Below are 60,000 nucleotides of genomic sequence, written 5' to 3' on the forward strand. Positions count from 1 at the left end.
TGTCCAAACATTAAAATAACTACTTTAAAAATGCAAATAAATAATTTGTAAAATAATAATAAAAAGAAATCCAAGAATTTAAATAAATACATAATTTCCCCCAAAAAGTACAAAATATAAAAAACATAAATTCGAAAAAATAAATTAAAAACAATAAAAATGTATGATTTACAACAAAATGTTTAAAAAAATAACCACCTATTTATTTGTATAAATGAATATAAAACTGACAAAAAATTTGATGCATGCCCCATGGTACCTTTTGGTAATGCTTGCGTTAAATCTATTTTTCAACATGTTTTTCCACTTATATTATTAATGTCTGATCAATTTTCCAGCGTGTATTTCACTGAGTGAAAGGTGTGCGTGGGTTGAGTTTAACTATGAAACCGAAGGGGTGTAAAACAGCTGCTGTCGTCCCAAACTCTCCACACCACTGAACAAAACCCTCGACTCGTTCCAGATGTAAATCATGAAACGCTTTTTCCTTCTATTTTTCCATTCTGGCATCGAGGGCCCTTCACAGCCAAAAACTTCAGGCCTCTCTCTCTCTCTCTCTCTCTCTCTCTCTCTCTCTCTCTCTCTCTCTCTCTCTCTCTCTCCACACATCGGCTCCTAATGGCTTCCATCTCTGGTTGGGTTTAGCTGCTAATTCAGCAGAAATAATGGGCCTTGGGAAAACAAAAGCTGCTCATAAATTAGCATCACCTCCTGAACCCCTGGAAGCGCCGAAGACTCTCGTTCTGCTTCAAACCAACATCTAGCAGATGATCACTTCACAACACTCTTTGTAAAACACAGTGCAGCCGAACTGAACAAGAACAAATGCAATTGTAACTTACTGGAAGATAGAAGTGTGAAAGCAAAGTGTTTAATTACAATGTCTTTGTTCTTCATGAACATAATAACATATGCAAATGAAGTCCAAATAAAGACCTGTGAGCCCCTACTGACAGAACAACAAAACACAATTCATGTGCTAAAAGCTTCCTGCTGGATTCAGTTCTTACAGTTAAAAATGTGCTTGCAATGATAAAAAATTGGTTGTTTTTAATGCAAAAAAAAATGCTGGTAAATGTCACAAAGAAATAACAAATAACATAAGTTTAACACGAAATTTCAAAGTAGAAAAACTCCAATAAATGAAAAAATGTTTTAGTGTTATGACACAACATTTATTTATTTGGGGAAATTCTAACATTTTATTTATGGATTTTTTTTTTGTGTTATTTTTAACTATTTACACACAGATCTTACGAATATACTTGGAATTTAAAGATGACACATTTTTTAAACGTGAAGAAGAAAAACTCCAATAACATTCATTTAAAACTTTAAAGAGTTAAATTAACTTTTTTTAAGTCAATAAATCAAATTATTCACATGTTGATCAAATACGAATTTGTCTAATTTTCAATACAGAAAATATTTAAACATGGCATATATTTGGAATTTAAATGAATGTGGTTTTGTTTAGATTTTAGGGCCTTTAACACACACACACACACACACACACACACACACAAGCCAAATCTATCACAATAACACAACAGTGTGTGTTTTACAACTGGAGAAAGTGTAACGTTACGTTATATTTATACTCTTGGTTTAGTTTGTTTTCGTTGTTTTTCTGTACAAAAGCTTAAATCTTAAAGCTTAAAAATGTCTTAAAAAATACCTACTTTTGTGATTTTCTACGCTGTATGTTTTTTTCCTCGTGTTTAGCTAACTTACATCTAAATCTATGAAAGCGAGTGTTTTGATCGTGTTCCAGTGAAAAGACACACAAAGGATCTGAGGTAAAAACACACACTTACAGACGCGTGATCCGCGCGGGGAGCCTCTCCGTGATCCTGCCGTGTTTTAATCCACTACAGTCCGCTAGAGATCCCTCACACGAGCACACAGACGGACACGGCTCCGGTTCCGAGCCTCCGTTAATCGCTGTAAATCCCGTAACGTGAAACACGAGCAGCACGAAGCTCACTGCGCGAGCGGGCTGCGGCATTTTCACCCAGGGGCACAAAAGACTAATAAAAGTTGACGAAATCGATCCGTAAAAGTTTTAATTCCGCACGAATATGAAAGATGAGGCAGTTCTTGGCCGCTCCGCGTCAACGTAATCTCCTTTTCGCGTTGAATATCATGAGTAAAAGTGCAGATATCAGCGCCTCAGCACTCGCTCCATCTCTGAGAAACTTTTTTTTCCACCGCGCTGGAATCCGAGCAGCATTCCGCGGCGCGCGCTCCTGTGGGCGGAGACAGCCGAAGATTGCCGAAGGCAGCATCGCGAGGGATTCTGGGTACTGTAGTGCGGAGATATACCCACACGTTCAGTCTTTGCATTTGACTACTTCTATGACCTATTATTTCCTGTATTTGGCCCAAGTGTTTCCAACTTTTCATTACCTGATAGGACACACTTGTTTACATAGCTTTATTTTTATTTGAAATACTTTGCATTTTAAAACCAACTCCTAAATGTCAATGTCTGACAGTTTAATTTGTGGTGCTTCTAATTAAGTGAGTTGCAAAATGTTAATTGTGAAAATAAAATCACCACTACTCATCTTTGTAACGATTAAAACATGCAACACTTTATTTTTCTACCAAATTAAATGCAATGATATCTAATTATTGTATTAATAAATACAAATTAGGTGTATTTTGAAGGTCTTAAAGCATTTGCAAAGTTTTGTTCCCTTACTAAAAACTTTGTATTTATTATTTTTTTTCTGTCTCTTGCATTGCATTGTGCATTATTAAGGGGTTAATAACTGTTGAGTTCACAACAGTCTGTGAGGCTCGTTTGTGAAACAAAGGGGTGATTTGTGCCCCATTAGCATACAGAAGAGGCTGATGATGAGTGTATTGTGTGTCTGCTTTTATCTGCGCCTCTGTGAATGATGCTTCATTTCCTAAACCCATCCACAGGAGATGTCTTCACCAAACCGTATAGCTTAAGTTTATCCAAATCACAACTGATCCTGAGTTCATGCTGAAAATCTCACGCTCGACTGCTTTGGTTCATTATAAGATTGATTGGTGGCTGGAGTGAATATTTGATTGCTCTATATAATCATCAGAACAAACCGAGGAAAATCAATTCTTATTAAGTAAACTGCATTAGTTTTAATGGCTAAACATGATTATGGCCACAAGCGAATGGATAGAAAACTGTGCAACGAGAACTAAATTCAATGCTGTTCCTGTTTGGTTGCACTGCTATCGAGCGCAAAACTTATTAAGCATTGATTAAAAAATGCAGATGAAGTATCTCTGCTGTCCTATTTTAGAAAAACAAATGCAGTTTCCCTCTAAATGTAGGTTTATTTTTCTGACTCCTCCTTTTTGCAGCTATTTATTCTTGCATTAAAGTCTGTTTTCTTCCAAACAAGTGTCTTGATTTAAGGATGTTTAGATATTTATACTGGAAAACAAGACAAAAATACTCAGGAAGAACCTTATTCTTGCAGTTTTAGTACAAGTGGCAGTGAACTTTAGAAGTAAACATGTTTTATTTTTATGTAACTAGTGTTTTTGTATTATGTGAAGTATAAAATATAGCACAGTTATGAAATTTTGAACAAAGAGACAACTTTTAGTATATTATTGCAAGTATTATTGCAATGCATTTTGAATTTAAAATGATTTATTTAAATGTTTTATATTATTTATATTTTAAGTGTTTTTGTGTGTGGTTTAAATTTTACTTCCAGGTGCAGTTATAAGTTATAAGTCTTATTCAAGCCCGTTAGGACAGGTCCTGTATTCATTATACTCAGAATAGCAACAGAGAAAAAAGTGTCTTCCCAGCATGCATTGCTCTGAAGGCTGGTCTGAGCCAGTACAAACACAAGCCGTCCAGGACTGGTTTGCAGGAATGGACTGTGTGTTTTACAGGTGACAGACTCTGTTTACACTCAAACACAGCAAACCTGTGGAAGAATGGGGAATTCTGGGTATTTTAGAGCTTCAGTAATACTATTTATCAAGTCATTAACCCTAATATATCTATTAGACATTTCTAAGGCCTCTTTATGATCAAACTTTTCTGTCATGGAGAAAGTTTGAGAGATTTTACAATCAGTCTCAGTTTATTCTCCAATTAATCTCACAGAAACCAACTAAATGAATCGTGATTTTGTTGCATCTTAAAGTCTTAATTTTGGATATGATTAATCATTTAATTCATGATACAAATGTTATTTATTATATGATAAAGTCTTTTATTGTGGTATTTCTGTATCAGGGTTATAGTTAACTACTACAATTTAAAAAGCAGTGATTAAATTGTTGTTACTTTCAATAAAGGTTAACTAAAATGTACCAATATTTCAGTTTTCAAGGCAACATTTCTCATTTTTATTTAGTTTGACTTGATGTACTAAATAATTTATTTTTATTGATATATTACTAATAACTTAAATTAAAACATAAACAGAAAATATAAAAATAAAACCTGATTCAGAATATAACAAAAAATCTGAAAAATATTTCCATGATTAAAAAAAAACTACAATTAAAATTTAAAAAACTAAAAATAAATTTAGTTTTAAATTTGTTTGTCATTTAAAAAAAACAGATTGATTTTCTTCAGAAAATTTGAACTAAACCACTCGATACATATGGATTAGTTTTCTAATTTTTAAGTTTTTGATGCATCAAAGTGACGGAAATCTGTCATCAAAAATATCTTAATTTGTGATCGGAAGATGGGTGAAGGTCTTATGGGTTTGGAACGACACGAGGATGATTAATTAATGAATGCAGAGTGAACTAACCCTTTAATGGATGACTTATGTACAAACACTGTCTTTATTTGTGAAACATCTTACAAGACTAAAATATCCAGAGTTTTATTTTTCATGCCACATTTAGGGGATTTTATAATCTGTATATTCACAGAATCTCTCTCTCTCTCTCTATATATATATCTATGTACATGTGTTATTATTGTTAACTTAAAATGGTTTTATTATGTATCTAATAAAGCTGAAATAAAATACAATTATTGAATGAAAAACTTAAAAGTATGAAATGACTGAAACTGAAACTAAATAAAAATACAGGCTACTTTAAAGCAAAATGGAAAAAAAATTACAAACACATTACAACATTAGAACCTACTGAAACATAAACTAAATTAAAATTAAAATATGAAAAAATGATAACTAAAAACATTGATACATTTTTTTTTTAATAACTTTACTCTAAATATATAAAAATAATGAAGCTTAATTCAATAACAATAAATTCTTCATTTGAAACTGTAAAAAAATACCTTTTTAAGTTTATTAACTTATACAAAGATTATTTTACAATAAAATGTGCCTAGTATTTCAGGTTTTCTGCTTCATATGTTTAATTCAGCGTTTAACTTGATGTTTCTTTGTAATCATTTGTGAAATTTACTATAAATTTCCATTTGAAAACCACTGTTTTTTTTTTTGTTTTGTTTTTTTGTAGTTTAGCTGTAATAATTAAAAGAAAGTTGATCAGATGAGATCTGAAGTCCATCAGACTGCAGGCACCACAGGTCTATAAGCGTAAACACACCATCAGTGGAGCAAAGCATTCTGGGAGATTCAGAGACTCTGCAGTGAACATGATTATTCCTGGATCCATCGACATACACATGATCCAGCACGTATCAGAGACTTCACATGATTAAAAACAGAAGGAGTTGCACAGTGATGGATTCTGGGTCCTGAAATATCAAACAGATTATTCACAAACAGAGTACAGCAGACAGTTAGGGAAGTTGATTTTAAATTTTAAGTTATAAACCATTAAAGACAGACTTGTTGTGAACACAGAAGTTGTTAACCGATAGTATTTGCGTTGTTAAACACATATGTTCGCATCATTCCGATTTACAGCGTGATTTCTAGTGAAAACTACATTACCCATGATGCCGTGCGGATAATTCCACCAATCAGAGTCGCGGCACACTCGCCCACTTAGTCTCGTCTATAAAAATTTAAATATGTTATTTCTATAGTTGTAATTAAACACTTTAAAAAAAATGTATGTTTCACAATCGTTTTTTAATTCGATTAATCATTCGCAATGCCTCACGGGATTATAGTTCTTTTCTTTATTGATTTAAAAATATTTTTTTTGCTTCAGATCAGTTTGTAATGGCGTGATTGTACTCGAAGCTCATTGGTTTGGTTCTTGACTTATAACCTTTTAACAAAATACTTTATTTAAATCCCTATGGGGGGAAAATGAATGAAAAAAGATATGGTTGAATTAGCTCGATGACGCCACCTGGAGGCAATGCAAATATTCAACACCAGAATCATATAAAATTCTGTCAGAATAGAGAAGAAACTGTTCTGAGACTTTTAACTCATTCACAGGTAAACAGACCCCGGATATTATGTGTTCATATTGGATTTTGGTTTGCCATTAGTTGTTTATAATATTTGAACACATATGAGCAAATATTATCCATAACTGAATATTTCTGCAACATTGTTTGTTTGGAAGTCTAATTTGAGCACAAGATCCAACCGCAGTCACTGCTTCTCAGCACAGCACCTAACACACACACACACACACACACACACAAACAAACGCAAACACAAACACACACACACACACACAAATTGTGTCCTAGTATGTCACAAAAACAGGAACACACACACAGCAGCTAAAACACACACACACACACACACACACAAACGTTCATGAATGATGCATAAATTTCGTTCTTAACGTTTTTTGAACATTTAAAAAACGTATTATCATCTAATAGTTCATAACTGGATTCTAATTGGGTTACTGTAAATGCACAATTAATTATTGCTTGTATGTTATTGCTAATATGTTATTACTTATAAATAAGAAATAAAACACACTCCTTTAGACAGCCATCAGATAACATAATTCATCTGATGCAGACTCCTGAGAAAATATCACAGAATACACAGGAAACAGGAATAATAGTAAAACACACAGATGCAGTTTAACCTAGTGACACACTGCCCTCAGGTGGCTGCACACTTATTAACTATTCATGAAATTACCAAAGGTAAAAACATTTTCATATCTTTCAGTTAGAGAAGGGAAGATCGGGTCGATAACTTAATTCGTTTTCATTACATTAATAATCCATATCATTCATTTGGTCGAATTAAATTACAATATATCGTCTCTGAATCATACAATCCTATCCTCAACATTAAATCACTATAATGCCTTTTCAATGCCGAGTCATTTTATTCACTTGTCACGTGACTGAAGCAAAAAAAAAAAAAAAAAAAAAAAAAAAAAAAATATATATATATATATATATATATATATATTCTTTTTTTTTCTTCAGTCACGTGACAAGTGAATATATATATATATATATATATATATATATATATATATATATATATACGGATGTTCTATGTCTTATGTTGTATATCTGGTAAAAGAAGATTAGTGTAATTTTACTGTTTTTAGCCTTTGATTTCAGTGTCGTTATTTGGCAGAAGACTTTATTTCTCCCTGCTGATGTTTTTTTTTTTTTTTTTTTTTTTGGGACAATAAAAAACCTGCAAGAGTTTTAGAAGAGGCGCTCCGTCACCAGAAATTCTGTCTACAATTATAAACAAGAATAATAAACAATACTATATTTCCCTATCATAGGTCACTTCGATGCTGCGGTGACGTCACCACGTATGGGAACACCTCTGGTGTGACGAATGTCTGAAGCCCTATACCATCCCGCCAATCCTATTGGCCAAATGGCGCATAGCACCACCCTGCGCATGCGCGAGCATGATATACCTGGGTGCAGCGCGCCATTTCGCTCAGATTTCATTCCTTCAGGAATAGCGAATCATCTGTGCCCTATCGTCTCGCGTTCTCCAGCGATCTCTTCGAGCAGTGTTAACTCCTCTTCGCGGACGCGATGAGCTTTCGAAAATGTAAGGAGCCATGTACCAGGTACATCACGGCGGGGGACACTCATGACAGGTGCGTAGTATGTCTTGGTTTACATCACGCACAGGCGGCGCTTAGCGGCCTTTCTTCCTGTCCCCATTGTGATGGCCTGCGGCTCAGAGTGCTGCGCTCCAGGGTGGAAGTTTTCTCTAATGTCGCCCTCGAGTCTAACCCCCGTCAGGTCACCTCTGCGACTGCCGAGGCACCGCACGAGGCGAGGGCCTGGGGTGACACGTGCGACATGGATTTTGTGGACAGCGCAGCGCTGGAATATTCTCCACATCGCTCGCTCTCCCCTACCCTGCTGCAGAATAAAACTTATACTGAGCCCGTCGTCTTCTCTAATGAGGATTTACTTCCCACACCGGAGGCATGCACCGCCATCTCCTTCGGTTGTGGACGCTATGACGACGATGTTTTATCCACCGCGGCCTCGGGGTCTGAGGACTTCGCGACCGACACTAGCCCTCTTCCTCCTAGCGGACAGGAGAGGCGTGTTTCCCCCTCCTACAGTGAGCTGTTGGATGTGGTTTCTCGTGCGGTGGGTAAATTGGGGCTAGACTGGGAGGTTGACAAGGCCGAGGCCCAACCTTCTTCCAAGCTGGACGACCGTTTTTTAACTAGTCGGACACCTACACAGCCCCGGAGGCCTTTGCCTTTTTTCCCGGACCTCCACCAGGAGGTTTCGAGGTCCTGGAAACAGCCATTTTCGGCTCGGATTACTAACGCCGCGGCCGCGGATTTCGCCACCGTTTCTGATATGGCGAACCATGGCTATACTATGATGCCCCCGGTGGAAGAGACTCTCGCCGAACACCTTGCGCCTAGTTCGGCCGCGGCTTGGAAGTCTCGCCCCCTTCTTCCTTCGAAGGCGTGTCGAGTCACGTCTAGTTTGGTGGGTAAATCCTACATGGCGGCTGGTCAGGCGGCTGCGTCGCTCCACTCTATGGCGGTCCTTCAGGCCTACCAGGCGGAGTTATTGAAGGAATTGGATGAAGGTGAGGGCATCACACCGGAGGCAGTTAAAGAACTGCGTAGAGCTACGGATTTGGCGCTACGCGCTACCAAACATACCGCTCGTGCAGTGGGCCGTACTATGGCCGGTTTGATTTCGGTTGAGCGCCACCTCTGGCTTAATCTCACCGATATTAAGGAGAAGGATAAATCTTTCCTTATGGATGCCCCTGTCTCCAGGGATGGATTGTTCGGTGAGGCTGTCACGTCAGTAGTGGAGAAGTTCAGGGCAGCGAAACAACAATCAGCCGCTTTCCGCCAGCTGATTCCCCGCAGACCCAGGGAGGTCGAACGCCGGCAAGCGCCCGCGCGTTCTCGCTCAACCTCCTCTCACCGCCAGCGAGCAGCCTCTCGAGAGGAACCTACACCCATGGCGCCTCCTCGTAAGGACTGGGGCCCTAGGGTTTTTCCTCCGGCGCACCAGCGTCAACGTAAGCGTTTGAACCTGACCTCGACGGCTAAAGCCTCTCGTTCTCGGGTGCCGAATAGCAGCTCCTGATCTTTCTGCTGCTTGCCAGGGACTGTGCCCTCCGCTAGAGAGCGCTGTCGGACCGCTTTCGCGCATCCCACACTCTCATTGCAGTCCCCTTGCTCAAACATTGATTGTCTCGCCGCTAACAGCGCCTCGAGCAACATTGGATCGAGCTGTAATGACAGACGCTCCCTCAGACACTCTGCGCAATCCTGCTTTCGGAGTTCGAGGGACGACTCAAGGACCCTACACAAACGGCCCGTTTATGACGGCTCACACAGCCGCCGCTTTTTCGCTAGCGGCAGAGCCCGATGTTCCATCTGTTGGCCTAATTCCTGCCGTGGACACGCTTCAGGATTATACTCAACGGAACGCAACGACTCCGGCGCATACGCTTCCCCGGTGCACGAACACCACGGGTTTTTCGTGTCCGGTCGTTTTAACGCGTATGACGGCGTTGCTGGGAGCGGTAGCTTTGAAACCGTTAATATTGTTTCGGGCCGCGTGGGAACGCTTGCCCGGCATTCCTCAATGGGTGTTACGCACGGTTTGTCACGGATACACTATTCAGTTTCGGAAAGGCCCGCCTCCTTTCCGCGGAATTCTTCCCACTACGGTGAAGTCTACGGAAATGGCGGTGCTGCGACAAGAAATGTCAGCTCTGCTGAGCAAAGGGGCTATAGAAGAAGTACACCCCTCTCAGATGGAGACAGGTTTTTACAGCCGTTATTTCGTGGTACCGAAAAAAGACGGCGGGTTACGACCCATTCTGGATTTACGCCGTCTGAATCTTGCACTCAGACCGAGCAAATTCAAGATGTTGACGGTGAAAAATATTCTGTCTCAGATCCGACCAAGCGATTGGTTTATTACGATCGATCTGAAGGATGCGTATTTCCATATTCAGATCGTCAAGAGACACAGGAAGTTCCTCAGATTCGCTTTAGAGGGCAAAGCGTATCAGTACCGCGTTCTTCCCTTTGGCTTGGCTTTAGCGCCCCGTACGTTCTCAAAGTGCATGGACGCAGCTCTGGCCCCGTTGCGGCTCCAGGGCGTTCGTGTGTTGAACTATTTGGACGATTGGCTGGTGATAGCGCAATCGCGGACTCAAGCACACTCTCACCGAGATCTTGTGCTGAATCATTTAAACAGCCTGGGCTTACGAACAAATTTCAAGAAGAGTGTTTTAACTCCCTCTCAACGGATAACTTTTCTTGGAATAGATCTGGACTCTCGCGCGATGACAGCGAAGCTTTCTCTCCCGCGCGCTCAGTCGATTGCGTCATGCGTGCGGCACTTCAAAGCAGGTCGCACGGTGACGGTGAGATTGTGCCTCAGGCTCTTGGGTCTAATGGCAGCAGCATCCCCCGTGATTCGTCTGGGATTGCTTCAAATGCGCCCTTTTCAGTGGTGGACGAAAAGGCGGAATATTTCACCCCGTTGTCTCCCGCATCGCACGATTTCGGTGACACGGCGGTGTGTGATGTCGCTGAAAATTTGGATGTCAACCGAATTTCTCCTGTCAGGAGTTCGATTGGGAATTTATGCTTTCCGAGAGACTGTCACGACGGACGCGTCTTTGACTGGTTGGGGAGCTGTGTGTCGAGGGCGACCAGCCCACGGAGTGTGGACAGCGGCTCAGCGCGGCTGGCATATAAACAGACTGGAATTACTGGCAGTTTTTCTGGCTCTCCAGTATTTCTCGGATCTGCTGATCGGCCGTCATGTGCTACTCAGATCAGACAACACAGCGGTTGTGTCTTATCTGAACCATCAAGGAGGATTGCGCTCTCGCCCCCTGTGCAGGCTGGCGAGGCGTGTTCTTCTGTGGTCTCGGGACAAGTTTCTCTCGATCCGGGCCATTCATGTCCCCGGACGATTGAATTTCGGAGCGGATCTGCTATCCAGACAGGCTCTGGAACAGGGAGAATGGCGATTACACCCCCAGACGGTGGATCTTTTATGGCGGATATTCGGCAAAGCGAAAGTGGATTTATTCGCATCGAGCATGACTACGCATTGCCCGCTATGGTTCTCCCTACGCTCCCCATCGCCCCTGGGCGTGGATGCGTTAGCTCACAGCTGGCCCAAGACCAGTCTGTATGCTTTTCCTCCGATTCGTTTGATCCCAGCGGTATTATGCAGATTACGCCGGGACAGAGTGGAACAGCTGCTGCTGGTGGCTCCGCGATGGCACACGCAGCCGTGGTTTGCGGATCTGATCAGTCTGCTAGCGGGCTCTCCGTGGGAGATTCCCATCAGACAGGATTTATTATCACAAGCACAGGGGCTGATTTGGCACCCGAGGCCAGATCTGTGGAAACTGTGGGCGTGGCCACTGAGCGGAGTGCGTTAGTATGTCCCGGTCTTTCTGCTGAAACTACTGAGACTATATTGAGTTCTAGAGCAGCTTCTACGAGACGCTTATATGCTTTCAAGTGGAGACTGTTTACAGCCTGGTGTGGTAATCATAATGTGGATCCAGTTTACTGCCCAGTGGCTTCAGTGCTGGAGTTCCTCCAGGAGCGTTTCTCGGATGGCGTTACACCAGCCACTTTAAAGGTTTACGTGGCAGCCATTTCAGCTTACCACGAATGCATAGGCGGTGCCTCTGTGGGGCGTCATCCATTAGTTTCTCGTTTCATACAGGGTGCGCGACGGCTGAGGCCTTTCCGCCCTGTGCGAGTTCCTTCATGGGATTTATCCATTGTGTTGTTAGGTTTATCAGGGCATCCGTTTGAGCCCTTGGAGACCGTATCGGATAAAATCCTGACATTGAAGCCACTTCTTCTCATGGCTTTATCCTCCCTCAAGAGAGTTGGGGATTTACAGGCTCTTTCTGTTTCACCCTCATGCATGGAATTTGCACCAGGCTCTGTGAAGGTGCTGCTGCGGCCCAGGCCTAACTATGTTCCTAAGGTCGCATCTAACCCTTTTCGCTTTCAGCAAGTGGTTCTGGAAGCTTTTTCGCCTGCCGAGGCCGGGTCAGGAGATCTAAGTCTTTGCCCTGTGAGAGCTTTAAAGACTTATGTGGATCGCACAGCTCCTTGGCGTGGTTCTGACCAGCTGTTTGTCTGCTTTGGACATAAAAGTAAGGGCCATGCAGTTACAAAACAGCGCATGTCCCATTGGCTGGTGGAGGCGATTTCTTTGGCCTATGAGGCGCGCGGACTCGCTTCGCCCTTAGGGGTTAAGGCTCATTCCACTCGAGCTGTAGCTTCTTCTCAAGCTTTTCTCAGTGGCTCTTCTATGGATGATATCTGTGCTGCGGCAGGATGGTCCTCACCGAGCACTTTTATCAAATCCTACAGTCTGGATGTGAGGATGGCCCCTGGCTCCCGGGTTCTCTCCGCTTGAGCAGTTGCTTCCTCGGATCTCAGTTATCAGGTACGTCAGGCGTTTTGGTATATCGTTCCCATACGTGGTGACGTCACCGCAGCATCGAAGTGACCTATGATAGGGAACATCTCGGTTACGTATGTAACCTTGGTTCCCTGAATAGGGAACGAGATGCTGCGGTTCTGGCCGTTCCGTACCTTGATAACTCTTCATCTTCAGTCATGAAATCTGAGCGAAATGGCGCGCTGCACCCAGGTATATCATGCTCGCGCATGCGCAGGGTGGTGCTATGCGCCATTTGGCCAATAGGATTGGCGGGATGGTATAGGGCTTCAGACATTCGTCACACCAGAGGTGTTCCCATACGTGGTGACGTCACCGCAGCATCTCGTTCCCTATTCAGGGAACCAAGGTTACATACGTAACCGAGATGTTTTGTCGTTGAAGAAGGTTACCTTCCCGGATATGAACCTAATTAATATTCATAACGCCAACTGGGCGACACGCCTGCCTCCTAGCCAATCGGAGAACGTCCTCTGGCAGCGCGTCACGCCGCAGAGTTAATATTCATAAGCCAAGCCTCCTCCAAAACCCGCGTGACGTCACCGCCGCCGTCCGCAGAGCGACGGATTCAAACCGCGTGCGGAGCGTCTTTCTGCAGCAGCGACTGAAGGTCAGAGAGACGGACGCGACTGATCACCGGACCTGAAGGTAAACAGTCTTTTCTAAATGATGATGGTGATGATGATGATGATGATACGTTTGTGCTGCTGATACGGTCCCGTTATCACAACATTCTGCTGCCAAATGATGATGTGCATCAAGTGCTGATTAGACATTTAGATATTCGCAGTTAATGCCGCAGAAAATAAACGCGGTGATGAATATGAGTAAGTATTGACTGGTTGCATCCGGTCTGAATCCGGTGCTCCGCCCCAGCATCCCGCGCGCCGAGACTCGGATCAGAACCGCGGACAGAGCCGCTGCTATATTTATCCGGGCTTTGATGCTGTAAGCGGGTTTGGCTGATCTGGGTCACTTCATCTGCTGGACTCACATTATTACAGCGGGTCACGTGACGGATGGCTTCACGCATGACACGCGTCTTCATCCTCTTCATACCAGGATGCAGTCATTTAATACAGTGTTGTGTTCTACAATCAGAGATGCGTCTGACTCACTGTAATTACTCAGCTCACCACGTTGGCTAGGGTTTGTTTTGATAAATGTTAGGACAAAACATTGTTATAGTGCTGTTTATGGAATGTTCATGTAAGTGATATGTGACCCTGGACCATAAAAAATATCATAACGGACAGTTTTTTTTTAAAATTGAAATTTATGTATCATCTGAAAGCTGAATAAATAAGTTTGTTAGGACAATCTGAGGGTGCAAAATATCTAAATATTGAAAAAAAAAAAAAAAAAAAAATATATATATATATATATATATATATATATATATATATATATATATATATATATATATAAAAATAGGTGTTATGATATATTTACAGTATTAAATTTACAAAATATATTCATGGAACATGATCTTAATATCTTAATGATTTTTGGCGTATAAGAAAAATTTATAATTTTGACCCTTACAACGTATTGTTGTCTATTACTACAGATATACTGCTTTTGTGACACAGGGACACATATAATGTTAAGAGAAAACAACATTCTCAAATCATCATTATGATGTCATTTGTGTTTGAGAATTTTTTTTTAGCTTTTAAATTATAACCTAAATTTGTACCTGGGTTCCCAGCTAGGAAACATTGCTAGAAGGTTCTCTCAAAGATACAAACAAACGTTCTTCCAGTAAAATTAACAACAGAACATTCACAGTTATCCGGTCTTCCTGAAACCTTTTAGTTGGATGTTCATCTGATTTTGTTTATGCTATATTTTAAGGTGGCCTTGTTACACATATTCCATGCACTAACTATTATAATAAGAATTAATTATGCACAAATAAATGGAAGTCAAAGCCAAACCCTAATCCTAGCCATATATTAAATAGTTTATTATTAGCAATTAATATTACTCAGCACGTAAATGTAATGTAATTAAACTGTAACAAGGACACCTTAAAATAAAAAGTAACTGTTACTTCTTCAAAACATTCAAAAGTAACGTTTCCACGATACAAAACGATCAAATGGAATTTTCCTTTAATGTTTTTAGAGCATTCAAAAAAAAAAAAACTGAAAACTGTAATGTTTTCAGAACTCAGAGAGAACGTTAGCACAACGTTCTCACAGCATGTTTGTTCTCCGGACACATTAGCGGACAGAAACACACTGAGCATGTGCGTCTCAATCCACCCCAGAACTCCAGTTTTCTCTGTGTTGTGCTGATAAGAAGAATGTAAGACTGGTGCGGGTCAAACATCACGCTGTGCAACACAGGAGACGCCCATCCTCAATATTTTAGGACTTCATCTGGTCAAGTACTTCGTTTATGAAGCTCTTTAGGTTTCACTGAGCAGAAACGAGCATGCATGCTTCCACAAACGCTTTCAGGTGAGTTTGTCACTCGTTGATCTCTGAACATGCTCATGCTTCAGGAGTTTAAGGAAGATGCACTGCTATTATTTCCATGAGGAGAGATGTCTCAGAACCTGACACATCACACTGTTATTAGTCTGTGACTGACTTGTTTTCCAGTAAAACATGGTCATTAGAGAATATACACCAGCTATTAATATGTATTTTTCTCACTGTAAGCATGAATGATTGCAGTTTTTGTGCAGCGCAGGAGCAAACATGGGTAATTCAGGACCAGTAGGTGAAAGGTCACGATTATGTCTCAGAAACGATGAACCCTGTAAACCTGAAATTGAAACTGAAATATAAACATGGCTCTCTTATGGCTAGTTATAGAATATGAAGGAAAAAACTGCTCAGTTTGGTGCACATGCTGATATTTCTATGATGAAATTCTGTTGCTTGTAATGTAAATCAGTGAGATCTTATACAACATATACTGACATCTCTCCAGTAATGAGATGAGATGTAACACAGTGACTGAGAGCTGGAGAAATCAAGGCTCCTCAGAAGATGTGAGATGTTCTGGAGGCTTGTGAAGATCATTCCTCCGCTGAGGAACAGTGAAAGTAAAGCTTCTGGAAACAAACGCTCCTCAAAACAGGCTCTAAAACATGATTGGTGGAGAATCAAGTAAAGCTGAGCTGCTTCAGTCCAGGAAGAGTTCATCTGGAGATATTACTGACCTTATTCTGACCTTTACTTGATCAAATCAGACAAGATCTGACACCAGAAGCTCGAGATGAAGCTGGATAAGACATGACATGCAGTAGATTTTACCTTTTACCAGAGGAAAATCTCTTTTAATGCAAGTTATTGTCCAGACGGCGATCAGTTTCCAGTGGCGTCTCTCTTTATCTGCTCATTCCTTCAAAGAGAAGCCGGTCTGTGTGCATTATGTACGTTTCTGTTATGATATCTCAGATGTTTGTGAAGTTAAATAACAGAGGTGGTCTCCCGCAGCGCTCTCTCTCTCTGACGTTATTGTTTCTCGGTCTTTCTTTGGGTGGGAAACTCTATCTTGTTTTTGCACTTCAGGTTTCTTGGGCTTCAAACACAAATGGGAACAGACAGCAGGTCTTTCCTCTCATTCAGACCTGCTCAGCTGATGTTAAATCAACGCTCTGATGAATAAATATTGTTGGAGATCAGAGGCATGAATCAAGTTAGTTCACAGCTGGAGTTACTCTCACCAGCGCTGGGTCTGACCTTTTACCTACAATGAACGAAATCTGCTGAAGAACTATTTTCACTTGACTAGAAATGCCACTAACACCTCGAATTAACTGTGATATTTCGAAATTGCAAAAGTGAAATGGTGTTCCAGTAACGTTTACAACTGTTGTATCAAGAAGAAAGATCAGCTTCTCGTCTATGGTTTTTATATTATACACTTATTTAAAAGACGAACACATAATTGAGTTTCCCAGATAACAGGGAGTGTTCTCAGAACATTCTTGTAAGGGTTTGAACAAATGTTCTTCCTGTAACATTAATAGAATGTTCATTCAAAGTCAAATCAAGTCTTTAGTAACATTTGTAACGTTTTTTTTTTAAATGTAACTAGTTTCAGAATGTTCAGTGGACGCTAAAAACGTTCTCAGAACGTTCAAAAATGATAACATGCAATGTTCCTACAATCAAGAAAAAACCTTTGTAGAACATTTAAAAAACGGGACATTTAGATTTTTTTTTTATATATAAGTAACTGAAACAAAAATTTGAACTACGATTTGTTTTTATTTCAGCTAGTTGCCAAGGCAACAGTTCTCATTTAAATGTAGTTTAAACTGATGTACAAATTAATTATAATTTAAACTATATAGAGATACAAGCAATAAAAACTACTAAAAATTCCAGATACACAACAAAATTACGCAAACTTAAAATAAAATTAAAATAGAAAATAGAAAAATAAAATTTGTTTCAGAAATGTAATAAGAATACAGGTTTTACTAGCTGGGTCACACTGTGAAGAGTTAATTTGTGGTGAAGTGAAGAAACCTTTTAAGTGTTTAAGGTGTGAACTGTATTCTGGGAATTTTCCAGCAGTTTCGCGTGATCATGAATGTCCTCGGCACAGTCTGTGAGTTTGGAAATATCAAACTAGGACAGATGGAGGCCTTGAAAACAGCCTGATACATACAGTCAACATTTTCACAATGCATGGGATATGACTGTGTCTGAATAGTGCTTTAGACACTGTACAACTGTAGAGAAATCATGGCCTGAAGATGAGGAAGGCCATCTCATTAAATATTCATGAGGCAGCACTCACGCTTCAAACACACTGCGACCTTCAAGCTGAAGGAGAACAGAGACCTCAAAGCTCTCGTAACGTCTTACTGAGTCTCGTTCAGTCAGCGCAAGTCTCTGCCGTCAGCCAATCACATCCTCAGCCTCAGCTTCTGATTGGATCAGATGAATCACCACTGTAAACAAGACGTGTGATTGGTTAAGAATTTGAGCACAATGAGAGGCTGAACAAATGCCATTTGTTTTATAACAAAATATTTAAACAAGTCATTTATTGTACATAAAAAAATTTTTTTTTTTAGAAAAATATAGTTTCGACATTGAGAAAAGGACTTTACGATGAAAGCCTGTTTACACCACAGAATAAAACAATTAAAAACAAGTAAAAAGAGTTTTCACTTATGACTGAGAAATAAGTAAATAAATAATAATTGTGAGATATAAAATTGTAATTCTGACTTGTTTCAGCATTTTAAGTATAAATCTCACAGTTTTAACTTTTTCTCAGAATTTAAAGTTTAAATCTTACATTTTCTTATATTTTCTGCCATGGAAAAGGAAATAAAAAGTAATTGTGATTTAATCCCTCAATTTTCACTTTTTTGTTTCTATTGTGAGTTTATATTGACATTTCTTCTCAGAATTGTAAGAAAAGAGACTGTAGATGAGTTTTGTTCTGGCATGTGTTTGCTGCAGCGCTTCTGTTAAAGGAGATAAACAGAAATAAGTCTATAAACGGAAATAAATAGGATCAAAAACAGATAAACTAAAGGAAGCCCCCTCCACCGTGCCACAAGTATAGGCCACGCTCATTTTTGTGTCACTCAATGCATTTTATTTCTTTTCTTTCTGTCTTAATTTGATTAAATCCATCTGATCGCACACACAAACATTAGTTCGAGCGTTGCCTGGCATTTCAGCCATTCATCATTAAACTAAAATGCAGTCAACCAAACATAAGTTACACAGTTTATTTTAAAGCTCCGCTGTAAAGTCAGCGTGCAGCGCCCAAACAAACATTTCTGCACATGTTAAGGATTTTACACGGATATTAGAAACACGAGTGAAGTATAAAGCCATGTTTAGGCTACATAATGAATAATAGTCAAGCAAACAAATGTTACAAACATTTGGAAAGATTCTTGTGGTATGAGCCCAGTGCAGTTTCAGTTTTCCTTCACATTTGTATGCTGTTTATAATGAATGCAGCTGTAGACTGATAAATGAGGCCCATTGAAATATGAGTTTAATAACTGATATCAGCATGCAGTGATATCATCATTCACAATAACTTTGCAGGAAGGTTATTTGGATTTGAAGAGCGCAGCTAAAAACAAAAGCTTATCTAACACAGGGCTTTAGTTCTGGGGTGTTAATATCACATGAGCACTGTGTGTGTGTGTGTGTGTGTGTGTGGGTTTCTGACACGTTTGGCTTCAGAAGTGAAATACCACATGATAGGAATCGCACGAGTTTTGTTTGGTTTGTAAACAATGACTTAGTTACATGTGTAGCCCCGCCCACGTTTCCATGAACTCATGCAGTAGGAGGCGGGGCTTCATTAGCCAGTGACTGACAGCTGTAAACACTGTTGCCGTGGCGATGACTTGTGTTGTCTTTGATCCTGGGTGACTTTTAATCTCCTAAATCTCTCACACACTGTGATGGAAATGATGAAATATATGAAAGGAAGGGCAGACCAATCAAAATTCAGTATGCAAATAATTCTGAAAGTGTATTATGGAGCTGTTAAAAAGACACGGCACACCTTTAACTGAAACTGAGTCTAGATGTTATTGAAGATTTCCGGCATGGGATTAAAAAATGAAAAGGTAAATTAAACTTTTGTCTCACCGTTAATTCATTTTTGAGTTTAGATCTCATAATTCTGCCTTTCTTTTCTTACCGTTCAGGGTTTAAAGTGAGCTTTCTTTCCCACCATAAATTAAAAAAAGGTAATTGCGAGTTACTTTTTATCTTGTGGCTTTTTTATCTCAAATCTTTTTTTCTCAGAATTCTGCTTTTATATCTGACTATCATAATTCTGAGGATTTTCTATAACATATATATACAATTATTCAATTTTACAGCTCAATATATAAAATTGTAAATTTATATATTTTTATACATATATATATATATATCCAACTGTTTTTGGCATATATACAGATAAATATATATATATAGATTTTTTTTTAATCTGAAAAACATCATAATACAACTAAATGTCCATTTTAGTGCAGCTGGTTCTGTATTCTTTGCCAGAATGTGTTTATGATGAAACAAAAGGCGTGAAAAGCATCTATTTTGACTCTCTCTCTTTTATGTCTGTTTGGTTTTAATTAACGCTCATTTCCAGACGGCTCGTTCCACCCAGAGCTGCTATATCTGTTCTCTCTCTCCACCCACCAGAGACTAAAAACAGAAGCCCGTGTTATTTCTGCAGGATTCCAGTAAAAAAATAATACAACACCTGTTATCAGACAGGTTTCCAGAACACTCGCTCTGGTCTCTCATTGGTCAGTCGGACAGATAGTCCCGCCCCCCACTCTCACACCATTGGTTGAATGTCACAGCTGTAATATAGTGTGATCTGGTCTCTGTGTCTCCTGCAGTGATATCCAGGGTTCACGATGCCTCCACCTGTCGGACCCCCAGCAGTGCCGCCTCCAGATGGTGGGTGGGGCTGGGCTGTGGTGGGCGGGGCCTTCATCTCCATCGGGTTCTCTTACGCCTTCCCGAAGGCCACCACCGTGTTCTTCAAAGACATCCAGAGGATCTTCAACGCCTCGTACAGCGAGGTGGCCTGGATCTCCTCCATCATGCTGGCCGTCATGTACGCAGGAGGTAAAATATTAACAAAGTCTTTTTAAAATAAATTAGTAGTTATCCAATAGTTATAGTTATAGCAAGTGCCAGACATTTCAACTTCTATTCATCTGTGAATCCTGAAAAATAAAATGTATCACTGTTTCCTCAACACTGATAATAATCAGAAATGTGATGCTGAAAATTCAGCTTTGATCACAGAAATCAATTACAGTTTAACAGAGATTCACATAGAAAACAGCTGTTTTAAATAGTAATAATATTTCACAATTTTTACTGTATTTCTTTATCAAATGGCATTGGGTTTTGGCATCACGTAAAGGTCATGTCGACACGCTGTAGTTGATTGACTCAGAACCCATTTCAGTCAAAGTCTAATGAAATTCATTAGTTGATTAATTAAATTAACACACGTCCAGAACAAACTGCCCGGTGTCACACGTCACACAGCTCTCTCCTAAATTAAATCAGCATGATTTATCATTAACATGTAGATCTGACCTTAACATGCTGGAGTACACACACACACACACACACACTCAGCTGTGCTTCTCATTTAGCTCTGGACATCATTAGTGGAAGCAAAACTCCCATGATGCATCTGCATTATAAGACTTGAAGTAAGACGTTCCGTCTGAGAGAACGTTGTTTCTCTCATGTTGCTCTCAAAACACTCTCTGCTCAAGATCAATGAATCTAATCCACTTTACCCTCGAGACACACGAGTGTGTGTGTGTGTGTGTGTGTGTGTGTGTGTGGAAGGCCAGTGAACTTGAGCTGTATTATAGAGGACAGAAGATTTCATTTCATTCCTGTAACCTACACCACACACATTTTTGTATTTTTTTTAAGAAATTATCACTTTAATTAAAAGTGACAGTACAGACATTTATAATGTTCCCAAAGATTTCGGTTTCCAATAAATTGTTTTACTTTTTTAACTTTCTGTGCATCTGTGAATCCTGAAAAATCAAATGTATCACAGTTTCTACAAAAATATGAATGTGTTCAACATTGCTGATAATCAGAAATGTTTCTCGAGCAGTAAATCAGTATATTATAATGATTTCTGAAGATCATGTGACACTGAAGACTGGAGGAATGATGTCTGGCTGCAGTGCTTCTGTTCAGGACTGTGACACTGTGTGTTTTCACGCTGAGGATCATGGGAAGCCTGAGTGACTGCATGTTAATGAGATCTGCCCTTCAGATCAGAAGCCAGAGGCGCTTTATGAGCTAAAGGAGGTGCTGGTCTGACCTGATTTTAACCACAAACACACACCTGATGATCTACAACACCGATCTTTGACAGAACAACATCTGACAGCTTATGACGCAAAAAAAAAAAAAAACTACCAAAATAGTCTTGACTTTCGAGCTTCCTGATTAGGATGTTTAATCTATTAGCAGTGAAAAAGTAATTTTAAAATTTCAGATAGTTGCCAAGGAAACATTTCAAATTTTACTTCGATTTAACTTTATGTACTAAATTAACTGAGAAAAAAAAAAATCCAATTACTTACATTTTAAAAGATATTTTCCTTGCTTAATCCAGGAACTAAAAAAAAATAAAAAAAATTAATTATATATATATATATATATATATATATATATATATATATATATATATATATATATATATATATATATATATATATAATAAATTCACATTTCAGTGACAATAAAAATCACATTGCTATTTTGGTATCATAGTGATGCAAACAAGAAACCATAGAGCAGAGCTTAGATACTCATTGACCGCCGACTCTGAAGCAGACCAAGTGCCAGGCAGGTAGAACCAATGCCAAGACTCACAGACACAGGTCAGGAACTCAAACACAAAGAGATAAGACGGGACGATGCTCCACAGGAGCATAATTACCAACTTAAACCAACTGAATGACACTAAATGACCACAAACTGACAAGATAATAGGGCACTATAAATAGGAAGGAAAACACACGAGGGACAGGTGAGCACAATTAGACAAACAAGGCTAACAAGAGGGTGTGGTAAAGAGGAAACGAGGAGGGGCTAAGGAAGCACATGGCCAAGAAAATAATCAACTAAACCATGTGCTGACACAAGACAGAGACAAGAAGCAACAACCCAAGACAAACAGAGTATCAGAATAAAACCTTGACAGTATATGTGTCTACTGTGTATATTTATACAGTAAATCGTTTAAAAATATTTACATGCATTCTTATATTTTATATTATATATAAATATATTTGACATAAACAAAATATATTTTTAATGAATATATACATGCATGTGTTTGTATTCACATTTACGCACATATATTATGTAAACAAAAACTTTTATTTTAAATGTGATTGATAGCTTGATTAGTTATTGCTGTACATCATGTTCAACTAAATGGCAGCTAGCTCAATATTTTAATAAGTGAGTAAAATAACTGGCTTAAATATTAAAGTTTTCTGTATTTTATTTGTATTTTATTTTTTTATGGTTTAATTAATGTAATAGCCCTGGCTGATTGTGTTTTTTCACTGGGTTTCCGCTGCTGTTCTGTGTTTCAGGTCCCATCAGCAGTATTCTGGTGAACACCTACGGCTGTCGTCCCATCATGATTTTGGGAGGATTTCTGTGCGCCATCGGGATGATCAGCGCCTCGTTCTGCAACAGCGTCCTGCAGCTCTACATCTGCATCGGCGTCATCGGAGGTGAGCGTTTACAGCGACTCACAATCAGTTTCCAAACGGCTTGAAATGCTTGAGTTCTTCTTACAATTTGGGATCATGAATGTGACTCGTACAGGGTTCTTACGCGGTTTGGAAAAGTATGGAAAAAAGAAAGCAGAGTATGAAAAATAAATATTTGCATTTACAGATTTTTTTTTTTTATAATCGAGAATTAAGAAATGGCAGCTGTTTAGTGATGTCATTATGCAAAATGCAGGTTATAGGTATATTGGGTTTCCTCTCTCAATATTCTTAGCACCTTATTACAGGACCTTTGCAAAAATACAAAAATATAAAGACTTTTATTTCAACATGAGAAACAATAAATGTTTTAAATAAAAATATTACTATATGATTATATACTAAATTTTAACACAACAGGACTTCTTTTTTTTTTATATGTAAATAACACAAATGGAGGATGTTAATTTTCAACACAACATATTTTGCGTATTTTTTGTCTCCCAACAAGCTACAATAAAATATGACACATAAAAATAAATAAAAATCTTTAGTGTTTTTTTTTTTGTAGAGTTGATTTTTGGCGATTTGTATGGAAACCAATCAGGGTCAGAATAACACAAATGGAGGAACTAATTTTCAAAACAACATTTTATATATTTTTATTTTTACTACAAAAGAAGCTACAATAGAAGCTTTACATAAAAAAAAAAAAATCTTGATTTTTGGCGATATGTATGGAAGCCAATCGGGGTCAGAATAACACAAATGGAGGAAGTAATTTTCAACACAACATATTTACAAAAAAAACTTTTTTTTTACTACAATAGAAGCTACAAAATAAGTTTTATATAAAAAAAAGTCTTGATTTTTGGCGATTTGTATGGAAGCCAATCGGGGTCTGAATAATATACCATTGGATGTATGCATATGAATGAATGCTACCATTTTTTGGGTTATAACTCATTTGATTCAGAAGTCAGCCAGTATCCCACAATGCCGTCTGCCATCTCATTTCCTCTCACAGGCTTCGGTCTGGCCTTCAACCTCCAGCCGGCGCTTACGATGATCGGCAAGTATTTCTACAAGAAGCGTCCCATCGCTAACGGCTTCGCCATGGCCGGCAGTCCCGTGTTCCTCAGCACGCTAGCGCCGCTCAACCAGTATCTGATCAATGAGTACGGATGGAGGGGAAGCTTCCGGATCCTCGGAGCGCTCCTGCTCAACTGCTGCGTGGCCGGAGCGCTCATGAGGCCCCTGAAGGCCCCGCCGAACCCAGCCGGAGCGCTGGAGGAGAAACCACCGACGGTTAAAGGTGACCCTTTCTACAAGATATAAAATAACTCTCTGGTGTCCCCAGAGTGTGTCTGTGAAGTCTTAACTCAAAATACCCCACAGATCATTTTTTATAGCTTGTTAAATGTGCAACTTTTATGCCGTTTCGGTGCTTGTCCCTTTAAATGCTAATGAGCTAACGCTAACCCAGGAAATTTCTATCGCTGCAGCTGAATAAACAGAAGATTTAACAACTTTAACTGATTCAGTGTGACTAATAAAACACAGAATTATACATGATTTATCAGAGTCCTTATTATTATAATTTTCATTATTATAAAGCATGCAATAATGCAGTGTCTTTATCACGGCTTAGAATACTATGAAATATGTCGCGTGCCTTATTTTTTTTTGCATAGCTAGTCAGAGAACTACGGCTCTGTGTAGTTAATGCTGCTTCATCTGAAAGCACGTGATGGAGATTCAGAACTGAGATGATTATAAATGTGTTTTTTGCACAATAGGTCCCCAGACGGAGAAGAGCACGGCCTGGCAGACGGTCAATAAGTATCTGGATCTGTCGCTCTTCAAACACCGCGGATTCCTCATCTACCTGTCGGGAAACGTCATCATGTTCTTGGGCTTCTTCGCGCCGATTGTCTTCCTCTCATCGTATGCGAAAGACAATGGCGTGGACGAGTATCAAGCGGCCTTCCTGCTGTCCATCCTGGCTTTCGTGGACATGTTCGCTCGGCCGTCTATGGGTCTGCTGGCGAACTCACGCTGGGTTCGGCCGAGGATCCAGTACTTCTTCAGCTTCGCCGTGCTTTATAACGGCGTGTGTCACCTGCTGTGTCCGCTGGTGGAGAGCTACACCGGGATGGTGGTGTACGCCGTCTTCTTCGGCTTCGCCTTCGGGATGGTGAGCGCGGTCCTGTTCGAGACGCTGATGGACCTGGTGGGAGCGCAGCGCTTCTCCAGCGCCGTGGGGCTCACCACCATCGTGGAGTGCTGTCCGGTGCTCATCGGGCCGCCGCTGGCAGGTGATAAAATAAGATGAAACACGAATATAAATATTAATATTAAGTGAAAAGCATAAACATTTAAAATACTGAAAATGACTTAAATTAAAACTGAAATAAAAATACATGTCTGGTGCTTATCGGACTAGCGCTGGCGGGATAAAAAAAAAAAAAAAATTTAATATTATTTTTAAAACATAAAAATTAAAAATACTGAAAATGGCTAAAATTAAAATAATTAAAACTGTAATAAGAAATAAATTTGTTGTGCTCATCGGACCACAAGAAAAATATAAATAATTAAAATTACTACAATTAAAAATGAAATAAGAATACATGCCTGGTGCACATCGTACTGCTTAAATAAAATATTCAATATATATATTTATATATAATATATTTATATAATATTTAATATAAATATTAAAGAGAAAAATAATTAAAATATTAATATTTGATTTAAAACTTGAAATAAAAAACTATAAATTAAAGCTAAATAATATTAAAAAGTACTAAATCTAATACAAATTACAAAAGCACATCAGAGTTATTACGTAAATATAATCAAATTAAAAACTTTTTATTTACTTTTACCAAGGCTAGTTACCAAGTTTAATTTTGTTTTTAAAAATAATAAAAATGACAAAAAATTACCATAACTAAGAATTACAAATTAAAACATTTATATATATATTTATATATATATATATATAAAATAAAATGATAACTATTAAAATAAAAGCTATTTTATTAAAATTAATCAAATAAATAATGCTAAAGTAACAATGGTTCTGTATCTGTTTCTTCCATAAACTTTAAAAACACTAAAAGTCAGTGCTGTACACTTCTTTAATTGTCTTTCCCTCTTTGTTTAGATTTCTAAACTCTGTTTCTGAACACCACATTTCTTTCATGTTTACACGTATATCTGTAAATGTGTCTGTAATCCTGTAATTAACACATGGCATTGATTTGCAGGGAAGTTAGTGGACATCACAAAGAACTACAAGTACATGTACCTGTGCTGCGGGTCGGTGGTCGTCCTGTCCAGCATCTGGCTCTTCATCGGCAACTTCATCAACTATCGTCTGCTGGAGCGCGAACGCAAGCAGGAGGAGACGCACAAACACGGCGAGGAGCAGACGGAGACCCACGCAGACGCAGACGCAGACGATGAAGCCGCGCAGCAGCTCTGCGAGAACAAAGATGGTGTGCTGCAGCGAGAAACCAACATCTGAACAGCTCTACAAACTCTGAACACTGCCGAAGCTGGAGAGGCTTCATTAGACCGATCACAGCAGGTCAACGCTAGGACTGAGAGATAAACCGAGAAGTGATTCAGCATCGATTCTGAGATTTTGCTTCCAACACAAAATAAACAAAATATTAATTACTTTTTAACTTGCATAATTCAGACTTTTTTTTAAAATATTTATATAAACTTGGAATTCTGAAGAAAAAAAAGAAGGTAAAATTAAATCAAAACTCAAAAATACAAATTCAGAATTTTAAGTTGTAAATCTTGCATTTTTGCAATTTTGAGTTTAAATCTCTTGATATCTCATAATTTGAGTTTGAGTCTCATAATTTGAGTTTAAGTCTCATAATTTGAGTTTAAGTCTCATAATTTGAGTTTGAGTCTCATAATTTGAGTTTAAGTCTCATAATTTGAGTTTAAGTCTCATAATTTGAGTTTGAGTCTCATAATTTGAGTTTGAGTCTCATAATTTGAGTTTAAGTCTCATAATTTGAGTTTGAGTCTCATAATTTGAGTTTAAATCTCATAATTTGAGTTTAAATCTCATAATTTTGAGTTTAAGTCTCATAATTTGAGTTTAAATCTCATAATTTTGAGTTTGAGTCTCATAATTTGAGTTTGAGTCTCATAATTTGAGTTTAAATCTCATAATTTGAGTTTAAATCTCATAATTTTGAGTTTAAGTCTCATAATTTGAGTTTAAGTCTCATAATTTTGAGTTTAAGTCTCATAATTTGAGTTTGAGTCTCATAATTTGAGTTTAAATCTCATAATTTTGAGTTTAAGTCTCATAATTTGAGTTTAAATCTCATAATTTGAGTTTGAGTCTCATAATTTGAGTTTAAATCTCATAATTTGAGTTTAAATCTCATAATTTTGAGTTTAAGTCTCATAATTTGAGTTTAAATCTCATAATTTTGAGTTTGAGTCTCATAATTTGAGTTTGAGTCTCATAATTTGAGTTTAAATCTCATAATTTGAGTTTAAATCTCATAATTTTGAGTTTAAGTCTCATAATTTGAGTTTAAGTCTCATAATTTTGAGTTTAAGTCTCATAATTTGAGTTTGAGCCTCATAATTTGAGTTTAAATCTCATAATTTTGAGTTTAAGTCTCATAATTTGAGTTTAAATCTCATAATTTTGAGTTTAAGTCTCATAATTTGAGTTTAAGTCTCATAATTTGAGTTTGAGTCTCATAATTTTGAGTTTAAGTCTCATAATTTGAGTTTAAGTCTCATAATTTGAGTTTGAGTCTCATAATTTTGAGTTTAAGTCTCATAATTTGAGTTTAAGTCTCATAATTTTGAGTTTAAGTCTCATAATTTGAGTTTAAGTCTCATAATTTGAGTTTGAGTCTCATAATTTTGAGTTTAAGTCTCATAATTTGAGTTTGAGTCTCATAATTTTGAGTTTAAGTCTCATAATTTGAGTTTAAGTCTCATAATTTGAGTTTAAGTCTCATAATTGATAATCTCAGAATTGATTCCAGAGAGAATCACGATTGATTCAGAAGAACCGATCCATGAATCGATTCTGCATCGATTTATCATCGCAGCCCAGATAAACGCGCACTTTGATATAGACAGCCTTAATAGCTTGGTATATGGTCATTTCTCGAGGCTCGGGTTCGGCAAACGTCCGTGTTTGAGCTCATTTGAGTGTGTTTTACACGTTAAGCTGCTGGCGCCTGCAATCTGACTGAATGTAAATCTGTATGTGTTTCTGATGTACAAATTTCGTTCCAGACCAAAATCACTTCTGAGGATCTTTACCAAATCTAGAGCTTGAAGCAATATGATTTCCACCACCGTCCTCAGGGCAAACACTCGTTCAGTTCTGTATTTTTGAGTTTCAGTTTGAGAGTGCCACTAACAATACACTCCAGCTCGTGATGTGTTGCCTTAAATATAATATAAGCGTCTACTCTTCTAAAGCCCCTTCACACCAAGAACGATTAACACACTCTCTTCTGCTGCTTTATATTCTCCAGCTTGTTACAGCAGGATGGATTCAATTCTGTATCTTTTGTAACTGTATTTAAGTTCTAAATCTTGCATTTTGAGTTTAAATCTTGCAACTTTTTCTTGCAAATTTCTTTATTCTGTGACACGAGCAAGCTTCCATAGAAATGCATCTTAAATTCTAATGCCAGCATTGTTATCTTGTAGAGTTGCATTGCTTTTTTATTTTTATTTAAAGCACATGTAAAGTATGAATGCATAAATATGAAATGTTTGTTCATGCTTTTATGTTTATGAGCACCAGATGTATTATTATTATTATTATTATTAAATTATTATCTTTACTGTAGTACAGATTCATTATAATGCTGGAATGAAGATGTGCTATTTATAGCATGTAAATAACTAACAACGCTAATGTTATTATTTAATGTGATGGTTATGTTCTGTATTGTATATTTTTTAACATTTGTTGTAATGTTTGTCAGGAGATGCTAAAACCAAACTGCCACTAAAACACACTCTTCATTCACACACACGCTGTTATAATTATTAGTGTTTTATTAGCCATTTTAACAACCATATTGTCTGCTTTCTTTTTGTATAAATGTTGAGTTCAACAAATGTAACGGGTTTAACTTTTATCTCTTACGTCACACTGATGTGACGTCATTCTGTATTCACTCCTTTGGTTCATAATTCTGGATGCAATGAATTTTAATTAAACCACAAAATTTGGAAAATGCCTCAAGATCTGTAACACGAATGAAATGATGTAAATTACACCGACTCGTCTCTCTCTCTCTCACTCCCTAAATGACATCAAAATTATTTAATGTGAAATTAATTAAAAACAAGTAAACAAAGCAGCTAAACTTCCATTCAGATATTACTTTATATGTCGTATTTTGAGGCACTTATGCAGTACTTCTATAAAACTCAAATAATTAAAACAACTCAAATACTAGAAAGATGTCATTATTTATTACTACGATGAATTATGATGAATTCGTCAATGATTTGTCGCCACCTGCTGGCGGAACACTGTAAGCTGCAGAAAGAGTCACATGACTTAGCAAGTAAATATTGCTTCTCTTATCAGAATTTGAAGTTAATTATTCTAGTGAATAGTTCCTCATACCAGCAGAACAGACTTATCAATTATTATAAAATCAGATTTAAAACAAAACTCCAACATATGGTCAAAATTCAGTAAATCTACCTGCATGCATTCTTATTTAGTTACTTTTCTAATGGTTTTGGAATAAAATGTGACATGTTTTGGGTAGAGTCACAAACAGCTGATTCTTAAAATGGGGTTGACACATGACGTTAATCAGAGAAACTCGGGATATCTTGAGTGTTCAGCGGAAGAGTGTGTTCCGTCAGTGAACAGCAGGAGGCGCTCTTCCACCTCTCTCTCTCTCTCTCTCTCTCTCTCTCTCTCTCTCTTTCTCTCTGTGTGTGTCTCTCTCTCTCTCAGTGCTCTGTTCATTCCAAATAGATTGTTTTTCTTAGACAGAGAGAGAAAACCCGATCTGAGATGTTTAAATGACTTTAATTCGTCCGTTTAACTGCAATTGTTTCTATGTAATGCGTTAAAAAGAGCAGGTAAATAAATACTGTTGTTTTGCTCTCGTTCAGATATTGCGTGCACGCGCTCAAACGTTGTGTTTCTCATCACTGAAGAGTAGAAGAACATTTTTTTTATTCAGGTAAAGACTAAATGGAACCAAGCTGATTATAGTCAGCCTTCTCTAGTTATTTATGTTATTTTTAAATTCTTATTTTAGTTAAGCGCTTAAATTTCTCATCTAATAACATAATTTATTTGATTTTATTAAACTCAAAAATATGAACTTAATCAATCTACAGGTTACATTGGGTTACATTGATAAAAATGAAATTTAACGGTTGAAACTAAAAAAGTAAACAGATATAATTTACAGGATAGCACTTCTTTATATGTGTCACATAAACTCCAGACACAAACACGTGAAGAACAGTCATCTGTGTGTGTCATAAGATTTGGAAACGATCTCATAAATATCTAATCACAAATCAATTGAAAGACATTTCTCGTACACTCATGTGATGATTGTAGATCTGTCAGATTTCAGGACATCAAGAATAAACTACAGAGAGAGTAAAACAATCTCCCGAACATCTCAATGAATGTGAGAGAAACACAAACCAGACATGACTTTAAAGGTCAAGCTGTCGGTCAGTTCAGTGAATGCAGTGAAACAGAAGCTGATTCTCCTCCACACGGTCAATACATTCAGCTTCATCCACAAACATGATGAGCTGAGATCAGACACACGCCATGTGACCTCACACTGACCTCTGACCTCAGACTGATCACACACTGACCTCTGACCTCACATTGATCGCATACTGACCTCAGTCTGACCTCCGACTGACCTCACACTGATCTCTGACCTCAGACTGATCACACACTGACCTCCGACTGACCTCTGACTGACCTCACACTGACCTCTGACCTCAGACTGATCACACACTGACCTCTGACCTTATACAGATCACACACTGACCTCTGACCTCACACTGATTACACACTGACCTCGGACTGACCTCTGATTGACCTCACACTGACCTCTGACCTCAGACTGATCACACAGACCTCTGACCTCACATTGACCACATACTGACCTCAGTCTGACCTCACACTGACCTCCGACTGACCTCTGACCTCAGACTGATCACACACTGACCTCTGATTGACCTCATACAGACATCTAATTGACCTCACACTGACCTCTGACCTCAGACTGATCACACACTGACCTCCGACTGACCTCACACTGACCTCTGACCTCAGATTTATCACATTCTGACTTCAGACTGACCTCAGTCTGACCTCTGACTGATGTCTGAACTCAGAATGACCTCTCACTGACCTCTGACCTCAGACTGATCACACATTGACCTCACTCTGACCTCACACTGACCTCTTACCTCACACTGATCACACACTGACCTCTGACCTCACTCTGACCTCACTCTGACCTCACACTGACCTCTCACTGACCTCACACTGACCTCTCACTGACCTCTGACCTCAGACTGATCACACACTGACCTCTGACTGACCTCTGACTGACCTCTGACTGACCTCTGAATGACCTGTCTAGAGGAGAGGTCAATCACACCCATGCAGCTCTTTCTAGCGTAAACGTTTTCTTGGGTCAGTGTTCAGAGAATCTTCAGTTGTGTTGCTTCTCTCGCTCTGAGAATGTTCTCCTGAGGAGGAAGTGTTTGATGTTGATGGAGCTGTGATTCTCAGAGGTTCATCCTGGAAATTCAGCCCCTATTACTGCTTTGCTCATTTTAATATCACTGACACTAACAATCCATAAAGTAAAACAGGTAAAAAAGTGATGTTAATTTGCTCGCATGTAATGTGATGACGGATTGAAGCATGCTAATGATATTCATAGAGGTCTGGAGGACTGTAGCCTCACTTAGGAATTCATTATTATATTGATGCTGTTATACATGTTACTTGTGTTTGCAGAACCGCATCAAAGATGACTTATTTTGGTTAAAAACCTCTCAGTTTGATAACCTTTAAAGGTTCTGAAATTAAGAACATACTTATCATTTTGATAATGAAGCTGAATGATTTAAAAACATTTTTATTACATGAAATAAAATTAAAAAAAAATATATATTTTTAAAATATAAAAAAAATATTTTATTTCATCAAATAAATGACTAAAAACTACATAACTAAAATTTTAACTGAAAGTAACACAATTATAAGAAAAAGAAATCAAATTCAAAATATAAAAAAACTATAATAGTAAAGATATTAAAATAATAATGCTTATAATAAGAAATTTCATCTTTATTTAATGGCTTTTTATTTATTTTAAAATGTTTTAAAATTATTTTTTTCATTAATGGATTCTAGTTTATTTATTTATTTTATTATTATTATTTTACAAATTGTATTGTTTTATCTTTTGATACACACAAAATCTACAATATTTTGAAAAGACAAAATTTTTTTCTGAATGTTGGTTACTAGTTTTCATAAATTAATATAACAAAATAAACAATCATTTATTGGTCAAACTCTCACAGTGCTGACACTACTCTTATCTTCAGAGTAGTTGAACTGAAGCGGCTCAAACACTTCAGAGTGATTGTTGAGTGTGAAACTGAATCTGTGGCTCAGGTTAGTGATGTGTTTGTGATGATGTGAAGCTCTTATCAGCTGCGGTTTGAGCTGAAGTGTGTGTGAATCTCACATTGCCCACGAACACTCAACACAAGAGCCGAGAGTGAGACCGACACTGATGACAGACACCGATAGACGCTCATCACCTGCCAACATCATTCTGTGAGACCGACACATGCACTCGCATCCACACCTACAGCATCACTCAGAAACCAACCTCCGCTGATAATGTGCTCTTCTGAGATCTGTCTTAATCAGGTTTGGAGAAATGTAGCATTGCATCAGTGTCTCATCAATGGATGCTCTGCAGTGAATGGGTGCCGTCAGAATGAGAGTCTGATAGAAACATCACAATAATCCACATCACTCCAGTCCATCAGTGAACATCTGGAGAAGACAAAAGATGAAATAAATCCAGCATTAAGATGATAAACACATACAGTCTATAATCCATAATAACACTTCCTCCAGTGAAACAGTGTTCTGGTCTGAATCAGGAGAGAAATCTGCACAGATCAAGCAGCGTTTAAACAGATATGAGAGATTAGACAACAGCAGATGCACTTTTTCACTGGAGGAAGTGTTATTATGGATTATAGACTCCATGTGTTTGACTCTCGTTCTGACGGCACCCATTCACTGCAGAGCATCCATTGATGAGACACTGATGCAATGCTGCATTTCTCCAAACCTGATGAAGACACACACTCAACCTGATCTGGGACGAGCAGCTGAGGTTGTTTTTAAGTGAGTGTCAGTGTTATTTGAGGCTTATGAACGCGCAGCTTCTGAAACTGAACTCAGAGACGGACGGATGGACGGAGAGCTTCGGTTTCTAATGCATCTGCTGTTAATACTAGATGAGCTTCAGCTTTTAAAGGCTGACACACACACACACACACAGCTCATCATCTCCTCTCGGCCTGTGTTCACTTGTTCACGTGTTGTGCCCTTGACGCCCGCGCAGGGCAGACGAGACTTGAGAGTGTATCCGGTGACAGGAGCATCAGGAGCAGCTCAAACCTCTGTCTGACGCTGGTGACTGACAGCAGCGGCTCTGAAAGACTAGAGCTCTGACGGAGCTGGCGCCGTGCAGACGTTTGAAGAGCGTGAAAGCTGATGCTGTGCTTACAGAGAAAGACGTCTCTGAAGGTCACCAGCTGCTGTCATTAGCTCAATCCCAACTCTGTAACTCCTCCGTCACCTCAGATCTCACATACTACGGTTCGTCTCAAACCGTGATGGAACTCAGATCTGCAAAGACACGATTACCACAGAAAAAGCAGTTTTGTTAAATTAGGGCGGATCTTACAATATTATAAAACTTGAATAAAACCATCAGATGCATTCAGTTCTTCTCATCACAGACATGTTGCTAATCAGGTTTATAGATTATACCTAATCTACATTTGATAAAATTAATAAACACATTAAATTAAATCAAATTATTTAATAAAATTTGATAAATACATAATCTGTACAAATACATTTCCTTGCTTGTGAGGTTAAAATAAAATAATTAAATAAAATATTAAATAACTAAATAATTCCCTTGCTAATGAGGTTTATAGATCGCATTATAAAATAAATAATAATTATATAATAATTACAAACACAGTTCCTTGAGGTTAAAATCAAATCAAATAGAATGACAAATAAAAATCATATAATAATAACGAATTCATAATTAGGCTTAAGGATTGCTTCTTATTCACACCAAATAAAACTATTAAAAATATTTATTTATTTATTTATTTTAAAAATAAAATAAAATCTATCAGTTAATCAATCAGCACAAACATGTTTCCTTGCTAATGATGTTTATAGATTACATCTTATTTACACTAAAGGGAAATTAATTAAAATCAACAACAAAAAAAATGCTAATTTGGATTATACATTGAATATTATTCGCAATAAATAAATCAAAGATAAATAAAAATATAACTGAATTATATATATTTTTTTTACATATAAAATGTTTTTTTTTTTTTTTCAGCATGTCAAATTGCTGAAACTAACCAGGCTGACCTTTGACCTGCACAGTCTCCTGACGACATGACCACAGCTCAGGATCAGACTGTGACCTCTGACCCCTCCATCATGATCTGTGCGTCACATTGAAACAGTGTTTAATGTCATCCAATCACATGTACAGAAGAGCTGAAGACGTGTACCATCCTCTCATCTGCATATGCAAATGAAGAAACATGTGAATAAATATTAACGTGGGCTTTTTGAGAAACGTTTATGAATGCAAACACAGCTGGAATAGTTTGATGAGTGTGTAATGCAGCGGTGTGTGAGGATTGCAACAAATATCTGCCGTTGGGTCAGAAAATATATAGACCTTTTTGGAGATTATTTGGACTTTTTCTAAGCAAAATGTATTCATTATTAAAATGTACAAAATTAAAACAATAAAATTAGAAGGTATAACATTTTTTAAAATTAATAAAAAAAATATGTTTTATTAATTATTATAATATTTTGTTGCATTCAGCAGCTTTTATTTAGAATCTAAATTATACGGTTGGATTAATTCTCAAGTCATTCTGTGCACAGATGAAAGTGACATTTTCCTGCAAATGCATACATCTAATAGAATAATAAAAAAAAAACAGGTAAAGTTGATTTAGTCATTTTGTGCACAATGGAAGTAACAATTTCCAGCAGATTCTTGCATAAAAATCCTGTTTTCTAGATTATGTTTGCAAAATGTTTCTCTGTAGTACAGAATTAATCAACAAATGTATCAATATTGTCTTTCAAGAGCCCAACTCTTCCTTGTATGAATTATGGATATGAACTTCTGCTCCGTCTGTCTTTTATTTGTTTGTGAAAGCTCCTTGTGAGGGATCTGTTGAAAAAGAGCGTCAGGATGGATCTGACCTGAATCTCAGTCCAACTGAAGCAAACTAAAGGACGGATGGAGAGCCTTTTATTACACAGGCTCATATTCTGACTCTGATAAACGCAATTAAAAATTCATGCAGAGACTCATTTGGACTCTTTTAGGTTTTATTTTTCTTCAGACCGGAGCTCAAGACTGTCATAAAAAACACAGAAGTCCATCGCAAACATTAAACTCACCTGATGAATTAATTCACTTCTGATGAGATTTTACACTCTGAAAACATACGGATCAGGGCTATCATATTCACACACACACACACACACACACGAAAAAAAAAGTAGTTACTTCAATCAAAACTTTAACTAGAATAACATAAACCTTGAATGTATTTTATATTTTAGCTTTCTCTCTTTTTTTATTTAGTTTAACTTGATTGAAAAACAAACTGAAAAATAAAACTAAAATAAATAATATAATAATGAATATAAAATATAATATGTAAATATTATATAAAATTATAATGTAATATAATAAACAAAATAAATAAAAACTATAGTCATATAAAAACAAATAAAACATACTAAATGAATGAAATAAAAAAAATTACAATGAAGGAAATTCTAAAATAAAAACTAGTTTAAAATATTATTTATAAATACACTGTTATTGATATTATTTTAATAACGTTAATATTTTGAATTCATTAAAATGTTTGTATGTTATGTAGTTAAATGTTATGTATATTAATTAGTTCTTTAAAATGTGTCTATTTAATTTTTTTAGTACATCACATTAAACTAAATGAAAATTACAATGTTGCTTAGAAATATATATATTTTTTACATTTTATTTTAATTAAAGTTTCATTATTTCACATTACATTTTGTTTTTTGGGTTTGTATTTAGTTTACTTTAATAACCCTACTTGCTGCTGAAATAACACGGATCTGAGGTCAATAAAAATGGATTTAAAACTGTAAATATAACAGTTTTAAATATTGTAAATAAACATGGAATTTACACTGCCACGCATATAACCACAAATATGTTTTACTGCAATATCTGCGAGTGTTTGTGTCCCTAAAGCCGTGAGTTTAATCTGATTATTTTAATGGGCCGCTCAGATTAATTGAGATTATCCGAAATGTCAGACACCATAAGTGCCAGCAAATGTCAATACACAGAGAAAGATTTCATAGGTACAGATGAAATGTCATGGGCGGGTGATAATATTTCAGCTTTAATTAAGCGAGTGTGTGTCTTTCCAGCCTCTTGAGAATGGTATGAAATATCACAGGAATCACATTCAGCTGACGGCGACAGAAAAACACACTCCATGATCTCTAGATTTAACTGTTGAATTGAATGAACGTGTGTTCGTCACCTCTGCAGGTGTCCGTGTCTCATTGGGTCCCCGGGCCCCTGTAAACGCTGTTTGACTGCAGATGTTCCTCCAGGGGCCGAATTAAAGAGGCATCGCACCGCTGCTGCGACAGTGACACCGGGACGTGTATCGGGATCGGCTCTCGTTTCAGGAGACAGACGGAGACCTTCTGCTGCGAGAGACGCCTGACTGCCATCAGACCATCCAACCAGACCCGGCGTCTCACACACACACACACACACACACACACACAACTAAGGAAAATCCCAAATTCAATATCTCAGAAAATTAGAATATTGTGAAAAGGTTCAATATTGAAGACACACTCTAATCAGCTAATTTACTCAAAACACCTGAAAGCCTTTAAATGTTCTCTCAGTCTAGTTCTGTAGGACACACAATCATGGAGAAGACTGCTGACCTGACAGTTCTCCAAAAGACGACCACTGACAGCTTGCACAAGGAGGGCAAGACACAAAAGGTCATCACAAAAGAGGCTGGCTGTTCACAGAGATCTGTGTCCAAGCACATTAATAGAGAGGAGAAGGGAAGGAAAAGAAGTGGTAGAAACAAGTGTACAAACAATAGAGATAACTGCACCCTGGAGAGGATTGTGAGACAAAACCCATTCAAAAATGTGGGGGAGATTCACAAAGAGTGGACTGCAACTGGAGCCAGTGCTTCAAGAACCACTACACACAGACGAATACCAGGACGTTTTAGAGCACTTCACTTCAACTTTATGGAGATGCAGATTTCATTTTCACTTGGCACCTCCACACAGTGCCAAAGCTACCAGTACCTGGTTTAAGGACCATGGTATCCCTGTTCTTAATTGGCCAGAAAACTCGCCTGACCTTCACCCCAGAGAGAATCCGTGAGGTATTGTGAAGAGGAAGATGTGATATACCAGACCCAAGAATGCAGAAGAGCACCTGTATATAAACCAATGCACTGTCACACACACTTATGGTAATGTCGAAATTATGAGATAAGACAGAATTATGAGATAAAAAGTCAAAATTATGACTGATAATTATAATTATGAGATAAAAAAGATGAAATTGTGATGAAGTCATGATAAAAAAAGGAAAACTGATGATAGAAAGTCATAATTATGACAAGGTCGAAATGAGTCAGAATTATGAGATAAATAGTCAAAATTATGACTGATAAGTATAATTATGAGATATAATAGATATAGAATTATAAGATTATAAAATATAAAGTCAAAATAATGACAGTGATTGTGATATGAATAGCTGAAATTATGACGGAAAGTCATAATTATGACAATGGTGAAACTTTGAGATAAAACGTAATAACGAGATAAAAGGCTGAAATTATGACAAAGTCATTATGATAAATATTAAATATAAAAAAATATTGATTATTTTATGAGTTATGAGCTATAATTATGGAAAAAACTAAAATCACGAGATCAAAGTCATAATTATGACAAAACCAAAATTATAAGAAAAATATAAAATGAGGATTTACTTAGTTATTAAAGATAAAAAAAAGTCAAACTTATGATAATTCTTCAAATAAAATAAAAAATAGCTGAAATTATGACAAAGTCATTATTATGAGTCTAAATTATGAGAAAAGTATTAAAAAAATCTAATCTAAATTAAATTCTGAAATTTTGAGGCGAAAAATCTAAATGTTTACTCATTCATAATTATTAGACTAATAGCTGAAATTATGACAGGAAGTCGTTATGACAGTCAAAATAATAACTAAACGACTAAAAAGTCAGAATAATGACACAGTTATAACTATGATAAAAAATTTTTTTGAAATTGTGAACAGAGAATCATAATTGGCACTCAAAATTATAAGAAAAGTAATATGATATAAAACCCAAAAGTTTAGTCATTAAATCTGATATAAAAATCATCTGAAATGATATAAGCCAGAATACAGACAATATCCAAATTATGAGATAAGTCACAGTTATGAGACACATACAGAAAACTAATATCTGCCAGTGAGCTCAAAAACATAAAACTTTTGAATTAAGTAAAAATAAATCCTATTTTGCGGTGTGAAGGTTAATCTCTGTATAATACTGATCAATATAGAATCTGTATTTCTTCCTGAAGTCTACTAATATTAACAATTAATGTGGCCTGTGAGAGCGAGGTCACCTGACCTGATCGATATTACAAGCTCGTTAGTGCGTTTCATGTTCTTCCAGCTGCCATCTCTTCTAATCACTTCTAGAAGGAGGCTGTTGGAAATGGCACTAAATGCAATGCTTCTTCCTTCTGCGTTTTTGAGATCTTTCCGTTCTGAAGGAGCAAGAAGAAAACACTTGTGTGAATGGAAAGACGGAGCTGATCCGGCAAACGCCAGAGAGGCTGCCAGATCCGACAGCCGAGCTTCCCAGAATCCCCAGCGGAGCGGACTCCAGAGGCGGGAGGATTGGGTTGCTATGTGAACTGCACGGATCAGCATCTCTCAATCTGCTGGAGCCGTTTCCATTAGATCCTCAAAACCTGATGTGTGGTTGCTAGGTGTCCATCCTTCAGTGTGTGTCATCTCTTGTACGGTCCAGCGTGGCTTGAACTTATTTCAGCAGATATTAACTTTCTATGTTTCAGTCCTACATCAGTTCACAGGATGGAGCGACATCATCAATTCTGCATGTTATAATTACATTTGAATATGGGGTCAACAGTCCTCATTATTGTCTGTGAAATATTTAAAACCTCTTAATATTTCATGGGGTCCCAAATCTAGAGATGAATTAATTTGGTAAAAAAAAATAAAAATTCTATTAATGTTTCATTAACCCATTTCGACCGCATAGGAATGAGATGAAAATAGTATCAAATGCAATAATTATGAGATAAAAAGTTGAAATTATGAAATTATAGACAGTCATAATTATGAGAGACAATAAACAAAGTCAAAATTCAACTATGAGATATTTCATAATTAAGACGTAAACAGTAAAATTACAATAATTCTCCAATAAAATTAATATAATAAAATTAAATAAGTTATAGTTTATACCTATAAATAAGTTAGTTTATAATTAGTTATAACCGAGTTATATATATTCTGACAAAGTTGCGATTATGAGATCGTTTATGAGACAACAAGTCAGAATTATGACAAACCTAGTTATAATTAATGAAAGTTGAAACTGAAAAGTCAAAATTATGAGAAGTCATAATAATACAAGATGAAAAGTTGACATTGAGCCATAGCAAGCTAAAATTAGAGCAAGTTAAAATTATGAGATATTTTATAATTATGAGATATTTGCGGTAAGACTTTGTGAATCAAAGACTTGGTTCTGGATTTGTTTTGAGGCACTCAAAGGGTTAATTCACCCAAAAATGAAAACTAGCCCATGAAAGGTGTATATATGACCTTCTTCTTTCAGACGAATCCAATCAAAGTTATATTCGAAACTGTCTTTGATCTTTCAAGCTGTTTAATAGCAGTGCATCAGTCCAAAAGAAGTGAAATAAAGCCATGTTTTTCTTCAGAAAGCTGCTTTACTTGAAAAACAAATGCATCTTGATTCTTTAATTTTTAGATAGTTATACTAGACAAAAAGATCGCAAGAACGTAAAAATACTACGATTTTATTCTTTTTGCAGTCAAATCATCTTAATACCACCCAAAACATAATCTACTCACTCTCATGTTATCACAAACCTGTGTGAGTTTTTGAAACACAATCAGAGATGTTCAGAAAAATGTTCATGCTGCTCTTTTACACATAATGAAAGTGAAAGAGGAGGTGGACGCTGTCAAACCCCAAAAGGACACCAGCAAATGACATTACATACACAAACATGACATATGATTAACTAATATGTAATATCTGGATCAAGCAGAGCTTTGTTTCTGACAAAACACATGTTGAATGCATTATAAGTCACAGTAAAATATAAGCACCCCTTTAAATTCATCTTGAGATGATCACATGACTAATCCTGACGCTTTTGTACAGTGAGCAATTACAATAATCATCCAGCGAGGAGAATCTGACACTGTAACAAAAGAAACGCTCGCCCTTTGTGCTGAAGTTCCCATCAATCTCTTATATAACAGAGGACTGCAGCACATGACAAGCACAGTTTGAGATGTTCATCACAGTTCAGTCCTGAAGGAAGCAGCGCATCAGTGTTTGTTCAGTGAATATAAACCGCTGTTCACATCTCTGCGATGCGTCTGCATGCGTCTGAGACACTGATTAGAGGAACTAACCCACCCCAGAGACATGTTCTCAAACACGCTACACCTGCAGACCGCAGCAGAGATGAGCGACAGCCTTTAACAACACACGGACAAATAATAACGGCTAAAACTGAATGTTACACTAAAAAAAGAGAGATTTTTTCAAGGTCAGGGATTGCAATCAATTTATTTCTGCTACATTAAAATAAATTTAGTTGACTTTCAACATTAATTTTTTTTATGTAACTTAAATAAATTGTTTGCAAGCACGCACTTAAAAAAAAATAAAAAAAATAAATAAAATTGTAAAATAAAATAAAAAATGTGCATATAAAAATAGTGTCTAAAACAACAAAATTAAATAAGATAAAAAAGAATAAAAATTGATTAAATAAAATAATACATTTTAGTAACAATAGGATGTAAAATACAAATAATAACAATAAAATAACATGAAATAAATACATTTTAAAAACAGCTAAATTTAAACAATACAACATAACATAATATTAACAAAAAAAACTTGTTAATCAAATTAGTAAATAATTGGGTCTAAAACAAAACAAAATAATAAAATAAAACATGCAAATTAAAAAAAATAACTAAATATATGAAACAAATGTCTAAAAGAAATAAATACACACATACTGGTTCACAGTGTTTCAATAGCGTGTTTCAAAAACATTATTCTGCTGAAACATCCCACACTGCACTGCTTTCCAAAAAGACGCTGATCTCGCTGAGAACTTAACATAATTGTTGTGATCATTTCACCAGACTGAGGCTTCTCACGACTTAAATACAGATGCCATGTACTATTAAAAGTGCAGTGTCGTGTGTTAACCCCGTCTGGGTCTGCAGTTATTGCTGATATGAAGTAAAGGTTTCTGCAGCGTCTCGTGTGGCGATTCTGCAGAGTCACAGAGAATAAACGCTTCTTCCACATCCAGCTGGCGATTCCAACAGCAGCACTCACGGGATTCAATCAATCATTTTTTCAGAATCAAAGCGTCCACTGCAGCGGTCTAATGTCTTTTCTTGGACATATGAATGTTAAAGTAACATTTCTTTGTATCATTCTGAAACAATATGGAAATGTTACTTTTGAGTGTTCTCTGAACATTGTGAAACAAGTGTAACATTTCAAAAACGTCTGACTGAAACATTTCAGAAATTTTTATGTTCAGTGAACGGTGTATAAACACTGTTTCTGAGAACATTATTAAAGACCAGATAACTCTGAATTAATGTCAGTTGTCAGGATGTTCCCTGTTCTGTCCGAACGAATCATTAAAGCGATTCACTGATTCTTCTTGATCACAAATCAAAACAACCCATTTGATAATTTTGCAAATATCACACGAATGTTATTTTTCTCAAGCCTAGTATCATTTAAAAACATCAGGTGGATGTAGAAATAAAACAAATGTTCTGTGAACGATCTATAAATAGCATTGTATGAACAAACATTACTGATTCATTCAAGTTTGTTACAGTCTGAATGAATCATTCGTGGCTGTGTGAATGAGTGAGGGGTCACCTGAGGGTCATGAAGCTCCGCCCACCTCACCTGGAAAACACCTGGACACTGAGACACACCAGATTAAGACAATCATGGTTTATTATGAGCCTATGCATCATTTACACACAGATAAAGCATCCGCAGTGCTGTGATATGATGTCATTCACTATGAGGATATATGAACATTCACATTAGAACTTCAAGAAATGCTGGAAAAAACTGTTCATCTGTTTGTTTTTCCCTCCCTCATTATTCATCTGGACACTGATGAAGTTCATGTGACCTTGGTGGGTCTGGATCCTGATGAGGGTTAATAATGAGCAGGTCTGAGCCGCTGATGAATGACCGTCACTGAGCCACGAGAGACTGGCTTCAGATCTCTGCTCTGAACGACTCCAGGACACACCAGATCAGCGTCTCTGAAACGGTTAAAAACATTATTACAAAAACAGTTTAACCCGCAAAATAACACTTATTTTAATCATTTAGCAACACATTTGTAAATTCACAATTCTCTTATGTTGGTTAATGATCACATAAATTTGTGAAATAGTATTTAAACATTTTATTTTTTAATTAATAGCAAATATTCATTTTTAATAATTTATAGTTATATTATAATTTTATATTTATTTAATTTGTAAAAAAATTTTAACAAGTGCTTGTCTTTATTAATCTATTTTAATTTTACATTTTTATATTTATATATATTTATCAAACGCTTTTATCCGAAGCGACTCACAAATGAGGACAACAGGAGCAATCAATTGTAGTATTAAAACTACTACTATCAGATCCAAAACTAAAAGCTAAAACCATATAAATATTATACACATTTAAAAAAAAAAAAAAATCCATAATTTTTTTTTTAAACGTATCATTTAAATAGAAAACTAAAAATAAAGTTAAAACAATTCAAAATATTAAAGAACAAAAGGTAAAAGTGTATCAAACATAAGTGTAAAAGCCTACAATGTATATTTCTACAAATTCTATTTATATTTGTATATTTTTTAATTAATATTTCTATTTTTAGTTTTTAAAAATTTTTACATTTGATTTTTTTTTTATTTAATTACTATTTGCATTTTTAATTCTTTTAATTTGTACACTTTTTATTTAATCAACATTAAAAAAAAATTGGCATGAGTTTTATTTAGTGTAATTTTAAAATTTTTAGGAGCCCTGTTCGTGATGATGATGATGATGAAGGCCGCTCACCTGTATCAGGTTCCCAGCGGTCACCAGAGCTGATCCCGGTCTGAGGAGATCTGTGCCGTGTGTAACATGGGAAATGAAAGCAGGAAACGGCATTAGTTTAGTGTTTCATACAGAAAAGAAAGATATAGGGGTTTTGAGGTTTACATGGTTTATTCTGAATCAATGAAGACCACCACAACACCAGCCAATCAGGAGAGCCTGCGGATATTTAGGATCAATAATTAGGCTCCAGACAGTTTTGGCGAAGCCGTCTAAATAATTGATAGAAGTTGAACGAGCTGGAGTCATACAGTCGTCATAACCAGCAGCAGAAGGACATTTGCATTGGGTTTCTATTAAAAGCTTCTAATTAAAGCGCTGGTGATGTTCAAGGGTGTTGCGGTGACACACTAGTCATTAATGGAGCTGAAAGCATCATCTGCTGGTAACAAATGATCCCGGAGACAGACGGATGACTTTCAACAGCACTGTTTCTTCACCTTCATGTCGTCCCAAAACCTGTAGGAGTTTCATTCTTCTGTTGAAAACAAAACACCATCTTTTGAAGAATACTAGACAGTAAACTTCCAGCAGCACGATTTAGTTCTCATCTTTCTTCAGAATATCTTCAGGAGAAGAAAGAAACTCATTCAGGTTTGGTGATGATGATCATTTCCTTTTTTGGGTGGAATATATATTTCATAAACGTTCTTATTATTTTTATTGCACATAACAACATTTGATGTGCTTTCTGTATTTTTCTGTAATCAATATTTATATGCAAGTTGGAGTAATCATTTCAGCAAAAATTTGACTTGTCTTGTTTTTCTAATCTATTCTTGATTCTTAAATCAAGATGCATTAATGCACCAGATTTTAATTCTTGTTTTCTATATCAAGATTAAATGAGTTTTTGCTTTAAAAATAATCTAGAAAAAAATAATCTTATTCTCCCTTTGAATTACATTTATTATTTTAATTTTTTTATTAAAAAAACTTTCACCTTAGATTTTTTTTTTTTTCAGAAAACAAGCCTAAATTTCTCAAGTCATTTTGCATCTCAAGGAATTATCATTAAATTATAAAAACATGATTTCTGAGTGTTTTCTGAATATACAGTTTTTTTTTTTAAACGTGGACATTCCATTTGATCATTTCAAAACATTAGAGAATGTTACTTTTGAACGTTCTCTGAACATTCCGCAACTAGTTACATTTAAAAAATGTTAGACGAGCATCCAACTGAAACAGTCCATGAATGATTTATTAATAATGTTCATGTGCTAACACTTTGAGAACATTATCATTATTAAAGACAAGGCTGCATATAATGTGTTTTTTAGTCATGGAAGCGCTTGAGATCACGGTATTTTAACATGTTTGTACCGTGTTTTCTGAGGGTCTTCATACCTTTGTGGTCTTGATCTTATTCCCCGTAGCACAGCTCCATCCTTTGAGATCCGGCAGCACTTTACATTCCTCTCCATCCAGACACGGATGCATCTGACACCACCACTTCTGCTGGACGATAGAGGCTGAACACACACACACACACACACACACACACACACACACACACACACACAGAGAGTGAGTGCAAGATAAATCATTGCTTTACCCTCATTACACATTCAAGTACATCTTGACCTGGAAGAGATGCATAAAAATGTCTTTTAGTAAGTTTTTAGTAAGTAATACAACAGAATGTTGCAGACACTTTAAGAGTCTCAAAATACACATCATTAATTTTTTTTTCAGATTTTGTATGAGATAATAACCATTTAATATGTTCTGCTCATTTTGATCTGGGTACGTATGGAGCACCATTAGTGCCAAAAATACTTTGTCAAATTACCTATGGAGTTATATTAGTGTCAAAAGTTTTTATGAAATATATTTCAGATTTTCCTACATTATATCTCACATACTTTTAGAACTGGATTTTGTTGAGGAACATTAATATTTCGCAAAAAAAAAAAAAAGAGTAATATATTTTCAAGTTGTTTTGATGTTGTTTTGTTGGAAATAAATATGTACATTTCATACATTTAGACTGATTTTGAGCATTTACCAGGAATAAAATTTCCATTTATTCCAATTTCATATATATCTATCTATCTATATATATACACACACTTCAGGTAAAATTAGGAATTTTAAATCATTTATAAAAAGGAGAGAATGTCATAATAAGATGGTAGCTTTCAAAACTTTGACCTTTTTTCACATTCCCTCAGTAACGATCAGTTGCTGATCAGATACAGTCTGCTGGTTCTCGAGTTGATGTCGGATGCATTATGAGGGCTACAGCCATCAGAACGAGGCGTGATGATGGAGAACGTCATCAGCAGGTTAAGAGCTGATGTTTTTTTGGAGAAGGGGGACATTCGAGCTGCGCTTTCATTTGCAGAGAATGTCAGAGACTAAATGTCAGAGAATAGGTCAGACGGCACTCAGGGGCCCGAACCCATCCAAACAGATCCGTTAGCATTCATTTCACACGGCGTGGAACGATTAGAGGTGATCAGAGTTTAATCAGCTTCCTCATTAACGGACAGACATTAAACACGGCGCTAATGACGCTGACCAGCAAACGAGCGCAGAAGCAGTTCACTTCATGATCAATTCACAACAGCATTATTTGCTTGATTAATTAAATAAAAAGATTGTATTTTTTTATTAGATTTTAGTTTTAGTTTTTTTAAACTGTGATTTTAGTTAAAGTTTTTTTAAGTAATTTATTTAAAAAAATCTTTGTTATTGTTATAAATAAATATTTTTTGAAATAAAATACATTTCGTTTTTTTTCTTAATTTAAATTTCAAATAAACATATTTTTACTTTATTTTAATTCTAGTTTAGTTTAGTTTTATCTTGCTATAAAAACCTTGAGAAAAAATGATTTCAACTACAAACGTTTCCATAAAGCATCTCAATCTATTCAATCACACATACAAGTGATTTTCACTACAGTTTAATTGACAAGTAATTCATTTATCATCTATATATTATAGTTATAATAATAAATTTAATATATTTTATGACAATGAATTTAAAAAGAATTTAAAATAGCTGTGACAGAATCCACACTATTTACAATTTTCACTCATAATTTACAAAGAAATGAGAAGTAATACATTAAATCAAATGAGAAACTTTGAAGCAGAAAGATTCGGATAGTATTTTCTCATAATCATTTTGTACAGTTGAGTCTGGTTTTCATGTGCAGTGATCTGGCTGTAATGTGAGGATTGGTTTCTGCTGGATTATAGGACTCAGAGTTAGTTTTTAGTACCGTCTACGCAGGACGGATTCGCTCGGGTGGTTCCTGCCACTTGTCCCGGGAAACACGAGCACTTGACGGTCTGCGAACGCTCCTCGATCTTGTTCTTATTGCAGCATCGGTGTAAGGCCACCACCTCACACGTTCCCATCCGCACCACTGCAACACAACACAACAACACAATCATCACTTTCACTGAGAAAAACTGAAACAAAATAAACTTTTAGCATTTCATCTCAACTCACATTTCTCATTTTCACTCGGTGTAACTTGATGTTTTAAAACAACTAAAGGTGAAATAATTTTTTTTTATCAGAAATATTAATTAAAACATTAATTAATTAAAATATGATTTAATTAAACTATTAATTCATTAAAATATAATTTATTTAATCTATTTGAATTTTTTTGAAAAATCTTATAAAAATGACAAAAGCCCACACGCAACAAAATTCCTAAACATTTATCTAACATTAAAATTACAACAGAAAATATTCTAATTCAAAATATGAATAAATAAATAATGTTGGACCAAAATCATCAAAATAGAAATAAAAGTGTAAAAGAGAGATTTTTTTATATAAAAAAAACAAAGAAAGAAAGAAAGAAAGAAAACAATAAAATAAAATAATACAATTTAACAAATTTAGTAAAAACCACATTTTAGTGTCAATGATAATAAAATAGCACTGGAACACAATCGCCATCGTAGACACAATAAATAAATTAATAAATGAACTTAAAAAGTAAACAAAAATAGGTACATAAAATAATAATAATAATCATAAAACTGTATAAAAAGCACATCATGTCACTGATCCTAAAATCCCAGGCTAGAATGAAAGAGATGTTCTCGTCTGGCGTCTGGAGGACAACAGCACACTGATCTTGACACAATGTTTCCTTTTTTAAATACTGTAAAGCTGCTTTGATACAATCTGTTAAAAAGGGCTATATAAATAACAGTGACTCTGACTTGACTAAAACACTACTGGACCACAATCATCATCACTGACATAAAATAGTACATCGATTATACTGGTAAATAAATAAATATGAAACACTGAACTCTTCAGGACTAAAGCTGTAATCCTGAAGGAGCGCAGGAGGAGACAACGCTGTCCTTCCAGCCGATCAATTATTCACACGCTCTGCACTTTAACTGCTGCTGACATTTCTATGAGACGCCTGTGTGTGTGTGTGTGTGTGTGTGTGTGTGTGTGTGTGTGTGTGTGTGTGTGTGCTGTAAACAGCTAATTAAGACTCAGAGCGGACGAGCTTTTCTAATTAAACGGAGTTGTACTAGCGAGATCTGCTGGGATCGATGGGGATCGAACAGGAAACAGGAAGTGCACTGCTGTGATTTCCTCTGCTGAACTACGTTTCTAAGAATCTCACGTGATCAGATAAAATATAAAAACTAGTTTTAAAAATTCATAAAAGTAATGTTACTAAATTAAAACTAAAATTATAAAAAAATAATCCATTGAAATAAAATAAAAATAAATATGAAAAGATGCTTCTGTATTAGGATTCAGGTTTGAGACCCACCGTGATGTTCCTTGGATTGAGCTGCAGATCCCAGGAGAGCCAGGAGGAGGACCTGAGTGAGAACCTTCTGAAGATCCCTCATGCTCATCCTGCACACAAACACACACACATCAGACACAGAGAACGACTTCACTGTGGCACCCATCCGCTTTCACTGGAGTCTTTCAAAGTGAACTTCCCAGGATTTCTGCTTAGACTCGAGCAGGAACACACACGCTCCAGAGCTGAGGCTCGTTAGGCGTCATGTAAACGATCTCAGTCACACAGATGGTAATTACTGGCAGCTGGGCGTATCGCTTACACACGGTTATGAACTGATATTCACCCAGATCACTTTATATTCCATTACGGAGGTGCTGGAGATCTGACCGATTGTTTTCCGATCGCTATTAGGATTGTGGTTGAGTAATGAGTATTAGATCTTCTGAGAGTGACACACACACACATATACACACACAAACACGCGAGCACACACACACACACACACAAACACGTGCACACACACACACACACACACTCACACAAACACAAACGTGCACAAACACAAAAAAAAAAAACACGTGCACACACACACTCATAGACACACACTCATAGACACACAAACACACACACACACTCATAGACACACACACACACACAGAGACACACACACACAGAGAAACACACACACACACACTCATAGACACACACACAAACGCGCACACACATAGACACACACATAGACACACACACTAACACGCGCACACACACACACACACACATAGAAGTTTTATTTCAACAGTTTTTAAATAAATCCTTCTCTCTTTATTTATACATTTATTACATTATTAAATTTAAATGCATTAAATTAATACAAATCAATACATTACTAATAAATCAATCAATAAATATATTACTGCAGTAATAATACGGTTTATTAATAATTATTTTATTTTACATCAGTTTTCAAAAATATCTTGAACTATTAATTATGATCATATAAGATTAATTAAACATTAAAATATATTTAAAAATCAATAAATAATCAATCAACAACTATAGTAATAATACAATGAAATACTATTTATTTTATTTTACAACAGTTTTAAAAAACAAATGAATCTTATAAATATATATATATATATATATATATATATATATATATATATATATATACATATAGCAATACATATTTAAAATACCAATAAATAACTCTAATAATAATACTATTTAATACTACTAATAATAATATTTTATTTTACAAGATTTAGATTACAGCAAAATTAAAAACAAAACAAAAAGATATTTTGAGTTAAGTGTGTAAAGATGTTATGAACATTAGATCTGCTTAATAAAAGTTTCAGATGTTTCTGTATTTATTGTTGTTATTATTATTTTAGTACACAACACGAATGTAAATAAGTGGACATGTTGAATTAGTCGTATTTATTATCATATCTTTAGGTGTTATTAATTCTCAAAGGTGAGCTGTTACTACATCATGAATTATATACGAAACACTAAATCTGAAGTCGCACTAATATTTATGTTCACTTCATACTCATAAATGGCGTCTAATTGCTTCATACTATATCACCTTGGGAATCTGATCCAATGACCTTATAAAAGTCTTTAATTCGAGCGCCGGAGGGGAGGAACGCAGACTTATTTTCTCATTAAGAATCTGTCAGAGAGGAACGAGCCGCTTCTAATTGTGCGCTTTATTCTAAAAGCTCTTCATGTTTAATTCAGGCCTCTGTGTTGTACTGCAAACCCTCAGGACATCTGCATAATTTATGCACCAAACAAGAGAACACGCCGTTAAACTTTGGACTATTGCAAACATTAATAAACTCACACGCATCAGTAGGATGAATTATTAAAATAAGAATCTAGTCTGGTTCAAAAGGAGGCTGTCGTCGTGCCATTCGTCTTCATTACGACGGTCACTTCGGGATGACGTCATTAACGTAATCACGACGCACAATTGTGTCGCTGCATCAAATCTCAGCAAAAAAAATATTTGATGTATGCACATTTTTTATGCATGATATAACATTCAAATATAAATGTTTGCAGACGTACACATTTCTTAACAATTACAACACAACCTTTCCTTTTGTAAGTTAGAAAACAAGTGTGTTAGTAGTTAGCTAATGCATGCACTTTGAGAAAAGTCTGTAAAAAGTGCTGATATGAAGGAATTTTCTGTATTTTTAATTATGCATTGTATTTTTTGGGTTAAGTAATAGTACCTGTTCCATTTTTATTGATATTTTTCTTACAGTGTGCCAACTGATCAACAATCACAAGTACATGTTAAATGTTCCTTTTTATCATTTTAGTCGCTTGCCAAAAGTTACAGATGCCAAATAAATAAATAAATAAATAGCTACATTTGTTGCCATGTGCTTCTGGAGGAGAAAGGTGAAAAGTTGCAAAATTTGGCAACACTGTGTTTCTTCAGCCGAAGCCACTTCAGAGTCAGTTTAGAAGCACTTTAGAGCCTGAGAAACAGAGAAAGTAAAGCTTCTGGAAACTGACGCTCCTCAAAAGATTTGAGACTCTAAAACATGATTGATGGAGAATCAAGTAAAGCTGAGCTGCTTCAGTCCAGGAAGAGTTCATTTGGAGATATTACTGACCTTATTCTGACCTTTACTTGATCACGATCAGTAAGGTTTCTGACCCGAGACACGAGGAGAATAAAGCGATCTGAGCGTCATCCGTGTCTCTCGTTCCAATCAATGTCTGTGAGATTCAGTGTGCCACCATTAGCTCTTCACCTCACACACACTAATCAATGTCAATCGCTCTAATGTTTGCCTGTGTAACATGAACGCTCTATTTCTGATCTGCTTTTAATTGCTCTTTTTGTGATGGCAGCATCAATAATGAATACTATGCGGGCCGTTTCCGCCACTGAATAAAAAATAAAATTGGCAACTTTTTTTTTCTTTTTTCCGAATTGGCAGTTTATATCTCGCGACTGTGAGATAAGAAGTCAGAAATGTGAGATACAATAAAAAGTTTTTTTTTATTCGGGGCAGAAACGTACTTCCATAGAAGAGTTCAGAAACAGGAGTAGAATGTTAGTATCAAGTTATTAGAATGTTGTAGGAAACATTGTAACCTTTCAAATGACATTCTAATCACAACAAGACAAACTGACACTTTTGTAACTTTTAAATAACACTATACTTACGACAAGACAAACTGACATTTTCATCATTCAATTAGCCTAATGTTATATTTTAGGTGAAAATAAAGTTATATTTTTGTATATAACTTTTAAATAATTTTATGGTTACAACAAGAAAACTGCCCTTTTTTTTTTTTTTTTTTACAGTTTAGGAGAATCAAAACAATGTCTACAATGTTTTTTTGTTGTTGTTTTGTTTTTTTTGGAGTGTATCAGCAAAGATGTTTCTGATGTTCATCGTCTATGCAACTGAAGTCTTTTGTCTTTTATAATCTAAACACTGAAGCAAAGATTAAAGAAATGTAAAGAGATCAATAAAAAGCTGCAGTTTTGTGTCTCGTCAGCAGCACACCGGGCTGTTGGAGACGTCGTCCCAGCATGCTTTGTGTTTTCATCACAGCTCTGAGAGAAGCTGAACTGAGCTTTAATTCGAACACACGTGTGTTTAGACACACTCAGAGTCTACGGCAGCCGACCGAACATCGGCGTCCAAAATGAAGCTGCATTTGGTTGTTTTGCTCTCAGAAGGAGAGATGTTCTGCACACAGTTCAGTCCGGTTTCTGCAGAAAGTGTGTCGATTCACAGCAGATCCTGGACACGTAACACACCTGTGAATCCACGAACCTGACACCTGCATGACCTTTCCAGCTCAAAACCCACTCAGATTCACAGCACAAGAACAAACTCGTACTCAACATCTGTTTCCTTCAGTTGTCGTTCTGTTTTGGCACAGCATTAATTATTGTGCACAACAACTTCTTACTGATCTATTGAGTGGCAGCTATTAAACTAATGCTTATTTCATGACATTTAAAGCTGTTTTTCTTCATGAATCTCTGATATCGCGTGTGCAGCTTGTTTCTCTGACAGAAGTGTGATGAAAGGAGTCAGAAACATGGATTATTTTTAGCCTCGCTGTGCACGCTCTCATTGGACACAGACAGGAAGTGACGGATGATTATGTAACACACTTAATTAAACAATTAAACTCAAAATACACGTGAAACGACTTCAGCGCACCATTCACTTGCTATATTTCCTTTGCTTTCCGGCACTAATATCTAAACATTCTTAAATAAAGATGCATTTACATGACTCGAGAAGAATTCAGATATCCTTAAAAGAAGTATAAGAATTATGTGTAGAATTATGTTCAGAAAAAGAATCTAGTTAAGATCACTTCTCTTTATTTCTATTTTTTAAAGATGAATTTTGAGGTTTATTTCAAGACTTGATATACGAAGTGCTATTTCAAGATCTTGATTTAAGAGTACTGAGATAAACGAGACAAAAATTATATATTATATTACCAAATAATTTTTGGTAGTCGCATCCCATGATGTACTCACCCTCAAGCCATCAGCTGTATATCACTTTCTTCTTTCAGACGAATCCAATCAGAGATATATTAATAAAAAACATCTGGGCTCTTCCAAGCTTTATAATGGCAGTGAATGGGTGTTATTTTTCAATAATACAAAAGAAGTGCAATAAAGCTAGAAATTATGTTTATATTGTTTTAAATAATATTTACTAAAATGCATGCATTCGCTACAGGAGGCTTTTATTCAACCCCCAGAGCTATGTGAGGCACTTTTTACTATGGATGAATGCACTTTTTGGACTACTAAAAAAACAACACCCATTTACTGCCATTATAAAGAATTGGAAGAGCCAGGATGTTTTTTTTCCTTTAACTTTATTTCCACCCAAAATGTAGAATTTTTCAATGATTATACTGTTTTTCTGCAGCCGTCCGGTTAAGATCCGCTCTCTCTCGTCAGGGTCGAGCTCTCCTCCATCTCAACAGGGCACAATATGTTCAGAGACCAGTCCAGATTAATGCAGGACTCAAGGTGATGAGGACGGCCAAGAATAGCAGCCAGCCACACACATGACAATGAAATCAGTGCTAAAACACCGCAGGAAGCCTCGTTGAGCTTCATTAGCAGGTTTCCAGTGTTTATGTGTCAGATCAGCAGTGTAATAGCCAGGGTCAATGGAGAAAACAAAAACAGAAGTCAATGTAATTACATGCGTATGCACCATTACAGTCAGATAATGTCTATTTTTTATGCTCTCACCAGTTCTTTTTTCCCTCATAATAACGTTGTGTCCTGGGAACTGAACGATCTCTGGCTGGTGTTATAATCTAAGCTCATTTGTGATTATGGATATTGGATTTAAGTGAAACGGCTTCTTAAATGAGAAATCAAAATGATTTTGATTGGATGGATGGGTGTGGTTTGCTGTGATTGACAGGTTACTGGAGGGGAGGGGTTATTATTATTGCCCCGCCCTCATCAGAGAAGAAGGTCATGTTTTACATTTACGTTTCTGCATACAAACAAAATAGATTTTTCTCAAATAGCCAAACAATATTCATAATACTGTTTACAATGTCAGGTTTATCAGACGAAATAAAATCCTGTGCACGTGCTACAAAAAACAACATTATTTTTCAAAGTTCAAATGATAAGATGCAATTATAAAATGTATAAAAATGATGGATTGTATAGGAATATGTTTTTAAATCAAATATATTAACAGTTTTTTCAATTTCAATTAAATTTGTCACGGTTGAACATGGCTTGTTTTTTTTAGTTTAGGAATATTCCATGAACCAATGAAATTTGGTTGTATTTGGTTTCATGCTGACTTCAATCTGTCCTGGAAGACGGGTCATAACCATTTTTATTTTTTTTTTGCAAATGCTAATATCGAGCGCTGCTTTCACAGACGGATGAGAGAAACTGCATGTGTGACACGAACCTGTCATTCCAGTCATGAGGTTCAGTGATGCATAAAATATGAGTGCGGAGAAGTCGATGTGTTTGGGCCTAATTAATGTCATCTGGAATAAAGCGGAGCACATGTGATGTCCTATAAATGAGCAACAGATGAGACATTCACAACCTAAACACCAAAACCACCGATCCATCCCGAGCAGACGGGGTCGTGACCTCTGAACAACAAACATCTGCACTGCTGCGCAACAATAGGAGTATGATACTGTTTCCATATCACCCTGGTACGGTCACTTATGTGCTCTATATCAGTGTTTTTAGAAATAATTCTATGTTTGATTCTAACAACTAGTTTAATCTGGGCCTCTTCAGTCACTTTTGAACAGAAAGTTTAGAAATTGTAACAATCATAGTTTATTGGAATGGAACACTTCATTCATCCGCTGACTTTTGTTGAAATTGCTGTTAACAGACAAAAAATAAAATAAAATCATGGACATTCTGATTTTTTTAAAAGGCCGAACAATAATTTCACTTGTAGTTTTGGTTATTTAGTTGTATTTGTTGTTTTATTGGAAAACATTTTAGTCAATATGACCAACAAACTTGGTACATTCAAGATCAAAGAATAACTATGGAAAAAAATAGCTAAGTAAAAACTGTTTAAATATTGCATAGTGTCATAGAATCCTCTCAAAACTCTAAATAATAATCATAAATCATAAAAAAATATTACCATTGATTATTCCTTTGAAGGGAGGAATTCAAGGCTTTTGACCACGAAGGTACCAAGTGTGACCCAAAAATAAAGAGGCCCAGATTTGAAACCTTTTACATTATAATGTTTGTTAATTGATTTTGTTAAAAATCTAAACTGTCCTGATAAAGTCACGCTTTTTATTTACTCTCAGTAATCCTCAGTAGAAATTAAGATGATCAGGAGCCACTCAGCCTTCGATTCTTCTTCATTTCTGTAGTTTATCTTCTTCATCCCTCGTCTTCCTCTCCTGTAACCTCTTCAACAGAAGCTATGTTAACATCTGCCTGTTAAGTTCCTCCTCCGCTGTGATTATTTAGAATAAACATTAGAATGTTTTCTTTCTCCATTCGAAGCATCTGAAGCATTCTGATGCTCAGCGGACTGAAAACACACACACACACACACACACACACTAGATACGAGGACAGCGTTTGGAGTCGCCTGCTTCAAATCAATCAAATACGCCACAGGAATTTTCTCACAATGTTTTTTTAAGTTATGGAAATGTAAGGACAAACTTTGTTAAAATAATGTAACGTTCTTGTGATGTTATTAATATTTGAAACACATTCTCATAATGCTGAGAGAAAACCTTCTGAGACCAACATTCTCAAAACATCCAAACAATGTGATCTGTGTTTGATGAAAGTTCTGAGAAAAGTTTTTGTAACCTTTAAATAACCTTCTGATATAATGCAAGAACACTTAGAAAATTAAAAGTAAACATTCAAATAGTGTAATAATTTGGATGAGAAATAAACGTTTTTGTAACATTTAAATAATGTTCTACTTTCAACAAGAAAACTGGATATTTTCATGTTCTTAGGATATTAAAATTAAACGTTCAAATGAAGTTCAATTTTGAGTGATACGTTTGCAAGAAATGCTGTAAGAAATGTTTTCGTGACCATGAAATAACATAAGAATCTTAATGAATACTGAACATTTCAACATGTTAGAGACATTCTAAAAAAGATCCTGAACAAACACTACTACCATACCGAGTGATTAATACTGTATCTTTATATGGCACTGACATAATAAACAAAATTAACCAGATGTTAGCGGTGACGGGTTTCTAAAACAAAACTGATCGTGCTGTCAGTCACCAAATAATCAATCAATGATCACTTTAAACTCTATTCCTATATTTAAACTAGATTTCCAAACGGTTTTATGTGTTTTTAGTTTATTCGAGGCTCCGGTTGATTGATAGCCGACTCACCCGCGCTCGCGACAGATTAAGAACGGAATGAAGAACGTTACCTGTCGCACCTGCGCGCTCCTGATCAATCCATCCGATAAGCGCGCGATCAGTCCGGCGGGAGACAGGGTTTCCGCTTCCTGTAGGTTCGGCTCAGTCAGCCGCACTTCACATGATTCAGATCCGCGCGCGAGGGGAGCGCCTAACCGTCACTAACCGTCTTTAACCGTCCCAGAACGCTTCCCGCGTCTTCTGTTTGAATAAGCTGTAACGTTTATTATGCACCGTAAAAACAGAAGGAAAAAAATTAAGACAAAAGATGGAGAGAGAGAAAATTATGTTGCTCTTTCTCTGAGCTTCACACACACTGACTGACTGAAATACACACACAGTCAGTCAAACCTTCAGCCCCCCCCCCCCTCTTTCTCTCTCTCTCACACACACACTCACACACACTCACACACACACAATACTACAATTCATTTATATTAAACTAAGCCTATCACTCCAGATCACAAAATATGTAGTAAGGGAACGCTGTGCAAACCACATTAAAACCTGATTTCTGAGTGTTCTCTGAATGTTTAAAACATGTTCCATTTTTTTTTTAATCTAACATAGTTAAAAGAACTTCCCATGTGACCACTTCGTAGACATTATGAGAACGTTATTTTCAAATGTTCTCTGAATATTTTTCTCAAACAACATTTCAGAAACGTCAGATGAACATAAAGTTATACCGGATTATGTCATAAGCGACATACATTCTGATCACAAAATGGCATTGAATGATTAATATATTGTTACGAAACTAGTAATAAACAAAACAAATATCTCAAAAAATAAACCAAAGCAAATCATGAGGCGGCCCATAAAGGAAACGCTGACTGATGTCTCAAACTAAACTCATATTTATGTCAGTTATCAAAAAGGCGAATCCATCTATAATCCACTCTAAACCGTTTAGCTATCGCCTGTTTCTCAACTATTATAATTTTTAAATGTAAACAAAATCTTATTTACACAGATGTAAAGTAAGGTTGGCACAATGCGACGGCTAACGTTACTGAGAAGCTTATTTCTGAGTATTCTCTGAACTTTCTAAAAGTCGTAACAGCGTTTTAACAGAAACATAACAGTAAACGTTTAAAAATAAGTTCCATGCATGACGTATAAACAACGCGTTTAGGCAAACTTTTTGAGAACATAAAAAGACCAGAGAAATCTAAACGAACGTTCTATTAACGTTAATTGTAACGTTACGACTATAAACGTTACAGAACGTGCACCGTGTGCGGAGATCGGAGAACCTACGACGACCATTATCATCAGAAATGTCCCAAACCGCCAGGTTAGTATTTTTGAGTGAGGTTTTATTTCACATTTAACACATTTAGCACGCGATGATTGTCAGTGTTTATTCTTATATTAACAGAAGTAGGCCTGTAGTGTTACTGAGACACGGCGCTGCAGTCACGTGGTTCCTGATCCCCATCTCTACAGATGTCTTTCATATATTTCCCTGTAGTAGGGCTGTATCAGTATAGATGCTGTAGTAAAGACGGTGATGGGGTGTTACTGCGGAGGATCAGGAGATCGGAGTGTGTGATTGATGGATGTGTGGCGCCACCGTGCGGACGCCTCTGATCCTGCATGCTAATCCACGCTGACTTTCACCAGTTTTTAAACACAAATAAGGCTTTGTTTAGATAAAACCAGGAAGCGTTTACCTACAAAACTACCTATAGGCAAAATTATTGACATAACGGGGTCGTTTTATTTAGAGTATGCTATTAGTTAAGTGTGTAGCAAAAGCAGCTAGTGCATGATAAACAAACCACAAGGAGCATTAGCTTCAGGTTCGTCCTAAATCCCTCTAACTAGCTGTTTATTAACACCTCAGAATACATTATTTATTCTGTAGTACTGTGCAATTAATGGATAAACACATCAATCAAATAAGGTTAAATTACAAATAAATAAAATCCGCATTTTTTTTTTATTAAATCAGTTTGAACCGATTGTTTTCCCCCTGAAAATCCTCAATTAAAAAAATGAAATGCATTTTATGTTGTAACCTTTCTTCACATATTGACATTTGACAGAACAGAAATAAATGTGCTTCCTAAGAAACATTATTTACTTTGAAACACATTTTAAAGAGGCATCACTTAAATTAGCTGAGCACAAAAATAAACAATAATCAAAATTAAATATTACTAATTCACACACACACACACACACACACACACACACACACACACACACACACACATATATATATATATAGTGCATGGAAATAAATGGACATAAAACAAATTCTGTAAACACACCTGTGTCACTCAGTAAAATTTATTGTAGAATTGAATCACATTTTCACCAGCATTCTAGTCATCCCATGTTTATACAAATTGCAACAGATCTTCGTACAATATACTTACCAAAGAGAAAAAAAGCTGCACCAACAATTTCTAGATCTGATTTGTAAAAGAGCATCGTTTGTCATTAAAATGATTGTCACCGTGAAGTTTGCTGAAGTAGAAGACTATAAAAACAGCGATTAGGAGGGGTTTGACAGACTGAGAGCAGTGCAGTGCAGATCCTCCGTGATCTGGAGGTCACACAGAGGTCAAAGGTCAGACGGACCGAGGCATCTGTGGCTTCAGAAGTTCATGGTGTGGAGCGTCTCGGCTCAGCACTCCTCCTTCACGTAGATCTGATCGTCTGTGTCTGACTCCAGGTGCTCCAGACGCTCCGTCTGCCCGCTCATGATCTCGTCTGGGGTCTTCATGAACCTGCGGCGCACACACACACACACACACACACGTTTGTTTCTGTCAATTGTGGGGACTTTCCATAGACTTCTATTACTTTCATACTGACCAAAATTTATTCTATTTTCTATCTCCTAACCCTAAACCTACATCATTTACTATTTTTACTATTTTTCTTTTTTTTTTTAACTTATGGGGACCACAATGACAAACATTTCAGGTTTTGCTATCATTGCGGAGTCATTTTGTCGCACACACACACACACACATACCCACAGACACACACACACACTCTCTCTCTCTCTCTCTCTCTCACACACACACACACACACTCTCTCTCTCTCTCTCTCTCTCTCTCTCTCTCTCACACACACACACACACACACACACACTGACCTGAAGAGCAGTCTCTGTCCCGGCTCCTTCCTGATGATGTTGAGTTTGTAGTAGTGTCTCAGCGCTCGCGACATCTTCTCATACGTCATGTTGGTTCTGTTCTGTGTGAGCAACACATCACAACACTAATGCACT

The 60,000-nt window shown here is 36.5% G+C and overlaps 4 protein-coding genes and 1 long non-coding RNA gene across 11 annotated transcripts in view; 2 read left to right on the forward strand and 3 right to left on the reverse strand.

Annotated features, from left to right (window-relative positions):
- The window catches only part of LOC127956855 (leucine-rich repeats and immunoglobulin-like domains protein 3), a 19,028-nt gene extending 16,781 nt beyond the window's left edge, over positions 1–2,247 (reverse strand). The window contains exon 1 of the mRNA XM_052555102.1: positions 1,818–2,247. Within this exon, the coding sequence (XP_052411062.1) occupies positions 1,818–2,008 (191 nt within the window). The 5' untranslated portion in view covers positions 2,009–2,247. The remainder of the gene's footprint in view (positions 1–1,817) is intronic.
- Positions 2,248–13,350: 11,103 nt separating this feature from the next.
- On the forward strand, positions 13,351–26,797 carry zgc:165507 (uncharacterized protein LOC561188 homolog). Of its 3 annotated transcripts, XM_052554958.1 has the most exons (7): positions 13,406–13,480; positions 19,993–20,099; positions 20,196–20,427; positions 22,956–23,099; positions 24,106–24,393; positions 24,878–25,396; positions 26,354–26,797. In XM_052554958.1, exons 3-7 carry the CDS (start codon positions 20,214–20,216, stop codon positions 26,611–26,613), a joined length of 1,425 nt encoding a protein of 474 aa, XP_052410918.1. In that variant the 5' UTR covers positions 13,406–13,480; positions 19,993–20,099; positions 20,196–20,213; the 3' UTR covers positions 26,614–26,797. The 3 variants fall into 3 exon arrangements, with proteins under 3 accessions (XP_052410916.1, XP_052410918.1, XP_052410917.1); XM_052554956.1 differs by lacking the exon at positions 19,993–20,099 and having other exon boundaries at positions 13,351–13,480; XM_052554957.1 differs by lacking the exons at positions 13,406–13,480; positions 19,993–20,099 and adding an exon at positions 15,059–15,300.
- A 412-nt stretch (positions 26,798–27,209) lies between these two features.
- Positions 27,210–29,378, forward strand: LOC127956771 (uncharacterized). Its single transcript, XR_008153637.1, has 2 exons — positions 27,210–27,941; positions 28,024–29,378. It is a non-coding gene; the product is annotated as an uncharacterized LOC127956771 (long non-coding RNA).
- A 13,471-nt stretch (positions 29,379–42,849) lies between these two features.
- Positions 42,850–57,053, reverse strand: LOC127956752 (chemokine-like protein TAFA-2). 2 transcript variants are annotated; one of them, XM_052554932.1, is made up of 6 exons: positions 56,758–57,053; positions 48,803–48,891; positions 47,264–47,410; positions 45,379–45,503; positions 43,990–44,039; positions 42,850–43,187 (listed from the first exon to the last, which is right to left on the reverse strand). In XM_052554932.1, the coding sequence occupies exons 2-5, from the start codon at positions 48,888–48,890 to the stop codon at positions 44,010–44,012; spliced, it is 390 nt and encodes a 129-aa protein (XP_052410892.1). In that variant the 5' UTR covers position 48,891; positions 56,758–57,053; the 3' UTR covers positions 42,850–43,187; positions 43,990–44,009. The 2 variants fall into 2 exon arrangements, with proteins under 2 accessions (XP_052410892.1, XP_052410893.1); XM_052554933.1 differs by lacking the exon at positions 56,758–57,053 and adding an exon at positions 50,640–50,737.
- Positions 57,054–59,014: 1,961 nt separating this feature from the next.
- LOC127956402 (transcription factor ETV6-like) overlaps positions 59,015–60,000 on the reverse strand; it is a 13,627-nt gene continuing 12,641 nt past the window's right edge. For all 4 annotated transcript variants that reach the window (XR_008153554.1, XM_052554258.1, XM_052554257.1 and 1 more), the window contains 2 exons: positions 59,866–59,966; positions 59,015–59,490 (listed from right to left, as the gene is read on the reverse strand). Coding sequence is in view for 3 of the 4 variants with exons in the window: in XM_052554258.1 (XP_052410218.1) it covers positions 59,388–59,490; positions 59,866–59,966 (204 nt within the window). In the remaining variant the exon portion in view is untranslated. The remainder of the gene's footprint in view (positions 59,491–59,865; positions 59,967–60,000) is intronic.

The sequence above is a fragment of the Carassius gibelio genome, chromosome B4 (genome assembly GCF_023724105.1).
Source record: "Carassius gibelio isolate Cgi1373 ecotype wild population from Czech Republic chromosome B4, carGib1.2-hapl.c, whole genome shotgun sequence".
Lineage (NCBI taxonomy): Eukaryota > Metazoa > Chordata > Actinopteri > Cypriniformes > Cyprinidae > Carassius > Carassius gibelio.

What these genes read in the sequence shown, in the direction of transcription:
- zgc:165507 (XM_052554956.1), top strand. Translation starts at nt 20,214, where the DNA reads ATGCCTCCACCTGTCGGACCCCCAGCAGTGCCGCCTCCAGATGGTGGG. An exon ending in GGCCGTCATGTACGCAGGAG is followed by an intron (nt 20,428 to 22,955) that starts GTAAAATATTAA and finishes TCTGTGTTTCAG; the next exon opens with GTCCCATCAGCAGTATTCTG. An exon ending in GAAACCACCGACGGTTAAAG is followed by an intron (nt 24,394 to 24,877) that starts GTGACCCTTTCT and finishes TTTGCACAATAG; the next exon opens with GTCCCCAGACGGAGAAGAGC.
- LOC127956752 (XM_052554932.1), bottom strand. Translation starts at nt 48,890, where the DNA reads ATGAGCATGAGGGATCTTCAGAAGGTTCTCACTCAGGTCCTCCTCCTG. An exon ending in TCAATCCAAGGAACATCACG is followed by an intron (nt 47,411 to 48,802) that starts GTGGGTCTCAAA and finishes GTTGTGTTGCAG; the next exon opens with TGGTGCGGATGGGAACGTGT. An exon ending in ATAAGATCAAGACCACAAAG is followed by an intron (nt 44,040 to 45,378) that starts GTATGAAGACCC and finishes CACACGGCACAG; the next exon opens with ATCTCCTCAGACCGGGATCA.